The following is a 72,089-nucleotide window of genomic DNA, read 5'->3' on the forward strand; positions in this document are numbered from 1 at the left end:
GTGTATTGTGGTGCCAGAACTGAGTGTTCAGTAATGGGGCCGTAGTCAGAGCAATACTCAGCGTTTAGAGACTTCGGAAAGTGGTTTTATTGTCCGGGACAGGGCTCAGCAAACGGTCAACAGACCTTTTTTTTTCTCTGCAGACATTTTGTATTTAGTATGAAAAACACAGATGATTTATTTAGCATTGGCTCAGTTCCAGTAATCCAGTGGGCCTGCCTGCAGAAAACAGGCACCCTGGAAGTAGCTCACCTAAATATACTGCGCCCTTTTTGAATGTCATCAGTTACACCTGTGCTTTTCCTACTACGCCAAAACAAAATGTCTGCCGTGCCCAAGGTCTATTAAAATCACAAGAGAGATGTCAGGCATGTGGCACAACACCCTGGTGTTTATAATGACTCACATTAAAACACCACTTTAACTTCTCATTGAAAGAGCATTTACATATGGATAATTCTCAAGTGTCTCCGTCATAGAGGCCATATGTGCTGAAATTGACTAACCACATGTTTTGAAGCTCCGAACAAATATATCTCATTATTATTTCTCAAAGCGTCTGAGTGTGCATTATAATGCAGTAATCATCTTGGAACAGCACCAACTGAACTTTAATAAATCTCAGCTGCAGCGCTGAGAGGGTAGAGGATGTACTTGCCGTATTTGTGCCAAATCAAAAATTAATGGCAGCCACGTTCTCAGCTGAATACAAAGTAATTACTGTCTTTTTAGAAATGTTACCCTTTGGTAAGGGAAGAAAAAACCCTGAAGGCCACATTAAAGCACAGATGGGTAAAATTTGCATGCTGATAATTGCAGTCCATCAGATTTGTGCTGAATGACTCTATCTGCCGCTCCGTTAAATATCAACCACTTCTTTTCTCATTTGTATCACAATACCACTGAGTGTTCATCAAAGACTGTTCCCATTATCTTCTTTACACAAAGCTTTATAAATTAGAAATGTAGTTTTAATCACAATGGCGCAACAATAAATATGAAAGTGCAAGCTAATGTCCCGTGTTTTTCTTCGGTGACATTCCGTCAGTAACTTTAGGGCGATATTGGACTCTATAGAACCATTAGTGGAATTGTGGGAATTTGCCGAGGAGCCACCTGCTGCTGTCACAGATCTTTCATCATGTGTCACAGAGATCTCTCTCCTTTGTGTTCATTTCACCGTGTCTCTCGTTTGATATTAGCTTCGTGCCAGGCAGCTTTCTGAAACAATACACGCGCTGACATGGTGCGATTTAACGACTGAAGATGAGAAACCAAGACAAAAATCGGAGATGACACTGGGTTTTTTTTATTGTGAAGATGCTGAAACATTCATTATGAAAGCCTTCAGCCGTGATACACAACACCGCCATCACTCCACTGCAGGAGAGGTGAAAGTTAATCCGATTGGAGAGATTACAAAAACATATTTTTATCCACATCACTCCTGTCAAAGCACCACAAGGCTTGTCAACAGGCATCCAGCATCTCTGATTTATCTGCGGTTCTTGGCCTTTCATGACGCCCACCCCCCTCCTTGCTTGAAGCCAGGGGAGAAGGTCACTTCAGCAGCAAGGTGTTTGCAGTCTGTGTGTAGTGGGCTCAGGAGGCATAAGCTAACCCCGTGGGGTTACATGAAATATTGAGGACATATGAGATCCCACAGCTGTCAGTTGTAAAAACTAAGAAAACCTCAGTGATATTTCTCTGACCTAGATCCTCTGCATGTACAGTATGTCTGTATTTCCTATCAAACGCAATACTGGTAAAAAACAAACCACACTTGAATTAAACTGGAGGAACTTTCAGTAGAATCTGGCTGTGATGTGAAACTTAATTAAAGACATTTTTTAGACCCTCTCAATGAAAGTGCTCCATTTCTCAGTCAGTCCATTTCAGAAGTTAATTAAGAATCAAAACAGTAATAATTACATATGGAGTGTAATTTGGTGAGCACTGTGCCTTAGCTCTCTCTGCCTTACCAGTGGTGAAGTAGTCCATGCAGTGACGTGCGGTGAGGTTCGTGGCTGGTGAGGCTCTGATACTACATAAGTCAGATTTACAAATATATGAACTTAAATCACCAATCAATTGGCAGCTTGCAGATTGACTACTGGTTGCTTTTCATACTTCATATCAGCATTATTTACACACGCATAGGTAAGGTACATATTTGATTCCACCGGGAGCGTTTCAGAAGTGGAGCGCTTGCGGGCACCACCCACGAAAATCGTGAGATTCCACAATAATCTGCATAACAACCACGGATGTATAAAGAGAACAACAAACACATAAAAGGTTACTTTACCTGTCCGACGTTGAATTGCTGTTGATTTGTTCACATTTCCTTGTTTTTTGACACATTTTTAAGCTTGTATATAGAATCTTACATTTTTGTGGTCAAAGCAAATTATAAGAAGAAGAAAAGTGTAGAAGAAGAGCAACGACAGAACAATCATAAACCCGACCCGTGGGCTCTCGCACGCCCTCTTCTTTGAGGCAGGGGTACTGTTTGCCCCTCTGTGCTTTTTCACTGTGGTTTCTGTCAGATCAGCAACACTAAATATGTTCTACACATACGTGAAATACAGTACATATTCTATGTAAAGAAAGGACATATAATAAAAGTGTCTACAAATATTACAGTGGTGACAAACAATGAGAAAGCAAAAGGCACGCGCTCAACCCAGTTAGTGAGAGATTGCGTAATCTGAGGTGAGGCACAGCTCCTCGCTGCCTCACCTCACTGTCTCCTCTGTTTGAACAGGACATGCGCTAATTCAGCGATTTTGATTGTAAAAATGCTTGAAATGATTGGAATCATACAGAAATTACATTTATAGCACAGATCAGTAGAGAAATATTAATATTTATTTTATTTTAGCATTATTTGTTTTTTACTTTTCATGATGACAGGCTCTGCCTCACCTGCCTCCCCTGACCGCACGTCCCTGAGTCCATGTAAAGTGTTTCTTCGCCAAAGTCTAGAGATATTGCATAATTGATCTTCACAAAATCAAATGTAATGATAATAGTTTACCAAAAAGCTTTGTGATGAACGGCTTTTGGATCAACATTGGTTTAGTAAGGAATATATTGATTAATGCCTTCAACCCTGCAGTTCAGATCATTTGGTCCGGACCAAGAACAAAAAAGAATTTCCTTTTAGTTTGTCTCCGTTTCGTGTTCACACATGGTTCAATCAGCAGTTTTCACACCAGCTGACATCCACCAAACAAAAGGAGAGTTTGTTCAAACCACCAAATATTTTGACTGACATTTAACTCAAGGTATTGTATTTAAATAGACATTTGTCACATTCATTCCAAACTAGAGAAGGCAAAAAAGAAAATCCTATACATTGTATTGGCAATTGCCATCACCGATGCATTTTACTGTACTGTAGCAGAATGTATGCTGATGGAACGATTCAAGAACATTTCTTGGCCAAAGAATGAATGTCACCAGGTTAATTAGCCTACTTTTGGTAAATACATTGAGAAGAAAAAAAGATCTTAATCTGTATCCTAGAATAAATGCATTAAGCTGTATAACGTTACTCTAAAGTGTGACTACAAAAAGGTGTTTATTTGCTGCATGATTACAGTAATGGATAATTACATGGACTATATATTCATTTCCAAGCTTACAGAAGTTGGCTGCTGATCTCTTTCCCTTTACTTGCCTTTCCAGATCAATGTGCCTTCAAAGGCTTATCTGAAGGAGTCTTCAAAGGCCTCCTTCAGATGATTCTTTTACATGATGCTTCTTTCACATGTTTAATATAACATGACAATTCAAGGGCAAATCGAAGGATACTGTAGTAAAAGGCAGCCGGTCTCAAGAAGTGTAACAGCTACCTCACTAAAACATAAACCATCACAAAAAGTACCAACACAAAATACCATGTTCCTTTTAAAAAACAACACAAATGAAAAATTATATTTGCATTTTGGAACATTAAACAGAAAACATAACATAATTGTTAGTCCAGCACTGCATCATGGGAAATGTTGGCAGTTGCTACAGACACAATAGCTTATTCATGAGGCTGTCCACTTTTGGGGACAGTTTTAAAACGTTTAGCTCAAGGAGGAGTTTGTGAAAGACTTCAAACATGTACCAGATTCACTGCATTCAACAAACATGGATTAAGTCCTTGGAAAGAACTTTCATGCCTTTTATCATGATATCAATGTTGTCAGGACCCTCTGACGTGTCTTGATGTTGTAGATTTTCATTCTTTGTACAGCAAGATACTGCGACACACTGTCTCCATCACCATCCTGAAATAGCAGGAACATTGAGTAATTCAGATTGTACAGCTAACAAGAATAGAGCTGTGCAGGAATGAGTCCCAAAAACCTAAAATACGTTTTTGCACTTACAAGTAAATAGTTGTTTTTTTTGGTTTTGAAATGAGGTCTGTAGTAAACACAAGCTTAAGATACTGTAACATTTTGTTGTACACTATAAAATGTCAGTAAAAATACCTCTAAATTCTTTTAATAGTTGATCTGCAGATTCCTCAAACATAGAAGACAACATCTCTTGTCATGTTGATGCTAGGATGGCTTGTGGCCTGAAAAGACAAAAGTAAACATTATTAAACTCGTGGAGTAAAAGTCTTTTTCTGACTTAAAATTTGTCAAAGCTGCAATTTTTGAAAACAGGTGGCTAATGTTACGGTAAAACAAACCCCACCACAGATCCCTGATGTGTCTTAGGAACCAGCCTAATGAAACATTTCATTACAAAGGTTTCAAGAGACGTCATTGGTCCCAGCAAAGAAATATTGCGAATGAGACTGTCATAAAAGCGTTAATAAAGTATTTAAATACCCAGTTGCCACAGAGTATTTTGCACCATGGTCTTTAGCATTGAGGTCATTAGTGTTGAAGATATTGTACTGGACTATTTGGAGGCGTTCCTAATATTCTGACCCCCACATGCATGTTAACTGTGACCTATATAAGTGAACATATGAATACATTTTTAATGAATTAAATATATATATATGTGTATATTTATATATGTCAAAAACTAAACATTCTAAACTTATCTAATAAAGTGGCCACTGAGTGTATATAAACTATTCAAAAATATGTCATACTCCTTTTGTGGAGAGAAGCTAACATGACCTCCTGTAGATGAAAGAAGAGTAGAATAACATTCCAGTTAAATAAAGTGAGTTTGTGGCTGACACTGTGTGGCCTTATTTGCTTCTTCTCTGATTTATATCCTAAAATGACCACGATTTTATTCGAAGATTAGAAAAAACGGCTCTCCTAATACGTAAGGTGACAAATTGGTTGACCTAATGCCTACCACACTGTAGACTTCACATGAAGCGACGGGAGGGAGAGCAGCAGATGATCTCAGGTGAACTCATCGTGAACTTTCAGTTCATTGGCCAGCCGCTGTCCACTTACCTGATGGAATCTGGGGATTATCTGGGGACCTTTTCAAGTGTTCAAGTGGTCAGCTGAGTGGTCTATTGAGTGAAATTTTGTTGACAGCCCATCGCCATCAAAAACAGTAGCAGGTTGCTTATTACCACGCTTATTTCTTTCTGTTTTGGAGTTTCACCTTGGACAGGACCTCCATCACATTGTCAGACAAACACAAACCATTAAAAGATATATAAAATCACCTAATTTAAAAAGTATCAAAAACTCTAAAACTGGTCATTTTGGTCTTGGATCTCAGAAAACTGCAAAATTATAATTTAATAACGAATAACTAATTTGGACCAGCAAAGCTAAGTGTTCTCTGAAAGCAGATCGCCTTCCAGTCTCGGAAGTTTCATTGATGTGACGGAAACCTTTCTTGATGAGGTTCTTATTGATTGAGGGTGGCCATCACCCCTTTGGGCTCCATCTTAAACCAGGCCCTTGCAGATTGATGTGCTTTTCACAGAGGTTTATCTTTGCCTTAATGCCTCTTTGTTCAGCACTGTATTGGTGTTTCTGTCACGTTGTTAAAATCTATGGGGCAATATCACTCCCTTGGAATGGGCTCATCGAAGTGTCAGGCCTTGCAGATCTATGGCCCAATATGGCAGGGAGAGGAAAACGGGAGAAAGAAGGAGCGGTAAACTCATAAACCTATATCTTTATTCTGATTGATGGTGTTCAGTGTCCCTTTACAAAATAGGCAGAAGAGATAACACTCAAACAGCAGACATTGTGTTAAATATATTCCCGACATGCTCGATAAAATCATTCCACAATTTTTTGGTGTCTGTGATGAGTGTTTCCATTTCCTTTTGGCCTGGACAATTTCCTCTGACATCTCGGCTCATCCACAGCTCATGATTGCATGTGAAAGCACTCAGTGAGTGATTGATATATGGGTGGCGTCTGCAGTGGTTTTATCTCCTCTATGCAAATATGTTCAGCTGCTGCATTGAGAGACATGCCAGCTGTTCTAACCTGCTAACCGTTCTGGTCAAGCTTCAGAGTAAGCGACTCACACTGATTGAAACACGTTCTCTGTGATTATGGCAATCATGGAACCACTCTTGCTACCTCCAGCTGGCCCGTTTGGTCACGTTCCATGTTGCTGTGGAATTTAAATCACGTGCCGGTGCTAAAAAAGCTCTGCCTCCAAACGACGAGTTTCATTATGTGGCATTTCATGTTATCTCTGTTGTCAGATCTGGCATTAAACAATAATCATGAACTACTATAATTGTTTTACCTTTGTCAGTCCTTCTTTTAACAATATAATATAACAGTATATTGAATAAATCAAGAATCTCTTTTACTCATCTCCTTAAGTCCCTTTTTCACTGTCAAAAGCTCACATTTTGAATATAACAAGACACAAAGATCGAAGCCCAATGATGAAATCACAAAACATTAAATAAACACCCATCCAGCTATTTGATAGTGAGAGAGTTAATATCAGGCGCTAAATAGCAGATTATCACTAATATATAACTAATCATTACTTTAAGGTTTCTAAGGATTTTGTGCAGCTCATTGTTGTGTAAGTGAATTGGAAACATTACAGTTAGTGATCCGAGTGAAGCTGCTTTAACAATCTAGGGGTCGGCTTGCTGTCCTACTGTGAGTTTGATATTAGACTGGTCTAATAATGTGTTAGCTTGACACAGGGGGAATGGTAAATGGTAAATGGACTGTACTTGTATAACACTTTTGAAGTCTTCAGACCACTGAAAGAGCTTTAACACTACATGTCATCATTCACCCATTCACACACATTCATAGAGGCCACCATGTAAGGTGCTACCTGCCCATTAAAACGATCTAGTCATTCAATTTGGGGTTAAGTGTCTTGCCCAAGGACACATCGGCATGGACTAGCAATGCTGAGGATTGAACCGACGATCCTCTGATTGAAGGACGACCCTGCTCTACCGCTGAGACACAGTCACCCCAAGGAGTGGGGAGCTAGTCTCTACCGATAGGGACTTCTGATTTAACCAGATTCAAACTGTGATGTGTCTACTTAGCCGGCTTGCTAATGTTACCCACACATTAGCCCCACAGGTAAGCCTACATTTAGGAGTCACCTGGTTTTGTTCAGCTGGATATTAAGCAAACGTTAAGCTAGCTGTTTATAGTAAATACCTCCAAACCACTGGCAGGCTACTAATTAGACCAATAACTAATTTGTTTTCTATTTCTACCCATGTTAATAAGCTTTGGAGTTGTTTCACCTGCACCTTTGATGGAGCTTTACAAAAGTACAGTAGCCAAAAATGAATGTGACTATTACTCTAGCTCCTGAGTAATTCTTAAAGTAATGTCATAGGTATTCACTGAATTATTTTCAGGGTGCAATTTGCCGGGGGTTGGTCAAATATCCCTGACTGAATTCTTTTTTAAAAAGAAGACAAAAGTCCGTCATCAAAGCAGACTGTTTTCTTACGGCCTGATCACAACGAGATAGGCTATGGTACCTATACCTGGTACCATACCTATGTTATGTCTGCCATGTGCTGCTCTCTGAAGAAGACACTATTTCATTTTAAATACTTTAAGCTTTTCAACTGCATATCAATGTCACACTTGGCCCCAATTAGCCATCAAATCAAGCAAGAGGTGGGTTTTACTACTTTACCACTTCCCTCCTGTTTTGATGAGTATTGATTTTGAGAATGTGAAGGGAAAGGGGAGTTCATGTCATGCTGTGATAGTTTCATTTAGACTACCGTCTTTGAGAGAGACAGACAACGGAAAGCAAATGTTTCCTTTTATTAAATTTGACATTTGCGCACACATCCACGCTCCACAGGTGCCCCATGCAGTTTTGCCCAATGCCCTTTACCATAGTGTTTTTGAAGCGACATGTCTCGTTGTGATCAGCCCCTGACAAGTAGGCATATATACTGTAGCATATTTAGTTTTATGTTGACAGCACACTCTATTGCATTTTGAGATCATTTTCTAAATATTTAAGTTTAGAAATAAGTGATATGGCACGCCTGGCTCAGTGGTACTTAATGTTAACCAAAGTTTTATTTTAATTCTGGCATGTTAAAGAAACATTTTACCTTTTGTTTTGTTTTACATCATTTTTCTAATTAGTCTATAAATGTTACCAAAATGGCTGCAAATAGACAACTGCAAAAATAAACTGTGGTTTGTGATATATTTTAATGAATAAAAACGTTTTTAATTATTAAAAACGTTTCAAAAACAAATCCACCCCCTGATTGTGAAAAAAAATCACATCCTGTTTATATGTATATAGATATAGGAATACATACATAGAAATGAATGTAATGTAAGAAATGTATTCAAATTTTTTTAATGCATATCCATATCCATATTATATAAATAAACCATGCCCAAATGCTTAAATTCACATACACAAACAAAGCCAGCTGTGAAAGCGTCTCCTTGGATCTGCCAAAGTTACCTTGCATCACCAGATCCTTTTATTCCTCCCTGGCACCCACAACAGCTCAAATTGCCCAGAGGAATGCTTATTTTCAGGCATCAGAGCGCAGGCCAGACAATGTCTGTCCTTTTCAAAGGGTATCAGGGATTGGCAGGGCCATGATCTCCTCTACTTGCAGGTCTTTTGTGATTCCCTGGAGGGGCTGAGGCCAGGCGAGCTCCCTGGCGCCATTCTGCTCTTTCACCCAGTCAGCCTTCATTAGCCTCCACTGTAATCCTTCTGCTGGAGATCCACAATTCTTGATGGACGTATTCAAGCAGTCCCACTGCAACAAACCCAGTAGTTAACAAAAATGAGTAAAGTAGTAAACTGCTTATTAACGGATGTCTTCTACTAGGTCCTGAAGTAAAGATAATGCTCTATTTTACTTGAGGGGACACAGAAATATTAACGTATACGAAACATAAGTAAGTAATGATTGGTTTTTGATTATCTGCCACTAAGCGCCTTATTCAGAATGAATTCATTAAGCTGGTCAGTATTTTTCACTTACATCTGGCATGTACTTTAATAATTGTATACCTTTTGTTCAAACCAAAATGAGATGTTATGGAGGAATAATGAAACAAATTACATTTTCTTAGCTAACTGTCACTCAAATATACCACCGCAATTTTAGAAGCGGTGTAATGAGTTATCACACCTCAAAAATAAGCATGTGTCACATTTAAGTTTCAGTGTCTCATTTATATAAGTTATGGCATCAAAGTATAACTTACAGTGACAGCTGTTTAGAGCGACTGATGAATTACATTGTGTTGGAGTGGTGCTCGCGCCCTGAGGATATCATTTCTAAATGTCATACTGCAGATGAGTTATCAGAAACTAGACTGTGGGGAACGGGTTTGTATATATGATTGCATTTGTATGTGAGTCTTCATGTAATGGTTGCTATTGTAAAGTTTTGTTTTGTCTAATATGCTAACCACAATAGAAGTCAATTCAAGATCTTGATTACCCAAAGGTCCATGTAAGAGACTTTTCTCTGACTCCTTGACATTAGCCAGCCAAGTATCAGAGAGTTATGTTCATATTGGACACCGTAGGACACCCGATGTAGTGGGCCCTTTATAGACGGAAAGTGAGGGTGTGGAGGTTAGGGTGGTGGATGGGCCTCCACAAGACTCAAAAAGCAGAATGGCTGAAGCATAGACTGTATGTAAGAAGTGGACGTAGTCATCGTGACGTCAGCCATTGGTTTGTGGACTGCCGTTTTGAAGAGTTCGGCGACTTGGCCGTCGCCATCTTGGCTTTTTGCAACCAATGAACGGAAGTGACCATATTTGGACTAAGGAGTGACTCTAAATGGGCCATAATTTACTAAATGAACATCATGCTGTATTGAAAAAGACTTGAAACTAGAGATTGAGACCATAAACTCATGTTTACAATGTTTACTGAGGTAATAAATCAAAAGAGAAGTAGAGTCATTTTCTCATAGACTTCTATACAACCAGAGGAGTCTCCACCTGATGGACATTAGAGAGGATGCAGCTTTAAGACACTTTCGCATTGGCTTCTCATTTCAGAACCAGAGGTTGCCGTCTTGGCTGAAGCCTCAGCAGGAGAGGATGAAAGGGATACAGCAGGTGTTTCCTGCGCAACATGTGAACGGAGCCTAACGTTAAACATTTTACATTAAACATTTGTAACAGTATATACTCACATCATGCTTCTAAAGTACTACTACTCCTGTTGTAATGTAAACATTCAAACAGTGTGGATTTAACTAGTCATGCTTTGTGTAGCCTGATGAAAAGAGACAGAAAAGTAAAGACCAAATTATGCACACCAAGAAAAACACAAACTGCTTTTATTTCATGTGGACATAACTGATATAATGTGTCAATCACAGAAACATCACAGCATTATCTCCTAATCAGCCTGAACCCTTTGAGAGGAGACATAGGAGACTGATTTGTCCACTTCTCTATTGTTACACAATCTACTCAAAGTTTAAGGACACTGTAACATTTTGACACCCTTAGCGTTTACTTTTTGACAAAACATACGGTTTATTATGCAGATGAAACATAATGTGCAGATTTATCATCATAATAATAATATATTACAGGAGACAACAAACAAAAATGCGTTAAAGAAAATTCTGTATGTGATATTTAGTGATCACATGTGAGAGAAACAGACATATTGTCTGTCGATATGTGGCACGTTATTTAATCAGGAGATGATGACATTTTCATCACTATAGCATCCGATTACAGACCAGCAATTAATGTTTGCCTATTTTACTAAATGAAACATTGTTAATGAACATAATTATGGGGTTAATATTACCACTTATTCATTGGCAATAGAGTGCACAAGCACTGGATGCATGTTTGGACATAAACATAGACTCATCTGCTTGACCTTTTTACTGTACCTACATTAATAAAGCACCAATTAAGTGCTCCAGAATTATGATCTGAGGCTTTGCCAATGAATAGATCCTGAGATGCAAATATTTAGGTCTTGAAAAATTAACGATCATGAGAGTTAAATCACCACAGAGAAAAGGGTGTAAAATATGTCTGTTCCTTCACTAAATCATTCCAACAAAATATAAAAAGCTATAGACATACACAGTCTTTTCGAAAGCACCCCCACCTGCTTTCTTTAAAAAAATGACTTCTAATTGTTGATTTGAATTTAAAAGCATGCCCTAAGGCGATTCATATCTTGAAAATATCTTTTAGCCACGTCATTATCTCTAATACCTGTCATCAAAAACTTAATCTCATCGAGTATTATAATTATTCCAATAGACGATGTATGCCTGAAATTAGACGCTTAGATCAATACCTGTCCATACAACGCATCCGTACTTTGTGCTGGTTCAGGACAGAGGCAGGTGATCAGTCCTCTAAACCTTATTCAACCTGTGCTAGGTAATCACGCTGTGATGTTATCAGGAGGACCTCAGCTGTGGAGCACACGGTCAAAACAACATTTTGAATTACCAACAGTCATTGGTGCTGCAGGCCGGTCTGTATACAGAGACAATCAGGTCGTGTCCCTTTGAATCCCTGATGACGCCCCTGTTAGCCTGTGTCATGTATCTCCCACTATCCTTTAACGCAGAAGTTATTAAAGTCCTTGAATGTCTGCCTTTCAACACTTTGTACTATGAGGCTGTAATTAAAGGTTAACTCAACCGTCTACATGTCCTCCTCTGCAGTGGAAGTGGTCTGAAGTCATTACATGCTGAGTGACACAGCAGGAAAATGAACTTGATCACATTGACAGGAAGCGTCTCATACACACATGTATGAGACGTCTTGAGAAGAGAGCAGGGGACGCTGGAGTATTCTCTGATCAGCCTTGGATACAAAACATACTGTTCTCTATATGACTTGAATTTCTCACAACAACCATGCTGTTGTGGTTTGCATTGTTTTTCAGCGTTATCAGTACAGGAAAGGAGTAGCAGAAAAGAATGAGGCTTCCACTTGTTCAGCCCTTGAAACTGAAGTGTGTTATTATCTGTCAGCAGAGTCTCAAGAGGGCTGAAGATAAAAGGGTTTCACGCTCATTTCTGTGAACAATCGTCGGTTGTTTTGCTCTTTGCTTCCAAGTGTGATATGAAGTCCTGAATAAAATTTGCTGTACGATACGATATGTGGAAATTTCTCTTTAGCATCCTGACATGGCCATGCTTGCTGTAGCCTCAGTGACCTGGTGATAAGGTGACATGAGCTTTCTTTCATTGAAATATGATTGAAAGGCAAGGTTTATTCCTTTGTACAATTGTAATTGGCCGTTTACTAATCCCTTCTCCAAGTTGTCCAATCACAGCAGAGCAGCACAGCAGGCCTGTCAGGATTTGGCTTCCTCCACATGTTGAAACAGCTGTGCATGGAGCTCTAGAGCTGGAGGCTGGTGTCTTTTTTTTTTTACCTTTTTTAAAAGTATCATGAATGGATTGAAAAGTGTTGTCTGCTAACATGATCTGATAACGTTAGCATGTCCAACTAACCAGCTTACTACCATGGGTGGCAGAGCTCCGTCTACAAATAGATTTCAATCATTTACAACCTGCTGCTCATCGTCAGTAAAACCAAGGAGCTGATTGTTGATTTAAGAAAAAAGGAGGTGAAGACATACACCCGTGCCTACATCAATGGAGCTGAGATGGAGCAAGTTAGCAGCTGTAAGTTCCTGGTAATCAGCATCACAAACAACCTGATGTTCTCACACATCTCCATCCTGGTGAAGAAAGCTCATAAACGGCTGTATTTCTAAAGGGAACTTAACCCTTACATACTGTTAGGGTCAAATTTGACCTGTTTTGACATTTGACAGCAGTAAAAATACCCTAAACGTCATTCTTTTAGAAATTTGATAACTTTTCCTAAAGTGAACCAAAGTACACAAAAATGAAAATATTTTAAAATGTTATACTTTTGTACTGGTGCTACAAATGTTTGTACACTGAGGCTGTTTCGGGTCAAATTTGACCCGTATCTATTGAGATGGATTTTAGATCTACCAGTGTGGGTCAAATCAAGGAAAATGGTGGTTTTAGGGAATCTTGAAACTGTGAAACTGTACAGGCCATGTTTGTGTGTATTTTTTATGGGACAGTGGTGACAGAGTTCAAGGGGGACCTCGACACTGTCGCGAGAACTGTCTGTGTTCTCACGACATTTGCCCAGGTTCCCGCAGAGACAGACACCTGTATTTGAAGGGGCATGGGGGAATCTCGAAACAGTGAAATAGTAAAACAACACAGGAGTGATCATGGTCCAAAAGGGAACAGAAGTCATCCACAGGTCAGACGGTGCCTTGTCACAGACACACGATATGCATGCACGGTATATAGATAGATACTGAATTATATGTCGCTTTGGATAAAAGCGTCTGCTAAATGACTGTAATGTAATGTAATATATGCACCTGCAAGCACAAGCACCTGCAATATTATCAAACAATCTACAAAGTAACACATTTGAATCAATTTGGGTTGGGAGGGTGGTGGTGGTGGGGGTCATAACATTATAAAGGTACCTGAGCTGCCATTACAGTGACTGACATCATGGCAGCAAGATTTAGTGTGCAACAGGCCCTTGATCTGTTCTTCCAACATGAGGAGGTTGAGAGTGATTTGGAGGATGTGTCAGAGCAGGAAGACAACGTGGAAGAAAACTCTGATTACTGACTGATTATTGACTAGTTTATAATAAACATTTTATTATGTAATGTTTTGTGTTCTAAACGGTAAATGTTGAATTAATATTGATAATTATGATTTCTTATGATATAGCAGTGAGGACAGCGTTTAATGGTTGCACTGATTAAAAATGGTTATATTATAAATTACAACAGTTCCAGAATGTTCTTGCCATTTTCAAATTCAATAAAATATATTTAAGTCATTATGGCTTTTATGTTTTTATGTCATATGTAACACAGGACATGATAATGTGTAATAGTAAATGTTTTTCTCCAAAAACTAATGTTGTAAAACTTAAAAAATACACTCTTCCTGCTCTCTGAAACATTTATTAAGGATTAATCATACATGTATTAATGAGACATAGGCTATTTAGACATTCTAAATAGATCTGTAGTTTAACATTTGGTATAGACACTAGAATTCTTGGTCTGGGTCAAAATTGACCCGAACCATATTGTGAAGGCATTGAATATGAACAGTATGTAAGGGTTAAGAAGGCTAAATTCATGCGCCAAGTTCTTGTTAACTTTTACAGAGGAGCAATAGAAAGCATCCTGACTGGAAACATTACAAACTAACATGGGACCGCCACACTTCAGAACAGCTTCTTTCCTCTGGCTGTGAGACTCCTTCACTCATCCTCCACCCTCCATATATAATATATTTTTTTGTATTTTTCCTATGTAGCAAAATAGTAGTACAACCGGAAATCTGTTGTGTAACCCTGTTGTACAATGACAAATATAAACTGTAACCTTGTACAACACAGAAGTGTGAGAAATGTTTCCTTCTTTTTTTATAATGAAAATAGTTTACCAAAGTTCCCAAAATGTTACCTTAGTCCCAAGTAAGAGAATTGTGTCTGTCTTTGACACTTTCTATTAGTAAAGATGTTCAGTGTGCAGTTGGAATAAGAGACAATGTGCAGTCACATATGTTTTTATGAAAGTGACAAGAATTCTTACCTTTTTATTTTACTGACTGATGTAGACGCTAGTTAGCCTTTAACATTGATAGAGTTCAGATATTTGTATTATTTCTAATTTAATGAAAACCAATTTGTTTATTTTTTCCGGCAAGGATAGAAATATCATGTTTTTTGAAGGTAAAATGTTTAATTTCATATTTTTCATTCATTAATTGGTGCCTTTGCCAGGGACACAAATCATGACCAGAACGCAGCATCATCGTCATCATGACCCCCGAGTTGAAAACATTTCTAACCAGCACCTATGTTACTACCTAGTAACCTAAACTAGCATTAGCTACGAACAGCAAGGAGCATCTTGTACTAGATTAGCTTGTGCACTTAGAGGTTAACGATAGGAAAAGTCCCATTCACGGTGGCACATTCTCCTTTTCCTCACTGTGTGGAAACTGGTCCAGGCGCACTAGCACTAACCTATCCTAAATGACTGATATCATTTCTTAACCTTTATTCTTAATTATCAAAATTTGCATTTAAATACACAATAAATAATAAAAGAAATGGTTCCCTTTCTCAAAATTAAAGTCTTGTGTTGGCTTTGGTGTAAAAGACATTTATCAACAGTTTAGGATGCAGATGCATTCAGTCTGATCTCATAGAGACTCTAAGAACCTAGAAAACAATGTAGACAAGACGGGAGGTAGAGCTAAAAATCCTGCCTGACTTGATTGCTTCTGTATTGCCTTGGAAACAGACACTGTTTGTGTTGAGAAAAGCTTATGAATTGACAGTCTCTCCTGTTAAAAGTCAATCTAGCTCGCCCAGCAGTCGATCTCTCTGCCTGTAATCAATTTACGGTGAATCAAAAATAATCCAGCCAGATCATCCAAACAAGATGGTGTTTCCTTCAATAGACTTAAGATGTCAGTGTTCTAAGTGAATGGATGTATTGTTCCACACAATCCACAGCAAATACCATTGTGTGCCAATATAGCCTACAAACCTCACAGGTCAATAATATGCTATCTCGGCATTCAAATGTTTTTGTTGAATTAGTTTAGTTAGTTAATTTTAATTTTTTTTAAATCAACCAAAAGCCCTAGTCGCCTCCCACAGCGTGGTATCATCATTGATTTCATTTCTATTTTAGTGAGAATACCAGTTGGAAACCAGATGTCAAAGGAAGGCAGACAGTATTAACTTCTGTATTTAAAAATCATACTCACAGCTGTTAAGCTATAGAAGCTGTAGACGACCGGCGATGAACAAGGAGTCCACGGTCAAAATATGCACAGGTAGACAGGTGGGTAGATCGTCCAATCATTACTTTCAGGCCGAATGGAATGATGGGTCGAGTTTATAAAAGTCCTGCGACAGACACAGATAAAGGAGTTTCTTTCGTTTGTCAGAGCATTTAATGCATTAACTGTTGTCAGGATATAATGCGTATGAAATGTGTATAAAATATGTTTCTGCCTTTAATGCCAATGCTGGACTACATATAAAACTGCACAGGCAAGAAGGAATGTCCAACTTGGTGTTCCCAGGATATCTCTCCACTGCAGAAAACTATCGATCCAGCTGGTATAAAGAATCTGTTGGTGTGGCAAAAGTATTGGCTTCACCTTAATTCACTTGCTAGGGAGGTACTTTTATGGCTTGACCGAAAGAACATCCGTCAGCTGACACACACACATAAGCACACAACTAGACCCACAGACTAAACCCCCTCTCAGAGAGGCCCAGGTTGTCTCCACCGAGAGAAAAAACCCCCATCCAATACTCATCAAATGAATCAGATTAAGTGCATTTCTGCCCTCCTATTTATCAGTTGTCTTTGTCCAGACGGCTGATAATGCTGTGGGGTGCACATTGAGGCAGAGGCTAGCTTTGACACACCGTGGGCGCCATTTCACGGCTGCCCAGTTCAGGGGCTAATGAATGCAGTTAGCATCTCACAAGTGGGCTAGCACAGCAATCGAACATCATTAATTTCAGTGTGATTCATTTTGTAACTAAATCACTGATCAAAGTCCATTTGAGCGGGTTCTAATAGCTCTGATGGGAAAAGCAGATGCCCTGATGACGGGCCTCTTCATCTCAGTAAACAAATTATGCGGATTCCATATGTGTCTGCATCCTTGATTAAATGCAATGATTATATGTACGGTTCAATATCATCTTCCAATTGTGAATGAAATGATTACTCTCATGATTTGCTTAAAGAGACTGTAACTGAATATAGTAGCCTCATGTCTTTCGATGCACACACAGGAATGCCAAAGTATTGTCAAGCCTGTTGTTCCTCAGGCTTCCCTATATTCTTTACCATGCTGGCCACCGGGCTTCGCTAAAACCAGAGCTAAAAACAATACCAATACCAGTCTTTTTTCAGAGGTCTGATTGAATGCAGAAATCAATTAAAACATATATCATGGAAATATTTTGGAATCACATTTCTCACACAGTGTGCCTCATGATGTACGAGCAGTTACTAAACAGTTAGGGTTCCTCGTGGGTTATTCTTGTACACACATATGTTTACAGTCATCAAAATGCATGGAGTTGAATGCATTTCATACCTCATAGAATATTTATTTGAATATTTTAGACCTTGCATGTTTGTTTGCAAGCAATCTCCTTCCTCCCAGTCTTTTCCTTTCTATCTAACATTATGACATTATTTTCTGTCAATCAGTGAAATATACAACCTTGTGTGCACTACGCATTTGCATCACCACCCTCTGCAATTGGCAGAAATGTGTATTGCGTCCCCCACATGATTGTCATGGTTGGAATTGCAGGCCACATGACGCATACTGACCACAAAACACCTTTTCCCCTTATACAACCATGAAAAAGGAGCAGCTGTAAAAGAATGAAATCATTTCATTTGTTTTGTCAGAATTTCAGGCAATCTTCAGATAAATTGAAAAAGTTTTGGACAATGGTGTCAGTGATACATTTTCTATTCATATATGCGGGAGCCAACATGAAGTCAGCCAGCTAAGCCAGAGAACAACTTTGATGCGCATGCTCTGTGGGCCCGAATATGTGGAAACCAGAGGTAGAGAAATACTTTTTCAGCAAATGTGAAGACTTTAGAAATTAATATTTGAATGAACTAGTGCAGTAGCCCGTTCATAGCATGGCTGGGAGCAGGCCAATAACTTGCCCCTAAAGATGGGCTGCTTGTAGCTTTGTTGATTGATTAGTCCAGGAAAGAGTCTGGTTGTAACATTATCCAGCATCCAGCAGCAAATGTGAATTGCAGTCAAAGAGCTGCTTGTCTGCTGTCTGCAGATGCAACACAGTCCCACCGCAGTTCGTGAAATAGTCACAAAATGCTATCTACTGGTTTCGTGTACAGCTACAAATTGTCTGTATTTTTTGTGTCACTCTGAAGGACTTTTTTTCAGGATGACATTACATTGAAAAAAACTAATGTACAGTTAGGTTTAGGCAAGAAAAACACAAACGTGAAACCACTAAACGGTGTCAAACACCGGCCTGGTGGTTGAAAGTTCTGTGTTTGTTGTCCAGTTGTCGTGATAGTCGAAGGACATACACACATACAGAGACACAGATCTAGTTTTTTTATAGCTAAATGGGGTGCTATGTTGGAAAACAGTGTTGAGTTCTTCCAATACATCCATGGTGTTTTCATGCTATCATCAAAGGTACAGTTTGGTACAAATTAGTCCTAGCACCCCATCAGGCTAATTGGTATATTGTGTGAATGCTTAAACATAGTCCCAATGTTCACCTTTGGTCAAAGTTTTTAATTAGAATAGTTACTAGGCCAATTTAATTTGCATTTCTACATCATAGAAATGATGAAGCTAAAGAAGAAGGGCATCGCAGCACTAATGTGGCATAATAATCTTCACAACATGTATTTACAAATTCTCTCAGAAGTAGCCGATTAATTCTGCGGCTGTGCAGCATGATTGAAGCCTTAACATTCCTTGGGTCTCCGACAGCGGCTGCATGTCTGTGTTCTAGCCTCAGCCCCATGCATTTTCCATGTGCATTGATGTGCATGTCCTGTTGCCTGCCTAAGATGACAGAGATGGCACAGCGCCCGAAGACTCTGCGCTGCATTCCAATGGCTATTAATTGAGTACCTGCCCGCCATCTCGTCCCTGATTGATGACATAATTAAAGACGGCCCCGTTTGATGGAGATGCCTGGCCAACTCCTCTGTGTGTTGGCCTTTGTGTGGATGTGAGGCCCAGGTCCCTGGAGCTTCAGACCATTGCTAACCTTGCCTCAGCACGAGCAGGAGTACGCCTTCATGTGTGTGCGTGTGTGTGTACATGTGTGGCTCTCCAGTCCTGCTCCCCTTAACAATGAGCACAGCATCAAGCTTGGGAAGCTGATTAAATTAAAGTGCCTCACAGGCAATCATGCCAAGGTCAAATAGATGCTGTGCAAACTGCTTTTGGCACCAACTTTCCTCGGTGTGCGGAGACGCTTATCAGCAGATGTGTGGGGTTGAAGCTCAGGAGTGGCTGAGCGGTCGTGGAACGCGTGGAAAATTGAATTGTCACTGTTGATTTTGCTGCTTGCATATCAGAGAGAAAATGAACCTTCAACAATAGCACAATATGAGGTCCTGGTCTGTGCTGTGTACGACAAAGATCCCAGGCAGCCTGAGAGAACTGGATTGCTGCCTGCGATATTCAGAGAGGAAGGGTTTTTTTCAGATGAGGAGGAACTCGTTTGATTACCATCTCAGCCAACATATAATTTATTATCTTTAATGAATGCAGATGCTTCCATAGATGGGCTGACTGGATGGTTTAATGACATACCTAGAGCAACATGCCAGACACCATCATACAAACACCAAATGACACACGTTCTTTTGGAAGAATCATGTTTACTCCTTCAGCAGATTTCTACAGACTAGATTTGACAGAAAAGAGAATAAGAAGAAAAAAATATTCAGTATATTCATTAATTAATTGATTAGTTCAAGTTTTATTGGATACAATTTTAATGAAATCCAATATACTACTTCTAATTCTTCTACTATTCACTGTATTTTCATTTCATATAGTAGTTGTTGTTAGTGGTGGGGTCCGAGGTTCAAATGACCTGCCTACACACAAAGGATTAACAGGAAACCATACATGCATGTAATACAGTCTTACTTCCTGTAATTGTATCTCACTGATATCAGTCTGTTTACTGGTACGAACTGAGGTCGCTTGAGACATTTTTTGACGAAAGTCATTGGTTAGCCACAGAACACATTAGCTGATCTTCATGTGCCCCTTTAAGGAATTATATAGTGTTACTCTTTCTCTCTCTCTTTCTCTCTCTCCTCTAGTTGCAGTTCTTTCTGTATGTTTTCTTTGATTTGTCTTATACTTTATATCATTTATGTTTATTTCCTCCTTATGTTATAATTTTAGCTAAATTATGTTATAATATCATAATTTCATGAGTAACATTTTGAGTAAAAGCAAGCAGGTGAAAGTAAATATTTGATTATCTTATGATTTCCCCTCTGAGCGTAATGACGTCATCCCCCGTGTGGCGGTGGCAGCACCATGCTGAGGGGACACTTCTCTGCAGCAGGCCCTGACAGCCTTGAGGAAGAAAAGATCAATTGAATTGAGCAAAAAACAGAGAAATCGTGTCTGCGAGTGTGCAAGAGCACTTCTGAGAGGATAAACAGAAAGCTGAAGCCGCACAGGAACAGAGTGGCCAAGTCCAATCAAATCCAGCATTTGTGGCTGGACATGAGACAAACTCATGTGCATCATGCAACTTCACAGAGCTTGAATGCTTTTGGCAAAGAAAATGGGGAAAACTTACAGACGTGCAACCTGAGACAGACCTACCCACACACACTGGAGTCTGCGACCGCTGCCAAGAAGTGCCTCGACTAAATATTGACCAGAAGTGGGCGAGTTGTGCAATCAATTGTTTTTGCGTTTTATCTCTTGCCCTTGTGTAGATCAATAGAAAGAGATTTCTTTTCACTTTGACTTTTTTTCATTCATCATAAAAAGCCTCATTACACTGCGAGTCAATATTGGAAACATGGGCAGGGGAAGAGGGGTGGCAGAGAGCAGCACAGGCCTCCCCTAGAAGCTGATTGGCCCTCATTTAATAAGCGTTGCATATACGGTACAGTGCTTAAAAAAAGTTTGACATTTTAATAGGTGTGTAATTCCTTCCACTTCAGTAATAACACTTTTTCCAGCCTAATGTCACTTTAATTACAAGCCACTCCTCAGCGGTTCAGCACTTTCACGGAATAATTGAAGTGCTAAAGCTTTGGAGGACAGTTTGTTTACTTATTCACAGATCGACAACATCATGACCAAGCGTCAGACTAAACAGATGAGTGAGAAGCAGAGAGGCAGCGGTGAGCCCCGACCGAAGAATGAAGCATTGACAGAGGACGGAGCTGAATGAGTGATGTCCAATCAGCCGCTGCTTATATTCCTCAGTGGTTTTCAGAGATGTCTGTGGTCCATGACTCACCATTGGAGTGCCTCCACGTCCCATGGAGAGATTCAGATCTGCAGGCCAAGCTTGAGCGCTATCAGATGGTTGTGTCTGAACACCAGTGGCGTCTGCAGCATATGCTTAATTGGCAGTTTGAGCCTCTGCTCTGCTGTCTGTGTTCCAAGTCATTAACATGTAATGTGCACTCTGGACCCGGGGCCCATAAGAACCATTCCTACCCGCCATAACATTTAAACAGCTTTGAGCCACGCTCTCCCCAGCTGCGAGACAAAAGAGCTTCTGCTCTTTGTCTCGGGTGGACTCCTCTCCAGTCTCGCTGTGTGAACTGTCACCACCTCTCCACAGCGGCCCTGTTCTCTGCGCCTTCTCATGGGAACTCGTTCCCATTCAGGCCGCGGCTGGTTTTTGTCTCCGCTACTTACAGCGGGAGGAAAAGAAAAAGAGGGGGAGCGGCATAGTGAGAGCAGTTAACAGCTTGTTAAACATGTCTGTTTAATTCAACACCTCTCTCCTGATCTCAAATGCAACGTTCATCCTCTCTAATGCTAATGCACTCTGCTTTTTACAGTCCAGATAGAGAGAAATCAATTCATAGTGGGCCTTTCTCAATATCAAGTACGCCAAGTACGGACTTGTGTACTTTGGAGTCTGGACTTGGGAGTCAAGACTCCAAAGGATGGGAAGACAAAAGTACAGTCATTCTGCAATTGGAACAGTAGCGCACTTGATGACATCACCGCCTCAGCTGGTGTTCAATCCAGTTTAGTAATTTTTTTTAGTAAAAGTATTTTTATAATCAAACTAAATATGACAACCCTGCTTTTTTCGTTTTTATTTAAAATAACAAATTGTAATAATTGTATATATAATGATATGTATATATATATATATATATATATATATTCATATAATTGTGTGTGTGTATATACGTATATATATATTTATATATATTTATATATATATATTTGTCATATTTGGTTGTGAAAGTACTTTACAGTGAAGAACCAGAGTAAACTCATTATATATATGGATCAGATCCGGATTGCTGTCGGGCTGTTCTTGGTGGTTTACTGCCGTTACCGCTAGCAACACCTCACATCCCGTCGGAACATTTTTAAGTTGACTGAATCTTGACAAACTGACCGCAGATTTGATGCTTAAACAATGAACTTCTCGTCTAAAAAAATCCTAAAATGACTTTCCGTGACTTAACAACAGTAGTATTTTGAAATTATTTTCTCCTCCACCATTGTTTCCTGTTGCTGGTGCGAAATGCATTCTGGGATATTTGGCTGTCCCAAGTACACACAAGTCACCTCTGATGCATCCCCGGTAAAATGGGCAGAGCGAGTCACATCTGGGCATTTGGACTGTGCGGCCCGATGCAGACTTTTGAATTGGAACAGTACTTGGGCTGAGACTGATGACGTTTCACAAGTCCTCGGGAACACAAGTACAGACAAGAACGCATATTGAGAAAGGCCCAGTGTCTCACTATTTTGTGCTCTCGGTGAATGTGTGAGACTCTAATGAGCTCCCAATTTAGACTGAGATGTTTGTTTGGGACTGGAAAGATTAGCTCGAGTTAAGCGAGAAGACATGAAACTGGAAACGAGAGTTCAAGAGAACGAGACGGGCCTTTGAATTTTCAGCAAGTCAAAAAATAGTCTTGACAACAAGTTCTAAGTTGTCAGCAGGTAGTTGGAGAGTAATAGAAACAGCAGTACATTTCCTGATTATTTCTTGCAGCCAAGGACAGAACTAAAAGATTAAAATGATGAATTTCCAACAAAGTTTATGTAGCTACCACACACACACACACACACACACACACACACACATACACACACACACACACACACACACACACACACATACACATTCCTGCTCTCCTGGATTATTTCAAATCCTGAAGAGTTTAGAGCTCATTTGAAACTATTGAAAACAACAATTAGGCTGCAACAGTGAATTAATTCACTTTAATTAGCTTTGTTAATTAACAAAGCTAATTTTTTACATACATAACACTACTTCTGATGTGCTCTTTGTGTAGCAAAAACTATTATGCAGTATTAACATTGTAATGAACATAGTCAGATAAGATGATATGTTTGCAAGAATGTATCATTCACGTAACTATAACTGAATTCTCTTTACTTTGTGTGTTATTTTGTAGAAACGGTATCAAAGCTTCATGCTATGAGATGTTCTGTAACTTCCGTGGTAAGCTAGCAACTAGAGCACGTCATAGACTCTTTTGTCCACATAGTGTTGCTCATGTACTGTTTGCAATTTAGGTTGTCTGTTGCTTTATAACAATCAACGTTTGGGAAAACCCATCATGCTGTTCAGTTTATATTCCACTCAGGAAGTGCAAGCTGGCAATAACTAGCTTTCACTCGGAAAGACGACAGTTAGCCCAATCTATCACTTAGCCTACGACTACATTCACCAATAGGTAGAACGTGTTTGGGTGTGTATACATTTGTATTATTGTTTAAATTGAAGGCAGTTAGCTTCAACTCAAAAAGTGGAAGGGAGTTAGCTTAGCTTGCATTACTTTTCTGCCTAGCATTAACTATCACCTTTTCATGGATTCAATTATGCCAAAGCTCACATGACTGTGGAATCCTGTAACCACAGCTCTAGATTACTCTATTAAAATGATTAAAGTGATTAAAATCACAACATGGGGTAGCTAACGTACGGAATAACAACCGTCTCTAAATGACGTTCCCATACAACTAAACTGCATTCTCAAATATGTTTGGAGGGAAACAAACATATTTTCTCCCAGATTACAGTCGCAGTTTTAGACACTTTGAAACAAGTTTGTTAAGTTATTCAAGCTATAATTAAAATAAGTGAATTCTGACTTTCACATGTGACACAAACAGCAGTCTCCTGGGTTAAAGTCCTGTGTTTGTTCCACCGACCCAAATTCCTCTGTGCGTGGATTAGACATGTATTTGTGATACATCAAACACAAATGTTATCCCCAACAAAATATGTTTCCTTCTAAAAGTAATTCATAGTGCAGTTTTGTTGCATGGGAATGTCCTTTTTAGTTGGCAGGGTAGGGAATAGCATAGTAGCAAAGGAAACCTCAAATCAGACAGCAACATCTGTCCCCAGCTGGTTGATTACCTGTGTGGCCCTTGGAATTGAACTGATACAATGTAACAAACCAGATTACTGCGCCTCGACTATTCTGCATTAATTAAATGATGGCATCATTGACAGCCTCCAGAATGTATGGGGTGCTATAAAGGCGGAAACTAAACTTAAATTTCTTCTTTGGGTACAATTTGCAACAAATAACAATGTAAGATCAAAACAATCACCATGGATTTCTTACCAAAGATGAACTCTAATTTCCGCCTGACTATAAATGAGTACACATCAAAAGCTATTTTCCAGTGTTACATCAGCTGCAGATGTTTACCAGGCAACAAACAAACACTTAGCAGTCTTTCCATCACAAATGGGAGAATATGATTGCTCATAAAGCTTCGTTCTGAGCCCGCAGTACCACAGACTTTACTTTCACTAAGGAGGGTATTTGTGACTTCAGCCCAAAGAATGCAGCTGTGAACAAGGACTCCACGACTCAAGGACACTACAGTCCTCACTCTGTTCTTATATCACAGTTGCAGGATTTTGAATATTATTATGTGAACTCAAGGCAGAAGAGATTCTAAAAAAATGGAACCAACAACATACCTGAACAGATTTCATGCACTGTAAAAATGGAACGGTTGAAAAGTCTCATAGTAAATATTTGCCTTAATTTCTTTTTTGTCCAACTTATTTAATGTATAATTTAATTTTACATTGTCACAACTTTTTTCATATGTTAATTTAACAATTAAAAATATTAAGGAACTCATATTCTCCATTATACATACTTTGAATTTCTAAGTTGATCTGGCTTGAAATTGACAAAATGATCTAATTACCCCAAGTTAATAACAAAAGAAGAATTGATTTAACACAATTAATAACTACATTTTGCAGAGTAAAGAAGTCTGGAAAAAATGAAGCATTAAATCAACTCTGAAAGTTGGTTTTACTGAATCCCACAACTAAACAAGATGAGTGGTCTATTGGTACAATTTCAATTATATCTTTAAATGTTGAACATGTTTATTTCTAAGTCGTAAACACTATGAGTTGGAATATGAGTTGGCATTTTTAGTGTACAGACTACATTGCCTTTTATCAAGATTCACCATATTATGTTTGGAGAACTTGACCCTCAATGAGCAAGTCATTCGGTCTGACTGACAATTCATTGTCAGGGTCATAAATACATCCTAAGGCCTTGCTATGGGAGTAACTTGTTTCGAGTGACATCCCAAATGGTTCATGTTGCATTTCTATCGAGACATTAAGGGCCAGAATTTCATTCTCAAATGTAGAATTACTCCTGTCTTTTCCGATCATAGTCATTTGTCGGCATTTACTATTCATCCTCTCACATTCCCTTTGCCACTTTTGATAGCACGAAAACACTTTATTTAACACTGGAAATGTTCTGTTTTTTTTTTCTCTAAAAAGGAGCTAGAGCCTGATTAGCCCTAAAATAAAATAAGAGAAACCATTTTTTCGAGTTTCCTCCTGGTCACCTCCAGAAAGCCTTGAGCCTTTTGCCTTCCCTATTCATCAGCGTCTTCATTCATTAAGGACCCTACCAGACGGGGAGTCTGGCTCCAGGTCACAGCTGCTCTGCTCCGCCTGGAATTGTGACTCCTGTGACCCAGTGGTCCAACATATGGAGGCCCTGCCATGCTGCACGTGGTCCAGGGGAGAAAGTCAAACTTTAATCTGGCCACATCCTGGGGAACTTGCTCAAAGTTTCCTTGACAGGTGGTGTTTTAATTGTTGAAAACATTCGGTTCATACTTAGTTTAAACCATGAATGACTTTCTCATCAGGAACAACGATGTGCAGCCAGAACCATAATTGTGTTACAAATGTGAGGTGATGTTTCTGCCGTTATGTTTTGCGCATGCATAAACATCAGCTCCAGCTCGCCCTTCTACAACATTAATATTGTTTATTTTTTTAAATTCAAGTAGCTGTTGGTGAAAACACAATTACTTCCAATCAAGGAAAGCACACAGACAAGTGTTCTTTAGATCCGTACCAATTACTCCTCTATACTGATTGGAGGAATCACCTTTTTCACGGCAGCAGCCTCTCTGAGACACCCGGCACTGCAACATATGCTAGATGGAGGAATCGCCAATTAGAGTTTCAATCTGTGTAGCTTCATGTATAAACAACTGAAGATGCATTTCAAACCAAGGAAAAGTGTGTCGCAGACAGCGAAGACATATACATTGTTATCTTAACAAGAGAAAGTGTTTGGACTTTGTGTTTACACATAATGAACTGAATCTGTACAGTCACAGTGCCACTCAGTTATGGATGCAGATAACTAAGATGTGTATGCAGCTTTTTAAAAAAAGATGATCCATTATCTTATCAAAATATATCCCTGACTCAGCTCATAACACCATCAATACCAGGATAAATCTATGATGAAAGAATACATAAAGCATATGTATTAAAGCTGATCATGTGGAGCTTTTATGAGAACCACTGTGTTTCTTATTAGCAGGATATTTTTTCTTCTATAATGTTGAAGCTAACATATGATGAACCAGATGAACGCCTCTAGCTTAATCAGGCACTGTACTAAAGTACAGCTATACAGTTATACTTGATATCACACTTATTGCAGATTTGCATTTTTGAAGTATGTGTAAGCCGACACTACTTGAGTAATTCCATTGTATGCTTTTTTAAATTCTACTCTACGAAACGTAGATTGCGATTTTACATATAAAACATGGGGATTTTAAAACAAACATGTATAAAGCAGTTTAAATTTTTCTGCAGAACCACCGAGCACATTTAGCTGATAATACTGGTACAGAAGCAAGATTTTGAATGCTGGACATGAGTATTTTTTATAGCATTTCTCTTTATTCTGAAGTAACAGATCTGAATACTTCTTCCACCACTGTTACTATCCCACGCCCCCACAGTCTGTTTGTCAGTCTGCTGTGCACCACGGGGAGTGGAGTGTGATGGTAACACGTTCACTCCTTAAAACACTAATCCTGAGCATACTGTGCTATGTTGGCAGAATAATACATTGACACAATGTAGTTTGTCAATTGATTCAAATGCAGGCAATTGACACAATAAAAATATACAATGTAATCAAATCATGTGAAAAATACACCTACTATTCTAGGTACTTCAGAATAGAATGGAATCTACTCGTGAAACTACTGCCTGGAAAAGAACCAATACCTCTAGGACATGGTGTCGACCCAAACGGACCACTGCAAGCTTCACAATGCTAGTATTGCTGGATCCTGTTAGTAGGTTGCATCATACTGTATACAGCAGGAGGTGCTTTCATTGTGTCCACACCTTTAAATGCCTCCAAGGCCTGAGAGGATTTCAGGCTGTTTGACAAAAGTTTACCGTGTAAAAACTCATTTTATCGCCAATTACGGCTCCGTGCAGTTGGCCATTTACTTTTCATGAGTTGTGAAAGGGGAGAGTGTTTATTGTGTACATTTTTTTAAAGAAAGTACTGTGGTTTTCTTGTTTTGAAAGCAATTCTCGCTGCACTAGAGACTTGTCAGGCAGTATTCATTTTGGTACAGAACATATCTTTGCAATCTCAACTGCACAAAGCCGCTGAAGCAGAAAAACAGGCAGGGATTGTGTTTGCAGTTTACCCTCACATGGTAATCTTCAGCTCTGTAATCTAAAACTGGGAGGACAAATTGAATTTGCATCTGCAAACAGTCTACTGATTGATGATTGCTTAAAATACCCCCCTGTGTTCAAATGCTTAAATGCTGTCAGAGGAATTCCTATAGAGTCTGTGCTGTGCTTTTGGTTGCTTTCAACTCTCAAAGTCAAATTTAAAAGACTAGCATCAAATAGAGTAAGCACTCTCAGGAAACAGCATCATTCAGGAAAAGAGAACTTGCAAAGCTGTTTTCTCTTTCACTATCACACAGGAGTAAATGTGAACCGTGCTGCTTGTTTGGACCAATTTAGTATTTCTTTTATTATCCTTTCAAAGCACGGCAAGGTGATCTTTAATTGATTTAGTCTGGTTCTTACTGTTCATGGCATTCACTGTTGGCAGCAAATGGGCAGAAATCCAGTGACCCATCCTCACACGTATTAGCTTGAAGTACTGTGAAAGAGGCAGAGGGCTCACCTGCATTCAGCCTTTAATTAAAGGCTAGTGAGGCCAATGAAAGATGGGAATAACAACAGAGCACAGCTTTAAACCAGTTCACTGTTAAAGTCGACCAGATGTCGATGTTTGTAACACCTGAAATGAGATTGCTTTAAATTGCAGCCTTTAATGACTCTTCCTCCATATTGAGGCTGATTAGAAGATGCTTAAACGAGGATCACAAAGTGAAGCTGTTAGAGAGAGCTGGCATTAAGCAGAAAATGGAATGTTCTTTTGGCAGGAGAGATTAAAAACACAGCTAACACCTGTTCAGCGCATAATTCAAAGGCAAAATTCTCATTTCATTCGTTTCTGCCATATGGAATATGACAAACACAACCATTTTTTTTCTTTTAATGAAGCATATAACGTTCACAAATGTTGGGACACAAATTGTGCTGGAAATCACAGCCTCGTATGTGGGTGTCAGGAGTAAAAGTACTCATAATGCAGAAAAACGTTTTATTATAAAATATTATTGTGTTATTATTGCTTGTGGAGATAGCATTTTACTGTTTGGGTTGATTCAGGTGGAGTTAGTTCTTACTACTGTGTTATTCACTCCGTCCCAATGCATCATATTTTATAAATGAACCCTACAATTTCAACATAAAATACATTTTTGTCACAAATATCTATAGCTGCAATATTTCCCATTGCAGATTGTAGTGCTGTAGAAGTATACAGTAGAATAAAAGAAAACACGAGTAAAGTACAATACTAAATACTATAATACTAAATGTACTTCCCACCACTGGTTGTTACTATATATTCATTTATATCTACAGCTGCCAGATGTTAACCGAATTACCTGACAAAACTAACATTAGTTAGCCTGCTAATGTGAAACATTTGAATAGATTAAAAGATGTCATATAAAACATATAAAACACATCTGACCTGACACTTGTACAATGCTGTTAAATTATGATGCAAACTGGGAAGATTTTAAATTGCATGTCACAAAATCAACGCAGCACTGGCCTAATAATGTAAAATAGGTTAGCATAATATAATATTTCCATATTAATAATAGTAACTTTGAAGCATATATTTGTCCATGGATCGTTTAGAAATAAAACATGCCTACAATAACAGGACATGTTAATATATCATTTGCGCCCTTAAAACAAATTTTTGGAAGCTGTGTTATTGTGATGCTCGCTTCCTGTTTATAAAATGATTGCTTTTAATTGGACATTGTTACAGACATTTTTAAAGGGGACATATTGTGAAAAACTAACTTTCTCAGTACTTGTGCACATACATTTGGGTATCTGGAGTGTTACCAACCCACAAACTATGAAATAACACAACCCAGTTATTAATTATGGTCTGTCTGGATCAGAAAACATGTGATTCAAGCAGCCAATCAGATTTGGCTCGCCTTCCACTGTCACAGTAGAATATACTGCCCATGGCTTGAGAACTACCTTCGTAAAGGTGTACCATATTTTCCTCTTAAGCCAATCAGAGCAGACTGGGCTTTTTTGGGAGGGGGCCTTAAAGAGACAGGTACTAAAACGGAGCCTTTCAGACAGAGAGTAATTACAGGTAAATTCAGAAGAGAAGAGAGAGTTTTCTGAACATTAAAGCATGTAAAACTGTTGTTTCCCAAAATACAAGTATGAACTGGGAAATGAGCATGATATGTCCCCTTTAACTTTTAATGGTGCAACAAAATTTGACAAATCACTGGTTTGAAACTAGCTGGTAGTTAGAAGGACCTTACGCACTGAATTGGTGGTTGACTGATGAATGCACAGGGGTGAGATCAAACCTTTCATGTTGCTCGTTACACAACGCAAATGGAGGGGAGAACAGCAAAGTAGATGATTTTAGTGCCAAAGCCTCCCCAAAGAGCCTACAATTGTGCAATAACAAATCACATTTTGACATGTGGGAATTTTGAGAAAAACATAAATTTCCCGTTCAAAATACCAGAGTGACACACCCTCCTATGTTTCAGCAGAATGCATGTGGTTAATTGTCATAGGGAATTAGGATTGGGCTAATGTGGTTTTTTTTAGCGGGCTGGAGGTTGCAGAGGCAACATTGGGATGTGGTCATGGGGAGGAAAAAACGTTGACTTTGGTAGAACACAGGGATTTGGAGAGAGAGCCCGTCTGGGACTTAGTTGTGCCTTACAAGTAGAATCAGAGAGTATCTTGGATTTTCCCCAGCTGAACTCTAAGCTGCGGTTGCTATGCTAAGATGTCTCAAGCTTCCTGTATAGAAATAAGAGGATAACTTGGCATGGTGTGGTATGGCACAAATCTTTGATCCTGAATAACTAGTTTCTGATCCAAAATAGATTTAGCCAGGCCGTGTTCATCTACAAACTCTCTCCTCAGATAGCCTAACATCTTGCCAGCGCACAATACCAATATGTAAAAGACAAAGAATGTAGGATCACTCATTAAAGCACAACAGAATATAAACTTTCATTTCCGTGTCCAAAACAAAGAAAGAGTGATCGCTCAAATCCAATGGCTCTTTTATTTTCAAAAAGCTTCACTTAAGTATTTACAGTTTGTGCAAAAACATTTAAAGGTTTTTCAAGGACTTTACATTGTAAGTTCAACCTCAAGGCACATACATGGAACAACATCAATATTTCATCATGAGAACAGAAATTTAACTTTGGTTCCTAAGAAAACTTGGTGTGGGTGGCTAACGTGACACTGCAGCGTCTCGATGAGAAATATCCCGACACGGCCGTTTCACATGCACTGTATGTCTCCAGCCTCCTCCCTCTAAACCTTTCTGTACGCCTGCTCATACTGTACCTCAACCACCACTGGCTGATTGCTTGATGAAAAGTCCAAGACCCAGTATGATAAAAAGAAAAAGAAATGAAAGGCTATGAAGTTAAATACAGTACATGCAAAACCCCTTTGATGAATGTTACTGTCTGATGGATATTAGCAGTGAAGGTTTGGCCTGCAGGAAGAAAAGACAACTTTAAACGTTTTCAACTACTCGTGTTTTCTTTGAGTGGACCTCTCGGAGATTAAACATGATTATTTCAACGTGATTCAATAAGTTTTGTGGGAAATTACATGGCCCCCTGAAACAGCAATATCCTGACGGTCTGTGACATGTTTTGTGTAATTCCATCGGTCACGCCTCTGCGTTCTTTTATCAAGCAAATAGAAAATTAAGAGTAATGTAGACTGCAAAACGACCACCGAAGCTCCCGTCTGACTGAATCGTAAGCCGTGCACCGCGTAGGGTCTGGCTCTCTGGATGAACAGTCTCTCGTTAGCTACCGTGCGTACATGCTTAGTGTTGTTCTTCCTGTTAATACTGTTATAGTCCCCACCACCACGGCTGCAAAATGTTGGAGAAATGTGCTTTCTTTTCAGCGTTCTCGTCGCCGTCTCATTCTTTCTTCCTCCCACTTAAACGCTCTCTGAGCTAATCATTCAGGCCTGCATAAAAGGTAAGGCAAATAGCTGTAGGGTCTCTGTTACACATTCACAGACAGGGGGGAGAAGCTATGTGTTGTAACAGTTTGAGCCCCTCCCCCTTTTGATCAGCATGTGACTTCAAATAGAGCTTTCATCTCAAACAAAGAATACTAAATAATATTTGATGTAAATGTTCAAGTGTTTCTGCGTCAGCTGTGGGTATTAGTAGAAAAAGTTTCAAACTAAAAGTGGAGATGCTTTGACAACCACAGAAGATATTAGCACTAATGAACCCAATCTGAACATGTCACATATTGAAGTACTGATTCTTTAAAACTTATTTTGCTGAAAAGAGAATGTGAACGTCGTCTGCCATTACAATCACTCATTTTTTCAACGCAAATCAACTTATAATCCTATTTATTTTTCACTTAAAGGAATAGGTTGACACTTTTTATTTCATAAAAAAAATATTTTTCACTTTCTTGACAAGTGTTGATACATCCCACGTCTGTACAGTAAATATGAAGCTACCACCAGCAGACAGTTAGCTTAGCTTAGCATAAAGAAACGGAGGGAAACAGCTAGCCTAGCTCTGTCTAAAAGTAACAAAATCCAGCATATCTTAACTCGCTAACACAATATGTCGTTTGTTTAAGCCATACAAAAAACAAGGTGTAAAAGTGACACTTTGTGCTTTTACAGCAGATTTTCTTAGCTTTGGACAGAGCCAGGCTAGCTAGTTTCCAGTCTTAATGCTAAGCTAACCTAACAAGCTGGTATCAATAGCTTCTTATCTGGCGTACAGACATCAGGGTGGTATCAATCATCTCGCATAACTCGCAGCAAGAAGGTGAATAAGATAATTTCCCAAAACTGAACAACTGCTTTAAATTTTTTCTTGATTTTGTCTTTTCAACATGAACATCCAGCAAATAAATCAAAAATACGTCAGTTGTCTTGATGAAAACAAGATTTAAAGACATAATGTGACAATACATGATGTGAACAGATTCCATTCATTTGCTGCGTTTGTTAGTGTTCAGGATGTTGTCTTAGTGGAACACTGGGGCTGTGGAAGTCTGGCATCTCAAATTAAAGCCCAGGTGATGGCGATCGGAGCTATTGCTGGATTTACAGTAAATGCAGCTACTGCTGAGGTAAATCCTCTCAGAGATACTCTGGAATAACTCCAGTACAAGCCCTTAAAAATCCCATCGTCTAAATTGTTCGGCCCAGTTTTGTGTCGGCTCTCTGCACGGCTGAATAATCTGTGCGTCTCGCAAAGAGTTAACAGACACTCTCGTCTCCCAGCGTGAGCTCCATGCAGCCAAGTGAAAATAAGGTCTACATATTTTCTCCCTTTTTTGGTCGAGGATTATGAGGAGAGAGGGAAAAGGGAGGGAGGGCTCTTTAAGCTTGGCCCCTCAAAATAAAATCTTGTCAAATCAAATAGTCTGCTTAAGAAGTGCATAATGAAGACTTCTCACTGGCACCTCGCATGCAAAGAGCTGCGGCCACAACATACGTAGGAGCTGAGGGGCCGTGAGACGGACAGACAGACAGTTAGAGTAGATAGGGTGAGGATCATCACTGCAGGGACTGATGATGTGAAGTGAGCAGGTGCATTGTTCAGGTGAGCGCACCATAAATGCAGAAGACAGTCTCATAAATGTGCACAAAGGGGTGAGTGATGAGACGCTGGACGAGCTGCTCCGGTCACAACTGTGCAGCATTGTGAGGATCATGTTGTGATTTCCTCATTTATCACAGAGCCTAATGAACGCCGCCGGGACACGGGCCAAATAAGTGGGTTTATGATTGTCATTATGTGTGTGCTTTCTCAAAATGTATCACTCTCCACACACACACACACACACACACACACACACAAACAGGGAGGGACAAAGGCTTTCCCCTCATGACAGACCACAGTGGTGAAAATCCATATCATTCAGCCACCAAACACAGAAAACACTGTTGGTTTGAAATTATTCCACATCATTAAGTAGCCAGATGAGCAAGAATACTCTAAACAATACTGTTTGAGCATGAGTAATGTCGACTGGGTAATGGACTCCAGGGCAATGGTGGAGGTAAAGTGATCTATGCAGCTTTTGTTTTGTCCTCCTCTCTGTCTGCCTTGCCCTCTGTTCCTCTGTCCCACACACGACGCTGAGGGAAACTGCCCCCTTGTGGCCTCACTTGCCAAAACAGGGAGAAGAAAAAAAAAAGATGCAGAACTAATTTGGGAATTTCTTCAAAAGGATCTGTGAGACTCAGCACATCCATGCACCTCATTAGGGACAATAATCCTTTGTTCCGTTTTAAACGTGTGTTAATAACTGCACCTCCTCACTAAAATGTGTTGAAAATGACATATCCTTTTCCAGAGTTTTCCAAAAAAAGTGTCTCGTACTAAGCCCACCTTTGTTCCAACTGTAAACCAGGAGAACAAAGACGCTTTTAGTGTTAAGGCACTTTTGGGAAATCTCAGTCGAGGCCTTTCAACAGCACCGATGACATTCTCCCTACACAGCCGTCCACAATCCCTCACATGCGATCACCACCTCCGCTCATTTCCTGCCTGGCTTCCATTAATAAGAAAGTGCACTTCAGTCCTTTTTTACAACATACCACCAATGAACCAGTGCTATATTTCCACAGTGCTCTAATCAGCACTGTTTGGATTTCCCCTGTGCTGTGTTGTCTTTACTACTGTTCTATTGGACTGGGGAGTGTTCGCAGTGTTTCAAAGAGCAAAAAAGGCCATATTTTGCTTCTGTGGTTAGCAAAGTCCTCTAAGCGCCCCAACATTTCCGAGGCTGACAGTCAGAAGCTACACCCAGGGTGCCGTGATTGTACAAATCCATGTTCATGTACAGTACTGACCATTAAAACAACTTTCAAAACCCTGCTGGTTAGAAAAAAAGAAACATTTGTATCTCTCTTTCTAAGAATAAAAAAGATAGCAGAGAATCCCACATTATTATCCACAGTATAAATTACATCGTAGACAGAAGTTGGAAATATATATAGTACAGTTATATTTCACTAGAATTTTTATGTTTTTTATTGTCTTCACAAACGGGATATGTGTGTGTATTTATGCATGTAATAAGTGTTTCTATTATGTGTGTGTGTGTGTGTGTGTGTGTGTGTGTGAATGCCGCTGTACTATGTGCTGCTGCATCACGTGTGGCAGAACTCTGTACTGGGCACGTTACTGCTCTTGCAGTAGGCTATGCTGTTGTTACTGAGGTGACAGTCTCTAAATCCAATGCCCCCGTTGGGCGTGTAGATGGGCTGGATGCGGAAATCTCCCTTGAGCAGCTGCTCATTGTTCAGCGCCACTATCTGGAAACTCGTCTCAGTCATTTCCAGAATGGAGTTATCCTTCTTGGTTCCGGCCTCGCCATAGTCGTCTTTTCTCCTGCCCCGGTTGTATTTCCACTTGGTCGAATCCGACCGGCTCTTCCTGTGCATGTGCCAGCAGAACAGGCTGAGCAGTGTAACCAGGATGATGAGTACCGCCCCGCCTATGATCCCAGCCATTAGCAGCGTGGAGTTGATGCTCTCCTGGGGAGCTTGCTCTCTGCCGGGAGGCTTGGTAGACACAACAGCCTTGGTCCTGGCCTCGGAGCATATAGTATCCTCTCCGGGCCTGTAGGAGTTAAGGGTGTCCAGAACGTGCACGCAGATCCGATACACGGATCGGGGCTCCAGGTTGATGAGGCTAATGTGCCGCCGGTCCCCGCTCACCGTCCTCTCCCGCATTCCTTCGTTTATTTGGCTTTGGCCCCTTTTGACCCAAGTGACCTTGTAGGCTGTGACGGTGAAGTAGGAAGCCCAGCTCACCTCGATGCTGGTCGAGTTGACCACTTGGAAGGATATCTGAAGCGGGTCCTCGTAAGGAGGCAGGGGCCCGGGGGGGTTGTTGTGGACTGGGGGTAAGGGAGGGGAGGGTGAGTCAAAGTAGTAAGGGATGGATGTGGTGATGAGGGTGGAGGACATGGTGGTAATGGGGGTGGTTGTGGGTGGGGGAGGGGGAGTGGAGCGGAGGGTGGGCCAGGGCGGCTGGTCAGCTTCTACCGGGCACTCTATGATATCCAGCGTGAGCTCTCTGATTGCCATTCCACGCACCTTGTCCGGACTCAGGCAAACAAACCCCCGGGCGTTGATGGAGGAGGGCAAGGACTTGAGCCAGACCACCACCCACTTCACAGCACAGTCACAACGCCAGGGGTTATTGCGCACCATGAGATGCCTAAGGCTCGACAGGCCATCGAACACACCCTGTGTCAGAGTCTGAAGCTGGTTGCTGGAAATATCCAGTTTTTCTAGCCTGATTAGGTCAGCGAAGGCTGCCACGGGGATCTGGTCGATCTGGTTCTCCTGCAGGCTGAGTTTGACCAGTGACTGGCTGGGTAGGAGGGGAGGGGGAAAGGTGAGTGAATTGCGTGCCAGGGCCAGCTCACGGAGGGTTTCCAGGTCCTGGAAGGTCCCTGGTGCAATGCCCTCGTCCGTCAGCAGGTTCCCGTCCAGCAGGAGGCGCTGCAGGCGTGTCACATTCTGAAAGGCCTCCTCTGCGATGTGAGCTATGCGGTTTTCGTCCAAACGCAACTCTTTCAGGTCCTCGGGAAGGCCAATGGGAACGCTGCTTAAGTGGTTCTTGGTGAGGAAGAGGAGTTTGAGGCTTATCGCCTCCCTAAAGGCCCCTTCCTCCACCCCCACTGTGGAGATGGAGTTATCATCGAGGTGCAGCTCCTCTAGTCGAGTCAGCTGGGCCAGGGCTGCCTTGGAGATGGTTTGGATATTGTTCTCCTGAAGATGCAGGACCCTGGTGTTTTTGGGCAGATTGATGGGAAACTCGTCCAGCTGGTTGCCGTAGAGATACACAGTCTCAACGGTGGCCACATTGTGAAGTTCCACAGGGAAGCCAGCATTGTTTATCTGGTTGTTATGTAGATAGAGGACCTTGAAGCCCTCCTTTATCCCAAGAGGCACTGATGTCAGGCTGCGTTCGTTGCAGTACACGAACGGCGTGTCACAACGACACTCTTCCGGGCAAGAGGCACCCGGGCTGAATTGCATTTGGAGGCTTAGGATGACAGTCAACCAAAATTGCAAAAATGAAGCCCAATCTTTATTCCAAGGTCCAGCCAGAAACTCCATAGTGGAAAAACAAAATGGCAAAAAGGAAACAAAAAAAAAGAAGGAATTAAACAAATATGAAAATCAATGTGTATATATCCACCAAAAACCCTCCCCACGAACAGTCCAACTAAGGGAGTTAAGTAATGATGCAGTTAGCTGGAAATGAACGGGAAACCGTGGGAGTAATCCTGTAAATGCTAGTCCTCAGCTGAAAAACGATGGTCTCATTAGTGGTGGCCAGTCCTCTGACTGACTCCATCCATGCTGAGACATCAGACCATAGCAGGACTCTTCACTCCTTGCTCCATGCAGAGCTCAGCCAGGGCCAATTTGAAGCCACGCAGTAGAGAGCCACCGCAGGCTCCACTCGCCTGTCTGTCACACACTGCTGGTCCCCGACCAGGGCAGAGTCCAAGGGGGGTGACATTTGGATCCAGAGACCTGTGGGAAAACAAAGAAATGCTGGATTAGTATATTTAGGGGTGGCCTGTTCTCTGGGAAAAAAAAGGGAGGCCTCTATTCTCCCTCTCTTCCTCTGTCTCTTTATTTGATGTACAAACATGCACACACACATACCAACTGTCTTTCCATCCCTCGCTCTCTCCCCCTCTCCCCAAAACACAAAGACAAGAGTCACAAAACACATCATTCACTGCCGATGACAAATTCTGCACCGGCTATTCAAAAAAAAAGAGTCTAACCATCTGATAAATATTCAGAACAGCTCTTGCACATCCGGTTTCACAGACATAAAGAAGGCTTTTATCCCGTCCGCTGTATCAAAGGAGGGAATAGAGCACTGCAAGGACACACATACAGAGTCACAGAGGTTCTGAGCAGCATCGACGCTGCTTAATGGAAAACATGCTAAAAACAGATTAGGCTAATGAAGACATCATGTCTGTGTGTACCAACATGGATGCACAAGATGTTTCCTGGAGAACAACAGAGTACAAGTGATGACACTGTGGGTGGAGGTACACCACCAAACACACAAGTGCTTACAGTAAACAGAGGCGATTGTTTTGCCGGTGGTCTAAAGAGGAACTCGTTATAACGTGTCGTCCTGAACACACCACCACCAAAATCCAGATTCAAGCCTGTGACAAGTGGAATTACAATACAAAGGAGAGGCTATTGAGGAACGAGGGCCGTGCATATCGGCTCAGGCTCTCACCGGAGTGACATACATGAGCTGTCAAATGGGATTGGAGAATAATTCAGTCCCTCCACCTGCAATATATGATCGATACAGGCTATTTTTCAGTATGGAGAGGCTTGTAGTAAAGCACAAGGCCATTGGATTACAGTAGACCCCCATATCCATCATTCCTAGTTTTATGACCCATCAAATATCCCCTCTGCCCCACATAATTGAAAGATACTGCTTGTCATCGGTGGCTTTCAGCTTCCCTGAAGCTCCACCCTTAGTTGATGGTGAACGACACACAGTGACGGGAACCATGGGCTGAATGTTAAGCACAGGAACCGCCATGAGTCCTGCAGGGTTCGTCAAGGAGCAGGAGTAGCCGCTTAGTCAGAAAATAATTAGTAATTTCAAATTTGTCATGTCTGGCAGCTGTAACAGGGAACTATATTTTGTAAAAAAAAAGGAAAAACTAGTAAAGGATCTATTTGCCTTGGCCCCGTGCTGTTTGCTGATGAGATGGAGCCTGCTCGGGCTCTTTGTGGCAGAGATGGAGAAATCATTCTTTGACACACATCTGTGATCTACTTTTCTAAATTGAAAGAGCTAAATTTAATCAAATAAGCTTGGGGGGGGGGGGTATAAGCGACCACATGAGGCGATAAAATGTGATGCCACAGCAGCAGAATCAACAGCAGAAGGCAGCAGCATCAAGATTATTATAGCTGCATGAATAAAATGTCACCAAGCATCCGAATAATAACCTAAAAAAAGCTGCAGATATCCGGTTGGTCTTTACTGGACAACACCGGACCTCATAAATGGTGGACATGGACAGATCAATGAGAGGGAGTGAGGGACAGACTTTTTTTTTCTCTCTTTTCTTTTCTTTCATTTTGATTTAATTTCCAGCCGAGAGAGCACAGTTCCTCACCGCCAGATGAACGCTGAGATATGTGGCCAGCACAATCCGATTAGAAGTGGATTTAGCGACAGAAACGCAATTAAAAGTTTAAAATGGATCGGGTATTTATTATTAAGAGGCGATAAAGAGGCGGATCAGGTACACTTCAAAGCCTGCCCAGTGAGCGGTGTTCATGTGAATGAATCATTTCAAAGGGAGAATTGAAAACCGTGCAGTGCATTGAGAGTGAAAGCCTCCCTTCAGAAAAAAAAGTCAGGTTTTCTCTCGGGTGAAAAATGTGGAGCTTTGTAGTGCAGTAATCTTTAACTCCACGAAACGTCTAATTAACCTACAAATAAATTGGCGAACCGCTTTAATGAATGTTAAAAAAAATGTAGGGATTGAAAATTAAATGTCAGTTTATGACTACCTCTGACTGCAGGGTGCGTGGAGCTTCTACGGTGGAAACATGTCGGGGTGTTTTTATAGAAGCTCGTTAAGGTTTAAGAAAATATATAAAATATGTCTTTCAGAATTAAATTTAAAAAAAACAAGTCGATTGAAAAAAGCCTGTTAATGATTTCCTCTTTTTCTCTCCAACTATGTTACTGAGAAACATCCACTGTACCTTTGGCGAGCCTTTATCCATTACAAAACCCGCTACCGCGTTCAACTTTTCCGCTTTCTCAGAGCCTCTGTCCTTCATGCGGTCCCGCTGTAAGCCCGCGAGTAAAGGGCCGTTCGGTAACACCGTGCGAGTCGGTTCCGATGAGCAGCGTGAACCCGGTGGGTCTATGGAACAGCATATCTGCCCGCATGGGTCCCCTCGGCCGTGGCTGTGCGTCCGTCCTCACCGCTGTCCGCACTTTAGTTTGCGTGTGTGTGAGTGTGTGTGCGCGCGCGCGTGTGTGTTTGGTTCTCCAGCTCCCGGGGCGCTTCACAACGGAGCTCCTCCGCTTTTAACTCAACAACACCGTCTGAGGAACGGCAGGGTGATCGCGGCGCCCACCTCTCCCCTTCCACGCTCCGCCCGAACGGTGAGGACGCGCTCGCCGAAGTGTTCGCCACGGGCCATGCCGGCCAGCTGCGTCCGTCCGGAGCGCTGTGCAGTGCGGAGCTCAAACTTGCCTTTAGTAGCCTACCTACGCAGCTCAGAGCCCGGACTCCCCGCGACTTGTTTTCTTAGATGGATCCAGTTGATAGTGCGACGTGTGCGCTCTGCTCACCTCTCTCTCTCGCTCTCTCTCCCTCTCTCTCGCTCTCTCTCCCCTCCTCCCCTCCTCAGAGTAAAGAATGTCTCCTCCAGCAGCTCCGTGATGGCTGTAAGCCACAGATCCTCCCCGCTGCCCTCACACTGCAGAAAATAGTTTGTCTCTCAACACACTGTATCCCTCCATGCTATTTGCCCGGCCTACCTTTCCCCGCGACCACGTCCGAGCCTTCATTTGCATTTTAATCATAAAATCCAGGAATTCGGCTGAAAGTCACACTCTCAATGAAAACTCACTACAGGTCTGTTTTTCATTTCCCGTCTTATTTACTGTGACTATATCGGCGAGGCCTTATTAGTTGTAGTTTTGAGGGGATATGCGTTGGGCCTGCCCCGCTGTAAGACCACTAACCCTCTTTTTAATTAGCTGGATAATTATCCCCAAGTGAACGGCACAGTCTCGCCTTGACTTCCCGGACTTTCCTCCAGTGATTTGAGGCATTTAGACGCAGCCAAAGTCATTTCATCGTGTAATACTGATTCAGCAGTGCACGCGGCTCTGCCCACTCTCTTCAAGTCACTCGCGCGCACAGAATCATTTGCCTTCATTGCTAAACCCATTGTTTAAAATAAGACATTTAAAAACTTGCACGTGCAACACACATGCGTGTAGATTAGCATTTAAATATTTGAACACACACGCGCGCGCACACACACACACACACACACACACACACACACACACATTTAGGAGATACACTTTTAAAGTTAAACTGAAATTAAAGTGAGTTTATTTACATCAAATCTTAGAAAAAATAACCTTCCTACAAATGACAGGTTGAACTCATAAGCAATAAAACACACACATGCCCAATTAGCTGTAGAATAATAGTTGCAGAGCTGATTTTATGACTCTTCTTTTACTTGTATACTGATTTTATCCTGAACAAATGGCCACAGTTGCTGCTGTTCGGTAAAAGTAGTCTTACTTTAAAATTCTCTCTTTCCCAGAAAGCTCTGGAGTCCATGAGTGGCCAGAGAGAGAATATAAATAAAACGAAGCCACGATTTATTGATTTGTGTGCACATGTTGTAAGTTGTGGCATTGATTTACTTAAATGGTTCTCACGTTTTGGTTAATTTGTGCTCAGTACATAGGTATATATACAGAGAGCCAGCTGACCAGCCTTTCTTCCAGAAGCAGGAAGTGCAGTGCACTTGCTTCAAGTATCGCCATCTTCAAGTCAGCATATTGCCGAAGATATAATCCACAAACTCTCCATAGCCTCATTAATTGCCTTTTATTAACAATAATCCTGTGCAAAGCAAGTGTTGTCAACATACCTTGATAACTCATCCCCAAGCTAAAGCTTAATGAAAGAGTCTCTATATCCAGAACTAACTACAACCAAGGACACACAAGCAGGTGGCGGATGGAATCAATGACTTAGCCCTGCACACTGCCAACATTATATCATTATTTAAATCTTGCCCATGAATTAATCAAACAGTGGGAACAATTTAATTAAACTGAAGCCATGAATTATAACTTGTGCGCACAAGCAGCCCGTTCTTATTCCCAGGGAGTCAAATACCTACACTTTGCCACACCGCTCACTGTCTGATACCGCCACACAAGGCACCGTTTAGTTTCTTTATGAGACGCACCAGGCTTGGTAGTACCTACAATGTAACCCTCTCTGTGTCAATGGTAGATGCTCAGAGCTAGTGCTTTTAGAGTGTGGTGACATACAATAAAGAGTAATAAAGTCTAAGGCGAGGATCATTGGGACAAAACACAATGTTAAGTTTCACTGAAATGTTATTTTAACCCAAACCTCGATCTTTTCTTAAACCTAAGCAAGTGCTTTTGTTTGAATTCTCAAAGTTAACCACACGTTTACTGCAACCGTAGTGGAGCGTTAACGTTTGAGGTGCTGTGCAACTCAGTGTGTTAGAAAGCGATCCCTACCAACGTCGGTATGAGACGAGTTGGGAATGAAAATGGGTACTTGATACGAAATCACGAAAGAGAATCATTTTTATTTTTTATTTTATTTACTTATTGTAGTGATAGTGCCTCCTACTTTATTATTTTCCATGGAAGTGAATTTGTGGTACCAACTGTCAATGGCATGTGGTTCATGTTACAAGGCAACACCAACTAGCTGTTAGCTTGCTACTTTTCACTTTTTGAGTGAAATACAAACATAACAGCTCAAATGTTGAATGTTAAAAAAGATGATATATTACTCACAGTAGAGAGGAGAATTCCGATTTGCCTTAAAAAAAATCTAAAGTTTGTTCTGTGTTTTCCATGTTTATAGCCAAAGCTAAGGGTCAGAGAGGCACACAGTCACATGATCCTACAGGTCAGCAGGTGCACGTTTGCCTTTGATCTCCTTTAGTTGTCAAATAGTATTAATGCAGCTCTTTGACTCTTGGTGACCCACTTTAGCGTAGATAACTCATGAAAAGCCTCCGAACAAATAGCCAATGTAATTTTGTCCAATCAGGCCGGTCGGAGCGCGTGCCGCCGAAGTCCTCTAATACCTCAACTCATGTGAGATGATGTGGTTGTTCTCAGCGTTTGCCTTTCATGTTTAATTTGGACTGGCACGTCCCCGAGATGGACGGCCATTGTGAGGCCCAGTCCGCAGCATTTAATTCCTCCATAAATCAAGCTTCTGTGCGCGTCATGAATTATTGATTGAGTGAATTCAGAGGAAAAAGTCTATTTTTATTTTCTCCGTGATGGACATGTTTTGCAGGAGTGCGCTCTGTTCCTAGTCGGCGCAGCATTATGGAATGTCTCTTTGTGGCATGCAAATGGGGATAAAACGACAGACACTGAAACGGGTGAAAGAGGGGCGTATAGACAAATGTGCTCAAGCCATTATCCGGCATGTTAATTTGAATTTGCTCATTGTTGTTGAGCAAAATAACTGATCAGTAGTAGATGTCAAAAAGCCCGATTACATTACATTAAAAAATGTGAATAAAGCTTGACTGAAACATTTATATTGTGCTTTCTTCTGCTAGCCCTGCTCCTAAGTTTGGTAAAAACATACTGTGTATATATATATATATATATATATATATATATATATATGGTCTGTATTGCACAATCACAGAGTAAATATTTCAGTCTACACCCTCTCTGGAATCTCAAAGTGGAAATTCCCCTTCTCTGCCTTGCCCAGAGACCTTCCCAGAGTTTTGGCGTGGCGTATTTACTCTACACGCTTGTGTACCTTGATAAAAGTGCAGATACACATGACCCCCGAGCACATCAAAGCCGGCTCTGTCCATCTGCTCCTGTTCGGGCCCCGAACACTTCTACAGCAGCGTAGAGGGGAAAGAAAGTCCACTCAGATATGCAGAAATGTTTATCCCTTGGTTATATTCCTTCTAGTCCCCAGAGACATCATTAGCTTATCACATTTCTCCCTGCATGAATTTACATCTGGACACTGAGAGGCACTTCAAAGGTGCCAACATCGGCGTTTAAAAACCTCCCCACAAGTATTGGCAGGACCTGTGAAGAAACTAACTGTGTTGGAAACCACAGTGATATTGCAAATCGCAGAAGCCGTGATATATTCAGCCCCCCCCCCACACACACACACACAGACACTCGAGATTCCTGTGGCTTAAACAGAAATATGCTGATAATGTTTCGAGTGGGCGATCAATGCGTTCATTAATTTCTAAGGCGATGTAATTATGTTTACCCCCTCTCGATTATCAATCTACATTCAGCCGATGTCTCAGCATGGCTCCCAGAAGAGAGCGGTGCGTTCACAGCAGAGGAAACCAGTCAGCCAACCGCATGCTGTACGTTTTACTGGAGGAGTGAGCTGGGAGGAGACGAGGGAGTCAAAGGAAGCGCACCAACTCCTGAGCCCCTCTACACCAAAATTCTTTTTTTTCTCCCACTTTAGGATTTTCCTGTTATTGCCGTCTCCGTGCAAACAAGTGATGATTGACAGACACTGAAAATAATACAACATACAGTAGACACACAGCAAGACATTTTATAAGAGGACGTGGTAACTCCCAAATGAAGAAATGTAGCCCTCTAAATAGATGGCAGAGTTACATTAAACAACATTTACAAGACCATCTGAGGTGCTACATGTGCTTTTAAAATCTAGGTATATAGGATTTATTTGTAAGGCTTGAAGTCGCTTTTGCAAGAAATGTAAAAGGGTCTGTCGGGCTGTCAAAAGGCCAGTGATGCTCAATCAGGGTCAATTCATGAGCAGAAGCGAAGGCAGCACACTCTCACATGAGCATGTGAATTATAGGGGAGGCAAAGTGAATGCAGTGTCCTGACTGAATGCTGCCCTGTGCTAATGCCAGGCTGTAAAAACACTGACGTGACAACAAGCAAGCCCCTGTAGTTCTGCTGAGGGAGGGATGGGGGAGAAAGAAGCAGAGTGAGGAGGAAAGGAAGGGGGAGAAAGAGGGAGAGAAGGGAAGGCAGAGGGGAGAAGAGGGTGAGAAAAAAAGAGTGAGAAAAGAGGACAGGAAGAGAGGATTGTGGATTACTGCTGTTTTTGACATGTCCCCCTTGATTTAATACCTCAGACTTAGCAACGTATAATTGTTAAGATAAGTGGAGGCCATTTTGTTCTGCCATGTGCTGTCTGCTGTGAAACATATTTTATATCTGAAAGGAGCAATCCACCCCTGGAAGATCTTTATTGTACGTGTCCAGTTTGTAATGTTCAAAATGTTGTAAGTTTCACTACATGCTTGGCAGGATGTCATTGTTTGTGTCTTTTAAATTAACATTATATTCTACTCACCAAGCCAAGCATGTGAGATTCTGAAAATAAAAGCCCAGAAGATTGCTTAACAACACACTGCTGCATTTCCAGAATAATCAAAGACTCTTTTGGATGAGGAAATAGTTTATCTGTTGCACGATGAGAAAGATTTTAACAGTTTAAAAAGTTTCCCAAGTTGCGCCTCTTTTTAGCCACAGCTAAATTAAGATGAACATCCCCAGAGGATGAACCCTACTGATTGTAGCGATCAAGTAGCAGGTCAACAGTTGTGGTTTTTAGTGACATGTCTTGACAGCTTGGATTGCTTACCATTAAATCTGGTGCATTCTGTATATACATGGTGTCCAGAGGATGAACCCTAATGACATTTGTGATGATCCCCTGACCTTTCCTGTAGCGCCACCAAAAGGTCAAGTTTGCATTTTTTCAGTGAAATATCTCAACATCGACTTGTTTGGGTGTCTTGTAATTTGGTCGATACATTCAAGTTGCCCTCAGGATGAACTATAATATCTTCATTAATCACTTAACTTTGCCTCTCGCGCCACTATCAGGTCATCATTTTTAGATTTTTTTAGAGCTGCGAGGTGTGTTGGCTGTGTGAGGGCCGGTTGGCGAACAAAAAGCTCATGTTAGCAGTGTTTTTGTAATTAGTTTCACTGCTAGAAGAGATAGACACACTGCATGTTTAACCATGGGGTATCAAATAAAATAAGCCACTTAATTCAAGAACCACAAATTTGAAGATAGCTACCATGATACTAGCTAGCAGTCAGACAGACAGGTTGGTTTAATGCTCTCTCACTTATACTGTCCACTTGTGTGCTGAGCCTGTACTTTTGTAGTTCCTCATAGCGGAGCCATCTACATCAAGAGATACTAGAAAGTCATTAAAATTATATTTCAGTTCATTTTCATATGATGCCACTGTCCCACTGTAAAACAGTGGAGCTATAGCACTAAACCTTAAGAACGAATAGCCTTCAGCTGAGTTCAAACTGGACAGGCAGGCTCTGTCATTTATACTTTCCATCTACATCTGCACTTACATTTATTTTAAGTAATTTCCTCCATTTCCTGGGTTGACAGTTTCTTCATATGGGTTCATGAAGTTGAGAAAAAAAGAGAAAAAAAAGTAAGAGTGGCAAGAGAACTTAAGATTTGTATTTCAAATTAAAAAAAATACAAATATGTTTCTTCTTGTGTAATGAGACTAGAACGAAGCCCTTGACTCTTTCTTTGTGCGGCGCTATCTCCAAAACCTGTTGTTTGATTACCACTGCTGCTTCATAGCTAAAGATTTTTCAGCTTAATCTCCACTGGAGTTTTTCCTGGAAATAGTGGTGTGTCATCATGTTGTCTACATTTATGAGAAAGTTAAAAAAGCACCTCATGTATGGTTGTTTTAGCAATAAACAGCTTAAGTGTGTGTGTTCTGAAAGTTCTGAGGGTTTCCTTATCATTTGATACATGGTGTGCAGAAACTACACAGCCAAAGGACGTAAGAATTCCCTGATTTGTGGAAAAAAACACCGTGCTGTTTAGGAGTAAAAGTAAAAGCACCCGCGAGACAGGAACTTACAAGAGATCGCCAGTGAAAGAACAGAAGAGGAGAAAAATAGACAGATGCCAGGAAAGAGCAGGTCTCAGGGTCACGCAAAAGATGGGCCTGATCCCACCTCCAATCCCTGCAGCTTTTCTTTTGTTTGAAGTCACATCTGGGCTGAATTTCCCCTTCTGACTTGAGCAAAGAGGAAGTCTTCTTGGTGGGTGGAAGGGGGCTTCAGAGCCGCTCCTGCCTTCCAGGCTAAACTGTACAAAGACTGTATGTCCATGATTCACTAAACCAGGGGCTGAGCAATCATATATCCAGACCCTGGTGGATCCGTCATGACTGCTGGGATGACACAGACTTGCTCTTAGTCAAATGTTGGTGAGAGGGATAGGACAATGATTATTACAAATCTTAACTTCAAACATTAAGAGTTATCACAGCACCTCAGACAACATAAGGTTATGATGGTCCTCAGATTCCCACACCGCACATTATTCTGCTGAGCCTGAAAAATATTAACATTTAGTCCTAAATAAGCTTTAGTCCAGAGGTTCCAAACCTGGGCTTCTGAACCTCCTCCTAATGACAGGATTAAAGGGAAAGGAAGTAAAAAAAAAATCAAATTTTGCTTCACAAAATCACCTTTTTAAATTTTTCAAAATGTTCTCTAGTCTCTCTTTTTTCTTTCACTCGTTTCACCTCTTCAGGCCAGGACAAGTTTCCAATAAACAGTCTGAAACAAAAATTCATCTCATAGGTAAACACTGATATGTATTAGGGGTTCACAAGCGAAACAACAAAAAAGGGGAGAACCACTGTTAAAATCTATGAATTTTTATCAAATTGCTAAAACACAATTATATACATCTTTTACAGTAAAGATAAAAAGTGACATGAACAATAATTAAATGTTTTGGCCCTTAGAGCTCAACACACTGCTAATTAAGAATACCCATGCAAATAGACAAAACACAAGAAAATAAGGATTCATCTTCACCAATATGACAACACATGCTTCCACACATAAGGAAAAAAAAGAAGCCCACAACAATACAGAAACTATTTCCAGACACTTGTTGTTGCCAGGCAGGAAACTCCGGTTCTAAAAAGTGAAGCCAAACCTGAAGTGTTTTAAAGCCGCATTCTCTCTAATGTCCATCAGGGGGCGACTCCTCTGGTTGTATAGAAATCTATGAGAAAATGACTCTACTTCTCTCTTGATTTATTACCTCAGTAAACATTGTAAACATGAGTTTATGGTCTCAATCTTGAACGTAGTTTCAAGTCTTCTTCAACACAGCATGATGTTCATTTAGCAAATTAAGGTCCATTTAGAGTCAAATAGATATAAAGCAGGGCATGCTTTAGGGCGGGGCTACACAGTGATTGACAGATCAATACCACGGTCTGGGAGTTTTTTCTCTTACAACTTTAAGCCTTTCACAGTGTGTTATCAATTCATGAAAGTTGATGGTCGCCTAAAAACGGTCTTAGTCAGCGGTCAGTTGTACTCGCAGTCCTTTCAATAAAACAAGATGGTGACAGCCAAAATGCCGAACTTGAGGCTTTAGAACAGTAGTCCACAAACCAATGAGTGACGTCACAGTCACTATGGACATTTAGATACAGCCTATGAGTTGTTGCCATGGTTTGTCTTATGAAGTTCTGGAAGTCTGCTATCCATCTTTGTGGTCCCATGATTCAGATATGACAGAATAATAATAAGCAAAAGTTTCACATGTGAAGACGTTCCTTCCTTTGCTTGTGTTGTGTCTATTTGCTTGTGTTTTCTTACTCTCAGGGCCACCGTAGTTTTATGATCATTTTGCCGATTTGATGTAACAAAGATGTTTGTATTGATACTTGCCTAGTGGGCTTAGGAAACATTACTCATTATGGAAAGTACTACTCAGCATGTGAAAACATTTATGTCCAACTTTCTAAAGTTGTAGAAAATGAAGAGTTTTCTTTGGGCTTGGAGACTGTCTGTCATTACAAACTTTGTAGTTAAAACCAACAAACTATTTATCAGAACAGCCAAAATATAATTACACATGTTTTAGATTTAAAAAAAAAAAAACAGTTTTAACATGCATGCCAGATGTTTTGATTTTATTGTACAGTGGCTTTTGTGATCATTTTTGGCTAATTTAATGACACTGTAGAATGTGTATCTTGCTACATGCCTAGTGGTTTTTGATAATATAATATCAAGTGTTCCTCATCTCCTTTATCAGTTTGTTTGCTTTCTATGAATTTTAAATTAAAGTTTCAGTGTAGGTTTTGAGTCATTCATTCATTTCTTATATTCTTTCAGTGCTTTACAGTTAGAAAACACAAACGGATGAAGACACAGAAGAGAAAGCAGATGACTTTGAACAAACAATTGAAAGGCATATTAATTTATTTTAACGATTGAAAATCAATGACTTTTCAAAGAATATAAATATAAATTTGTATAGTGAAAAGTATGGCCCAATGCACAGTTCAGTGTGACGGCCGCCTTGGTTTGATCCGGCCCTTACAGCTGTGGACAGCTGTTTAAAGGCTCAGCCTGAGCTTGGATGACAATCTGTGTTTATCTTTGGCTTTCCTTCCCACTAATTAGCTAAGCCCTGAAACACCACAACACCACGGTCCCCTGAACCCTTTTCCTTCTGACAGACTCTCCCCGCAACTGATTTATTATTGCGCGATTTCAAATTAGTGCTGAGTGCAGAACGTCTCACAACAATTTACACTCACATGACCTGAGACACATATTAATTGCTAAATTCTAATTAGAGGTAATTACAATATAGTACATTTAATGTAGTTGCATATGGAGTATTATTCTTGTTTATTTGCTTAACGAAAAATCAAGAGGAGATAATTATGGTTATCACCATTAATATTATCATCGTTCTATAATTTAGTGTGTTTGATTTTCGCTCTACTTCTATACTCCTGTGTCTTCACTTCCAGATTAAATACTACGCCAATCTTTATTCCTCATGGAAAGTTTTAATTGCCTGGGAAGCAAAGAGACATTTTAACGTACATCCTAACGGATGTCTGAAAGGCTTGTATCGTCTATTTCTTTCTATGGAAAAATCCCTCCCGTTGCATGAGGCAGGAATTTGGATAAATCCAGATTACATCAGAAGGCAGGTGAATCAGCTCACAACCCAGACATCTGCAAATATAACACCACTGTCAGACACTGCTCAGCTATACAGCCTTTAATCCTTTGCCATATGATGCCATTGCTTGTTTTTCCTATCAAACGGCATAATTTAATATTCTCATCCCGTGTCTTCATATACATTTCTCTCCTCTGGTTAATTCATCATCATCAATTTATTTTTCAGTTTATTTTTTCCAGCTACAATCACAGTATTAGCCTTGGCAAGCTCTGCTGCAACCTAATGCTTGATGTTATTAAAGCCTGGCAAGTGTTCGTTTGCTCTTATTTTTGGAATATTGCTCACAAGTTGAAATGAAACTCCTCTCACTAACATGCCCCGGAGATACACAGATACAGATGCTGGATTTTTGTTTTTTTGTTCTCCCCCTCTCCACATGTTGACAGCGTTAGTACTTTATCTTTTGTTTACAAGATCCTCCGGTGCTGCTCACCATGTCGTGAAAAACATAAATGAGATTCCGCTAAATCGCACTTTTGCCCCGTATGGTTTTGCTGAGGCAGTAGTCCCTTTAAAAAAATCTGCAGTTCCATCTGGTCACTGTGGTTTTTGCCCCTCGCCAGTTCATCCCCACCCCCCTTTGCTTTCACTTACTGCCGCAGCATGCCGCCCCAGTTTGAGAGGAGTCTCACAGAATATCTCTGGGTGGACATGAGAATGTCAGGGTGCTCGTGGGACGAGCCTCGTTCAGCCTTTATTGGCCTCGTCTTTTAGTCCCACGAAGGAGGAGAACAAAGTGGCTCGAAGGGAGAGAGGAGGGAAGCTGGTGGGGATGAGTTTGGTGTGAGCCACGCTGTAAGGCCGATCGATTCGGAGGGATCTGTTTTCATTGCTCATCCCTCTCGGAGCAGTGGATCACTCGTCCTCTCTCGCTCAGGTGGCACGGGGCCCAACCCGGCGCCTGCCACCCTGCCCAGATTAATTGAAGCATGCTGTTGTAAATGGATCACATATGGCTAATATACCCCCCCCCACACACACACACACACACACACACACACACACACACACACTTCCCCTTCTCCAGCACGCGCTAGCATCACCTATCCTCGTTTGTATTCTATTCCGGGAACAGACGACTTCACTCTTTTCCGCTTGTTTTGAAGGGAGTGCTGTTCAACACAAAAAAAACAAAAAATAGAGAAAAAGTAGAAAGTGTAAAGGTAGCCAAGGTCAGGAGCTCATCGCTTTGGGTTCACTGTAAAATTTATGACTTCCCCTTTTGGTTTTTTCATTTGTCTCTTTCCACAGTCCACTCTCTGCTCTTAACTCGGCACAAAGCAGATTAATTGCGCTGTCGTACAAAAGGTGGGAATGAGCCAGCGCACCTGTCCCTGATGCCACCTAGCATTAAGATGAATGCGTCATAGCTTTGGTCTTTATTAGTTATTTATAAGGCCCACTGCCCAGAATAACAGCACTAAAAGAAGGGAACAGAGTGAACAGACGCTAACAGCGGTTTTGGCTCACAAGGAAGTAAGAGGAAAGAAAGCGTGATAAATGTTGACCAAAGCGACAGGCAGCTTCTCAGGTTGTCATGTCAACATAGCATGGTGGTCATGTTAACATCATGCATTGAGGAAGCAGTGTGAGCAGAACAGGCGGAGGAGGTGTAGCAGAGAATAGCCATGGAAGATTATATTTTTGCATTTCAGTTTTGCACTTAGTTCCTCAAGGGGCCGACTCCCGAAAAAATCAATAACTGTAATTGACCTCACAGGGGTAGTGTAATAATGAGCCTCCTACAAGTATTTCAGACAACAAACAACCTGCCTACAAAAAAGTTATACTTTTATTAACATGTGTGTGTGTTTGTGTTAATAGCAAATTTTACATACAACATGAGTTTGTATGTATAAATAATATCTAGTCCTCTACCAAGCAGTGTACTCTTTGTAGATGATGCATGACTTAGAGCTTGATCTCTTCTTGATAGTATTCTAACACTTTAATTTAGACACAGACTTTTGGGGGAGCATGGGATGGTAAATGTACAATGGTTACTGTGCTTAAATTTGGAAATTCATCCTGAGGGGAAAATTTATGTATTCAAATTGCATGTCAGTTCATCCAAAAGTTTCACTCAAAGCCACAAATGTCAACCTGGTGGAGGCGTTAGAGGGAAAAGTAAGGGGGATCACCAAACGTCAGTGGGTTTTATCCTCTGAGGACCATGAATGTTTGTACAAATTGTAGTTGTTGAGATTTTTCAGTATGCACCAAAGTGATGGACCAACCAACAGACTGACATTGCCATCCATGGAGCCATGTCACTAACATGGGTAATTAAAATATAATCATCTCAGGAAACGCCACCATAAACATGCTGAGCTAAGAGCTAATTTTCAACTAACATGCTTGGATTATGCCACCTGAAAGGCGATCTTTCAACAAGATTTCACAACTGCAAATATGCGCTTCCAAACAGTTGAGGAGACCATTAAATCAAAAGCTTGACTTGGGTCTTTGCACCACTCGTGGGACTATTTTGTGCCTGTTAAATGAGATTTTGGAGCTCTGCAACATAGTTCACAGGCTATGAGCTAATATCCGAAGTGACTCAAGATGTCTGATAGCTAACAAGAACACGGCCTTTTCACAAATCCACAGTGCCCCGTTGGTCCCTTCTTATCGTCAGACTGATCAGGGTGTATTCACGGACCTGGCAGAGCCCCTGATTGCATGGTTAGAAATTCAAGTGGTGGATGTATCAGGTTTGATATGAATATTGTGTGGTTTGCCCATGGGGACAATTCCATTTGTAAGACCCACCCCCTTCTTTGTCGGAACCCTTCTGGATTTGTCACTTTGCATTTACTTTAAGAGGTAAAGCTTTCAACAATCGTAATAATTGAAAGCATGCTTTGGTGGTGACACGGCTGTGATCTATATCAAAGCCATCTGGAAAATAAAAATCCCAGCTTGTCTTTAAAAAGCGCCTCCGTGCTCCTTAAATCCCCTTTCTTAAATTTCCACAATACATCCGGTGTTGAGGGGGCAAGTTAGTGAATCACTTCATGCAAATGTTCTATGCAATTGCATTTCAAACCGTCTGAGAACGGTGGTGTTAAATTTAGATGCAGCAAACTGAACCTTGTCTGTCATTGTGGTTGTGTTCATCCCCAAACGCCCTCACATTTCCTCATCTATTTACAAAAACAGATGCTAACAACATGGCCCTTTATGTGCCTTTAATGCGTCGACCGGTTTCTTTGTTATATATTAAATACAAATCTTGACGTATGTAATTCTCACACTAAATGCTGTGTTTGGGCTCTCAGTATGCCCTGCCCACATGCATTTGTCAAGCCGAAACCACTCGTTGGACCCACCGTTGTGATTAATTGTTGTTGCTCTGCACAGATTTACTGCTATAGTCCTTGCTGTCAAAGAAAGAGCGTGGCGCAACACCAACCGGCATTGGTCTGCAGTGGTTTAACAAGTGGACTAGAGGCAGAGCGTGCACACGCCGGAGCGGCGCGGTTTGTAGGTGCTCATCCCGCATACTGAACCTCTTTGTTCTTCTGCCCGACCTTCATCAAGACACTTTTATTTGACAACGAGGTGCAACAGCCAATTGGAGCTGATGTCCCTATGCAGCCAACAGGGGTGGTGATTATGACTGTCATAAAACAGCCTTGGCTCCATCTCCTTGGTGTATAAAAGAAGGAAAACAATACCTGGCATATGTGCAAAAACAGAAGACCAAGAAGATGAAAAAAAAAAAAATCCCCCTCCTGTTATTTAAAACTGTTAGGAGCTAGCAGGTATTTCTCATGACTATCTGCTTTCCCCTGGGTATCGGGTATCTTTGGGGAGAGTCTTGAAATGCCACAGAAAGGTAGTTGGAATGCAGAGACTGCACATGGAAGCGTTTTAGATGGCTACAGAGCAGGCGAGCCGCTGGAGAGATGTAAGACGAAACATTGCTCAACGTCCTCTCCAATGTATCTCTTGGAATGAGAGTGTTAACACATGTTGTGTTGCCGGGCCCTGTGTGTGTGTGTGTGTGTGTGTGTGTGTGTGTGCGTGTTTATGTGTGAGTCTGGGACTGCAGTGTAGTAACTGCCGTGTCATAGCGGGGGTTGTGTAGAAAAACGCCCCTGGGACTTCAGCACTGGCTCAGGGCCAGCTCTGCTGATACGTTAACAAGAAGAACTTGTTCTTATCAATGGGGTGCTTTATTCCTGCTGTACACACATACACACATACACACACACACACACACACACACACACACACACACACACACACACACACACATATACACTGAAACATCAACAGACTAGAGACAGACACAGAAATGCAAACATCAAAGATTTTAATAAAATCACAGACAGACACACGTTTACACATAGCTGACAAGCAGACAAACACACACATAAAACAGTCTAAGAGACCAATAAACACACACACACACACACACACACACACACAGGCATGAGAGGGAGACGTGTGTGTGTTCGTGTAGGTATGGGAGTGTCCCAGTGGTGTGATGGTGTCTTGTTTGGTGGGTTCAGAATGCTTAAGGTGTATCTTCTCTGAAGTGGTCAATGCATGCATGCACACAACAGCTCAAAAAAGCAAACAGCGCACGTGCTTGTGTGCGCAGACCACAATCTAACATTAGACAGATCCATTTTTTTTATTTCGACTGAAGTGCTTTGAGTCTAGGTATTGATCTGCCCTCCCCTAGTTTCCACAAACCACAGCACAGAGGATGGTCTTGCTTGTTAGGAGAGCTAGAATCTCAGCACCTGTTGAGATAAACAGTGATCTGAGTGAAGCTCCGCCCCGACCAACTAACATTACGTCATCTCATAGTCTCCTTCTGGAGAGCTGGCTTCATCTAGCTTGTGACCGTTGTTTGTGTCAGCGTCCTTATTTAAATCTAATAAAGTGCTTTGGTGTGTGTTGCTTCATATTAGCAGGTGTTCTTGTGCACAGTTAGCTAGCTGCTTGTGTTTCAATAATACTACTCCACCACGCTCACAGGATGCAGAAGACTGTCTACTCAGGGTTGGGCCGCTGTAAACATTTTCAAACCGGTTTGATATTAAGTCAAACATCTGACCGGACCGGTAAACCAAATTTTACCTCTAGTTGTTTTGCTTGACTCAACCTTGATTAAAAAAAATTCCACAACTTTGGGGCAATACAACAAGCCTAATAAATTTGATATGGTGAACAACGATTCCGCGGCCTATTTGGAATTGTGTTTCTGACCACCTGACAATTATAAATCCAATGTGTCCACCAACTATTTAAGGAGGTATCTGGCAGTAATCTGGCTAATAAATGCTCCACTACGTTCACTAGTTAGGAGCTAACATGTCTGCTGCTAGAAACAGGGCTGATGAGAGCTGAAAGAGTGAATCAAGACAGTAGAGTTGTGGGTCGCAAAACAAAAAAATTATGTGCTTAGACGCTCTGTAAAGCTTAGGGGATCTACAAAAGTGAACAAACAAATGTTTTTATACAACTTTTTAGTGTCTGGTATTGTTAAGGTCAGCTTGTCAATTGGACCGAGTGCTCATGAATCACCTGATTTTTCCCACTCAGTTTTGCTCACTTAATGAACGAGCCAGGACGGACTGAATTGGACTCGAGTCGAGACACGGCAGGTTATGGTGCATTCACGTGCTTCTCTGATGTTTCCATTACCAGAGATAGGAAGTCGTTCCTCCAAACTTCGGTGTGCTCATGAGTTTAAACAACATGATGTGTTGAATTTTAACACGTTGACAGCTATTTCCAGTATTTGCAAACCAATGGAGAGCAAATAAAACAGATCAGGTGGGCCATGGATAATCAGCAACTAATATTTCTGATTATTCCAACAGTGCAAGAATGCAGCACAAATGCCTTACAGATCGTTGGTCAGTAGCATTTCTGTAACATAGAATTAAGCTGACACAGCCATACGGCACATACGAGTGGGAGAATAATGGAGTAAAAGGAGGAGAGCTCTGTCACCTCCTCGCCTGCTGCTCCTGCTATGGGGGTGAAGCAGAGCAAACACTGCCTTGCTAAACTCTCAATATGGCCTTCCTGAATAAAAAGGCTTTTTGACAGATTTTAATTTAACAAACTGCATTAGGTACTTGTCTCTCTTTTCTTTATCTCTTGCTTTCTCCAGTGTAGAACTCACACTTCCCTTCCACTGGAATTAGCCTGCTTCCCTCATGCCAACAAAAAGCCTTGGTTTGGCTCTAGCTCGGCCTGCTGCACACATTCAGAGAATATACAGTACGTGTAAAAAACAGCTCAAGCTTTCAAGAAGTACCAAGGCCAAGTGCTGCATTACTCACCCTCTGCATGTCACGTAACTGAACAAAGAGTACAGGTCTGCTTGGAGGCAAGGTGTTAATAGTTTTTTACTCCGACATGCTATTATTGCTGGAAAAGTCTAAAAGCTCTGCCACAGTCAGAAGCTTCCACTGTCTGTTCTACTCCTGCTTTTCGCCTTCAATCCTGGAAGTCACAAGATCCTGTTGTTTTCAGAAATCCATTAACAACAGCTTGCGGAATATAAAGCATACAGCTGCCTTGACTAACACACTCCATCATGTTTAGACAACACATGTATTGTGTTTTTTCCCCTCATGTGACTTAATCACGCAGCTCACTATGATGTGGTTAACGAGGACTATTTTCACTTGTGCCATTACTGAGCACTTTTACGATACATGTAGTTTCAGTACTTCCAGTGAGTAGGTAAAACAAAAAATAAAGTGGGAAGCAATTAAGCGCAACGTCTGCTCATTCCAGGTCAAGTTCTTTTGTTGCAGCATGGACGTGGATTTTATGAAACATAATTGTGGTATCATAAAGTTGCGTAAAGACGTAATACGCAAGGGCGTAGGTTTGCATATGGTCCATTAGTCATGACCAAAGTTTGGGAAAGACACAATTGTCCCCACCAATATTTTGTTAATTTGAATTGCCTGTTAGAAAAAATAATTTTGTATTCGTAAATCATTCGTATTATTATCTATACTATGTTCATCGCCCAGAAGAGTGAAAAATACATTTCCAAGTTTTCCAGTGTGCCCTCGAGCCTGCGAGACAAGACGCTGTCATTTAATTGGCTGAAGTGGCAGAGTCAGAAACACTCCGTGAATCGTGACTTGCAGAAAGAGAGCTGGCAGTAGTCTGACACAGCTACTAAATACACCAGGAAATAATACAGCCTCATATTAGTATTTTGTTTGGTCAGCATTGATATTGTTGACCCATTTGTACTTTGTAGATAGGAAAATGCCACCAAAAAAGAAAAGAGATATCCAAAGTAATTTCACCACCTAGAGGATAAGTAGCTATCAAGAAGCCCAGGTCGTTGCTAGTAAGCTAATAGTAGGCTAACTACATACCTGTTGCTTTTCGGCATAAATCGCCGTTTTTTTTTTGGGGGGGGGGGGGGGGGGGGGGGGGGGGGTCAACTGGTCAGCCAGTGTTTCTCAGATTGGAGTGAGACAAGGAGAAAAGGTGATGTCGTGATCTTCACAATAAAACATCTTTGATGTGACGTGTCAAGTCTTTGCCAATCAGCGTTAAGATGTCTACACCGTCTTCATTTCCCTCCGTTACAGTTTAAGTTACACTACGTTCCGTTACAGTTCAGACTTGCTGGGTTAAGGCAAGATTGGAAGCTTGCAGTTAAATCACAGCTTGATAAGCTACCTTAGCCAGAGTAGATTATCATTTTAATTTAAATTATTGACCTGGATTGAATGCATATTAATTGCAAATAGAAGATAGGCTACAATTCTACCAGCTTTACAGAAACAGTAGAAGTCCATCAATATTAAGCCACACAGTAACAGGGTTCAGGAGCTGAAATACTGATTAATAACTGAATAATAAATTAGTTTTTTGCTTAAAGTAAATGTCTTATCACTTAATTTTCTTCTCAGAGTACACCAGAATGCTACATTTTAAAGCTCATATTTAAAATAAAATTCTCCTGGGGGAGCAAATTGATGAATTACTGTGCAGGAAAAACAGCAGCCTGAAGCTACAGATGTAGAGCAGAGTGGTGATGAATCAGCATCAGGGGTTCAGGTGAGACGCTGAATTGTCCATTTTGGTAAAGATTGCATTAAATTGCTGTTTTTTAAGGGATGTTTGGACAATGTTACCCATGAGTATTATCATTCACACTGGTTATTTTGAGAATAAATGTTATACTTGTGCTATAAATTGGGATGCCCAAATGTATGCATCATATAATTCATGCTCAGAAATCCAGTACAGATGATGTAGGCCTCCATTAAACCTGAACCAATTACCTACATATTAAAAATGAATATCAGAACAAACAAATGCATTGCATGTACGTCTCATTAGGTAATTTTGTTAATTAAGGCATTGTGTTGAAATGCATTCAGGAAACTCAGAAATCCAGTGCAGGTGTAGTGCAGGTTGAGGAAGCAGCAGCTGGACCATCAGGGCTTCAGGTGAGGTCTTACTCATGGCATTTTGTTAAGAATTACCATGCATTAGCAATGCATTTTTTTTTGTCTTTTTTGGCTGCACAACTGGGAATTTTTTTTAATATATATTTTGGTTATAGAATATACTGTTACTGTATATTGGCATTTTAGCAGAACGTTTTTTATTAATTTATTTAATTAGTGTCCCTACCAATGCTGAGAGCAAACCTATGCTCTTGGTAATACATGTGTGATCGTAAATTATGGATAAAATTTGACATACATTGCAACAATATCAGTTTTTGAGCAGGAGCCTGGTTTCTGGAAAGGTAGTATTAACATTATGGTTTTAACTGTACAGTGGTGTGCTTCTGTTGGTCGCTTGATATCTAAACAAATGATGATATCTGTCTTACCAATGTCGAAATGTATCCCTCAGCAACAGCCAATAGAAAGGCAGATAAATGAAACAGATTGATCACACAAAAAAACACTCAACTTCTGGCAAAGTGGCTGTTTTCAATTGTGGAAGAGCATAAAAATAAGTACTCTAGAAATGGAATGCACAGCGTCACATCGATGTGGACAAGTCATTCAGGTGACAACAGGCCACTTCTTATCTTGCATGCTGCATTTAAGTCAAGTGGTAAGTTTTACCATGGCAACCAACTCTCCCATCAAACGGGGAGAATGCTTCTTGTTCATCACATCATTAAAAAATCAATCTGTACAGCAGTGACAAAAGTTGTGTTGTGTACAGGTTGTGTCTAAGCTGGTTTGCTAACATTAGCTACTGACCATTTTCAGCTGTCTTGCTATGCTATTCTGTTATTTAAATATTTTTGTAATATTTATTTTATGAAGTTATAATTATTATCATTAGTAATAACAAGCTGTTTTGCTAATGTAAGCCACTGGTAAGCATATATTTAGTCATCAGCTGGGTTTGTTTGGACTTGTTTGGAGAGTGTGTGTCATCATGAGCGATGGAGTGGTGTCACCGGGGCTAAGCTAACAATGTTCGTTAAGTACCTGGAAGCTTTCTGCGGCCTGCTTGTTAAACTGTCATGTCTGCTTTTCTATTTCTACATGTGGAGGCTTCAGAGTTGTTTAAAGGCACCTTTGAGAGATTAACAAAAGTCATGAAATGAATAATTCAACAAGTTCAATCCCTAACGTATCTACTTTTACTCAATGAGTAGCAGAATATATTACTTATAGTACTATTCTTTCAACACTGGTCAAATGGTATCATTTATTTTAGTGTCGAGCTACAGATATGAGTAAAGATTATATTAAATGAAATTATTTTGCAGAGGTACAGAATATTTATCCGTCCTTACATTTCCTTAGCGTTTTTTTGTGCTCTTTACTGTGAATGAAGGATTTCTTGCTTCAGTCACCTTCCTCTGAAGTAATGTAGAATTGCCTTGAGGAATATGGCATATGATATTAATATTTCTAATAATACGGGGGATACTTAAAAACTGGAAAAGATTGATTTCGGGACATACAGGGGCTCAGGTGATGCAATCAAACTCAAATAATCGTGTTTAATATGATGCAAAAATATGTTTTCATTCCCAAAACTATTATTGTAAATATAAAGTACAGAGTGTATAGTACTTTTTTTTTCAGTTCTAATATTAAATTTAATTTATTCTGCAGGTGGTGCCTCGTTTTGGTTCTTTAAGATCACTTTTTTTCTTTTTTAAATACACTAAAGAAAACATTATTCCAACAGTATGGTTCCATTGCAGTTGAGTTCAGGGACATGCTGTGCTGGGATTAAATAATACTATGCAAGGCAATAAATAAATAGTCAAGCTGATGTTGGTTTAAGTATATATCCAATGGAGTTCTCCTCTCCATGGTCATTTAGGGCTCTTATCAAAGCTCTTATTTTCACTCCCCTAATGCCTGCAGTGCTCATGGGAAAAACTCCCCAAATTTTCATTCTCCCTTGAAACAGTTTAGTGATCTCTGCAGCCGGGTCAATAAATAGGAACACATAACTTTCCCCTCTGCTCAGGTCCCAGCTCCCCTCCTCTGTGCGCGATCCAATTTCAGCCCGACGGAGGTGATCCTTCCTCGGGGCCCGTTCAGATGGAGGCCGCCGGGCCGTTTACACAGCGGAGCGGGAATGAGGGATTTCTAATGACTCTGCACTCTGATAGTCTTCCATTGGTGCCCAAGGCCTCTTGCCAAGGACCCTCCGACTCGACTCAACTACTCATCAAACAGTCACATAATTCCGGAGTATAGGCAGAGCGTGGGGGGGGCTCAGAATCTAGGACACCCGGCCACGACGAGTGTTAGCAGATGGAGTCCGTGCTGATTTGATGCTTTCTTTGTCTCCTGTTACACTCAACTCATCCCTCTGAAAAGTCTTGGCTGATTTTTATTTTTTTTAATAAACGTTAAGAGGGGTTAGTACATATTATTACTGATTATCATTATTATTGAAACATTTTGAATCAAAACCTGTGATGTCCTTGCTATTGCAAATGTAACCCGTGAATAATAAGTGTTTTGTGAAAAATATGAATGATCCCCTATAACCGAGTAATTCATGGTGGAGCTGTAAGTCCCCTCAAAGTGTTGTAATTGAGTTGTGAATGTGGATGTCTTAATTCTCTCTAGCTGCCATGTTCCGTCATGAACTTTCAAGAGAAGATTTAATTATTCTACCAATCTTCATCATTTAGCAGATTTACACATATGTGATTATTTTCTTAAAATGTTTCTCTGCATTTTGTGGTCATAATTATATGACCACAAACATAGAAAGTTTACTGTAAATTGGTAACATTTTCTCTTTTAATAAATGAAATGATTTCAACACCTTCAGAAAGCTTTTGTGTTGTCTCCCGTTGCTTTGTTACAAACCCGTCTGCTCTTTAAATTGCTAGTGAGGTTAACAGAGCAGACGTCTCAGTGACTCATTTTGCACATTGTTTTAAATGTCTACTTTGATTTAGGTTTGGTTTGGTCTCTAGACTATCCAGAAGTAACAGCTATCATGTCCGGTTTTAAATGATGGACATCATTGACAGCACACAAAAAAAAATCCTTATATTTGTTGTTGTGTTTTTATTTTAGTAACAATTTGAAGAGCTGTTGTTTTTACCCTGCTATACCCCTGAGATCAGCTGTCACTCAATCAAATGTGTCCACTATGCTGATGTCTTTTGATTTCCTGTTCCTGACTTTTGAGTGTTTTCTATGATGTGTTGCATGTGTTCAAACATAGATGTGATAATGATTCCTGGTAACTAGCCAGATCAAAGTGTAGACTCAGTGTATGCTTGGGTTTATTTCTACTCATTTATATTGTGTAATTGAACTGTACAATGCATGTGGTAAATAAGTATTTTAGTAGAAGTAGAGAATTCATCTATATTACTTGTAGAATTTGCTATTATCACTTCAGCTGCTATTTTGTGTCACAATATAGAACATTCAGTCCAACTGCTCTGTGTTGATACATAAACTGACATATTTCACTGTATACACTTTGACTTCAACTGATAACTCATTTTCAGTTCAAGTGACACTTTGGCTTCATTCAGTACCTATAGTTGAACTGAAAATGCTGCCTCTCTTCACACTTCCACTTTAACTGTCATTTCAACTTCTGGAATTGGATTTCAACTTATTTTCAAACATTGCATCTGAACATGTTTGTCAGCAACTACACTTTCTAGTGAAAACTAGAAATAACTTAAATTGTTATTTTTTTTCTTCATCATTTGAAGCTCTTTAACTCTGAATAAGGTTGCAATCATTTTTCTATAAAATGTAGGAATATATTTAAAAAAAATGTCTGTCTTCATTTTCCAGTTCCAAATGTGACCAATATCTTTCCAACCAACAGCCCACACAAACAATAGTAATTTCACTTAATTATAACACAAGTTAGTCATAAAGTGAGTAATATAAGCTTTTGCATTTTTGCTTGAAAAATGGCTAAAATTATTAATTAATCTATTGAAAATAGACCAACCGATTATTACCGATTGTTTTTTTCTCCATTAGTCTTTGTTTGGCCACGTAACATTAGTTCCAACCTGCTGTTGTAAGTGTAAATGTAGCGGATGTATAGTAGAATTAACACGCATCACTTCTTGTGCACCAGAACCAGACCTTCTTGTCATAGCGTGTTTACATCAGAGATGCAGCGAAAGCTCCTGTTCCATTCAAAACAGAGCAGCAAAATACCAGAAAATGTCACCGATTATTACTTTATCATTAATTGAACGCATCCCGACTCGGGGGGCACAGCAACGCCACTTTGTGTGTCTGATGGTGTCGGTGGACCTGAAGCGGCAGAAGAAATGAGCGAGATTTACAAAAAGGTCAGTATCACTATCTGTTTCCTGTAACCTGCATCAATTGTGAAACTGGTTGCACTTCCAGACTTATTACTCTCGGCCACAGGGGAAATGGGTGTAAAGTGGCACCGCAAGGCCACAGACCCCATCCATGTGTCCCTGAATGAGTGTTAGGTATAAGGAGGGGGGGGGGCACTTGACCCCTATTGTCTCTGTGTTTGGTCATATCTCCCTGTTACAGTCATGAGCTGAATTCCACTTCCTGTAGCACATCAGCTGTCAAAGACAAAACATAACACCACAGGCACACAGGAACACACACTTAGACAGAATGTCATTGCAACGCGGGTTCGTCACCTCCATCAAGAATGCTTTCAGGAAGGGAGTGAACACACACACAAACACACACACACTCCCACACAGCTACATTTCTATTTCTCGTCTGGGCATACAAAGACGTGCATGTCTCAGCAGCGTTCTTCCCTTGACAGTGTGGTTCCTTTGACATTTAACCAAATCAAAACAAATTCCACTCATGAGTGCATTTTCAATACACACTCACACAAAAAAGTGTAAAACTACACCACGCTGAGTAATCAGAGTGTAAAAAGCCCCCTGTATTGAATGCGGGGAGAATAGAAGCAACGTAACGATACTCGCTCACTGACTGGCTGCTTATATTTGTGCCTGTAAATGACTCCATTTTGCTGGGAATAACAATGCGGCTTTAAACAGTTTATTGGCTAATTTAAAAGGGGACCGTTCTGAAGTATGACCCTGCAGGAATTGAATGTTTTTATTCCTCGCCCGGAGCTCTGGTTTTTAAGGAAACCGCCTCGCTAAACCGCCGTTAACTTTCACGCGTCTGGGTCCATTTATGTGAACGGTCCCCGCTGTATCATTCCTCGGAGCTCTGTTCAGACCCTCTTCTCCTCTTTGTCCCCCGTCTCTTTCTGTCCTCGACGCCATGTGCGAGAATGGAAAACTGATTATAAATAGACGATGTGAGGGATCCGTGGTAATGATGGCGGAGAGTGCTCTATCCCACAGCACAATGTCACCACAAGCTATCGGCAGCCCCGGCGCTGTGCTTTGATGCTGCCCACTGCATATTCTTATGTTTTGACGCTGGTAAGCCTATATGCCTCCAGAGAGCTCGTCTGGGGGGTCAACTAATGGGACTACTGCCATTCTCCCTCTTTGCTTTGGAGAGTTATTTTTTCCTCTTTCTCTCTCTCTTTGTCTTAGTTACAATAAGTACAGCTCTCACAAACCCAGATAGGGGACGAGACGGAGCTCTGGCCGTGTAAAGAGACGGAGCAGAGCAGTGTGAGTAACCGGCCTGCACATTCGCAGCCAACACAAACTGACTCACACCTTGGAATCTCTTAATTTGCCTGTAATAAATTGCAGTAGGAAGCAATTGCGTCGCTGATGTGCTGAGGGGGTTGAAATTGAAACCCATGCAGGGACAGTGGCACGCTCTCAAAGAGAACAGCGCCACACAGTCTTGCCTTTGACTGGCTGAAGAAATGGAAACAATGTACGATTCCTGAATCCCTTTCTCTCTGTCACACACACACACACACACACACACACACATCCTCAGGGCCACTGAGAATGTTTGTAAGGCTGAGCACGCAAACCAACAAACACGCCTCAACGTTAACGTGTCAAGTCGCTACCTCGGCTCGCACATTTTCCCACAAAAAAATGTAAAAATACAATTGACAACGGCAGCAGCATCTAGTCTGGCAATTATGGAGGCAACAAAACAGCTTTCACAGAGATATGGAAGTCTAACTGCAGCACAAAACAGCCAGAGGAAGTCTTTCGATGTTGAAATATATATATATATATCATGTGTACATATCCTCCAGCTATGTGACCTGGGTCAGTCGGTGTAGTAAAACTGCTCTAATGCTCTAACCTCCCCTCTGTTTCTCCTGCGTTTGTGGCCAGCTGAGTGGTGGTCAGCGCCGTTTGTTCTAACTGCAGGAGGCATCGGTGACATGCATTACTCCATAACGGAGGAGCACACAGGAGCTCCCCGGAGCGCCGGGGCCCAGACGTAACTGGATAGAGGCTGTCGAAGTGGAAACGCTGGCTGAACCCAATAAGAGTCCAACCAGCAGCAACGCAGACTGTATCAAAACACGCGCTCTCAATACGGACTTCTTCTTACAGGTAATTTGGCCTCTGTCGGGCCTAAAGTCATGTTATTCTGTTACATTCCCTCACGCTGCCTCCTGTTCTCCGCTCCATCTTGAGAAAAGGCAGACATCTGCTGACCTGACAAATTACATTCTCTTACAGTGATGTACAGTCTGCACCGACAGCTGATTTGAAATTAATAATATCTCTGGTGACGTCTTGTTTTTCCAAGGCTTTGCTTTCTCACACGAAGAAAAAAAAACATCTGACGAGAAAAGCTCCAATGAAGGCCTGTTTTTAAAAAAGAGAAGGGGATAGGCGGGAGCTTGTTTGCTCGGTGAGCGTGCAGGTATCAGATAACGCCGGCCGTGTTTCATTGGGTGACGGACAAATAAAGAATAGCAGGACAACGTGTGTGAAGACAGACACCGGTCTAAAAGCCTCCATTCATCCCTGAGTCATGTTTCACTGGGGCTGCAGTGTCAGGTTGGACCCTAATCTCCTCCAGATGCCCCTCGCTGGGAAAACAACGTCCCCGCCAGCACCACCACAGAACAAGAACACAGCACCAACCCTTGATAACATAATTGATTTGTGAATTTCTCCTTTAGTTGTTTTGACTTGCATGTATGTATTTACTCAAGAATTCTGTCTGTTTGGTTTCTGCTCTCCTCTCTTTCTAGTCTTGATCAAAACAGTATCTCCTTCCAGTCCTCCGCTCTCCCCGTACGCCTGCCTGTTCCTGACGGATGGGAAGAACAAGGGAAATATATGCATAACCCTCCGCTGACATGCCGTCTCGTTTGATGTGGGATTCTCAAACAGATGCCCCGTCTCTCTGACGTTATTGGGGATATTAAAGTTCTGTTTCTCTGACTCCTAATGCAAACACACACACACACACACACACACACACACACACACACACACACACACACACACACCACCAACATTTGCAAGAGCCAATTCCATTTCCTGTTTGAGAAGCTAGCTTCACAGCTCTCTGTTATTTAGAAAGTAAATAAAAAGTCAGTCGGGGAACTCGAGAACAGACGGAGGCTTGCTGGTGCAGTTGATTGTGGGGTTCAAAATAAAGATAATTTTCAGTATTTATTTTACAAAGAAAGAAAAGCTTTTCCTTGATGAATGCCTTTAAATTTAATATAGTTTGACACTCTAGTTTGAAGAGAGTTAGATGAAAAAAGATATGATGTGTTCATTAGCCACTTTTTAAGTCAGTGGTTGTTACCTCTGAATGGAGCCAGGCTGTGTCCCACTATTCCCAGTCTTTGTGCTAAGCTAAGCTAAACATCACATATCAGAATCTAACCCTGTCTCCTACTGAATTATGTCTCAATAATATTTCGAGGGAAACATTTTTCCTCCTTAAAAACATCAAGTACAGTGGTTACATTATTAAGCTATGGATGCAAATTTAAAAAAGGCACCGTCTGGGACACGAACAGCTGTTTCCTGGGTGACAGTTAGTTTGACTGACCCATCCATCAGACTATGATTAGAGACTTATTTGTGAATACAAGCGGAGAAAATACGTTTCTCTCAAAATGTAACTGACGATGCAGTTTTGTTGTCTGGGAAAGTAACTTTTAGGAAACATGGCTGGCGAGACAAACATGGAACTGGTATCAATCTTCTCACCCTAACCCTCAGCAAGAATGCAATCAGTGTAATTCAAGCTTATCCTTTAAGAAACAAATCAATTCAAAAAATGCACTCGTTGTTTCAGCACTATTGACTGATATCTAACATTAAGACTGTCTAAACATAACATGGATTATGTTCTACTCTGCTGCAGACAGACCTGACAAAACCCCGACACTGTGATGGATTTCAAAGGCTTCCAGCGTTTGAACGGGGATGCATCTATCCTTGTAAAACAAAACTGTAAATACACATAAATGAAATTTACAAGCCAATTGCATCTCTGGAGTCAAGTCAAACTTGTAAACACTGAGGAGAAGGAGGAGGAAGAGGAGGAAGAAGAAAAGATAAGCATGCCTTGAATTATCTAGGCCAGTCAAACAGAGGTGTGCTAGGGGACGGACCGAGCGGCTCTCGCTCCAGGCCAGGTCTGTGAGAAGGTCATGTGAAAGTGGAATGTGGCTGAGCTGGATGCTTGCCAGGGGCTGTTATGAGTCAAGAAAGCTTATTTTTCTTAAAACATAGTGAAAACTGTACGCCACCTGGGAGAGATTATTCCTCCCTGTTTCAATACACTCCAGGTTATTTGAATAATTGGGTTTGGAAACATGTGACAAAATCTCGTCACAAGGCAGAGACCTCTCTTTTTTTCTTTTTTGACGTAGTATTGTTTTGACAAAAATCAACAGACAAAATAAGACACCGGGTTTTTGCGCGCCACATTACTGGACACACAATTACCCAGCAATAACTGCGAGGCTTTTTAGACAGAGGCGAATGGATCACTCAGCAGGCAGCTGACAGCAGGAGCTAACGCAGCAAGCAACATGCAAAATAGGAAAATAATGGTGGAGAGTGCCAGAAGAGGGGATCAACTATACAACACAGGGACATCCAATAAACAAGAGAAAGAAGGCAACACATAGGTGGAAAACCAATTTATGTAGACAGGCGAAGGGAACGTACACAAATAAATAGACATATTCAAAGACACTCTCCTGTCAACAGAGCCTGTCTGACTGAAGCGGACAGGGAAGCCTCTGGGTGAGCATGTTCTACTGAGAATGAGTCGTGCATCAGCTGGTATTAAAGCAGTGCATAGAAACACAATGATTACATTGGTTCCCAGATGAAAAGATTATTTCATTTGATATGAGGCTGTGAGAAAGTCTTATCAAGGAAAACTTTACGGCGAGCAATAAATAACAGGAAGTCCAGGGAGTTGCATCACGTCTGAGTGGTGTTTGGTTTGGAAGTGGTTGCTGTTGTTTTGTGTTGACTAGACTAGATATTTGATCCAGCCCGCATCACCAGTCACAAGTTTGGGTATTGCAAAAACGAAACTGAAGGATGACGTCACATTGTGTGGTGAAAGACCGAGCAGGAAGAGAGTGAAGAAATTAGCTGGAGACAGAGAGGAATAGAGAATATGTTCAGACTGGCAGCCTAAATCTGATTTCGGGCATGTCCAGATTGGAATCAGATTGCTTTTATCAAGTGTGCTTGGCAAGAAACATCTAGCAGTCGTACTGTAGGTGGTTTGAAATGTGACTCAAATCTAATTTGAAACGACTCAGCCAGGCCACTCAGATCAGATCTCAGACTGTCCTTTACGTCACTCGCATAACGCAGAACACATGATGGTGACATCACACCTGGCTGTGACCGCCGCTCAGCGCTGGAAAAAGTACTGACTGTAGATCTTCAGTAAAGTGTGACAAGTGTAGCGCTCCAAATCCTACTTACAGTCAGTAACAAGTTTTATCAGCAAGTAAAGAATCAAAATGTACCAGTCTTCAGAAAGTGTATAATATATTATTATTAACATTAGATTGTTAGTACTAACACTTTACTGTTGCAGCCAGGCGAGGTGGAACTGCTTTTAACTACTTTACGTGCAGTTGGGCAGTTTATTGCAGCAGTTCCCAACCTAAGGATTGCGCCCCTTCCCAAGGATCACAAGATACATCTGAGGGGTCGTGACATCATTAAAAAAATCACTTTTGTTTTTTTGTAGGAAGATTTTGGTATTGGAAGCGTTCTTGTTTGTGTTTGTAGTCCGAGTAGTATACTGACCAATCACGTTTGAGCAGGCTTTGGTTGCATGCAGGTAAACGGCCCGTGTGGAGAGCAAAAGAGACGGAACCCTTTTGTCTGATGATGATTTAGCTTTAATTAGCTTTTTTTAAATGCATCTGCGTTCATAAGCAGGTATCTGTTTATAGAGATTAGCCGAAATGTCATCTGGATATGGAATTTGCTAATCGACTAAACAATAACCGCTCACGGAAGAGGAAGTCTTGACTATCAGTAATCTGTTATCCGGATACGCTGGCTACATCAGACTACCTGAATTATTGGCCATAGCCCCAAGAAGCTAACAGGTCAATGGGTTCTGAGACATGACACCAACACAATATATTATTTTTTATATTCATCTTTTTCTCTCTCTGAACTGTTGTTTAAATGAAACCATCTTACCCAGTTAAAGAAGAAATCACTCTCTGAAAAGTGTGACATTCTGGAGGACCAGAAACTCAAGTACAAGTACACAGTACAGTTCTTGAGTAAAAGTACTTACTTTCCACCTCTGCTGCCACATAAAGTATGGCTGCACATATTAGATTCTTCAGTTCAGAGTCACATGAGCTCCATGAGTCACAGTACGTGCAGCATTGTCGTTGCCACAAAAACTAATCTCGATGGCTGAACACAAACTGCAGCATCGCTTGTAAATGACAAAAAAAAAGAGTTGCGTCCCAGAGATCAGAATTAAGAGACAAATTGAGTTTTTATGAGGTGTGAACATAAAATGTAAGATAAAGGGGAAAGATGATGGTCGGGGGGAGGGGTGTTTGGGCCCAGAATGCGTCAGCAGCATGGAGCCTCCTTAAAGTTCAGTGTGGTTGGAGCAGAACATCACGGAGCGGGGCTCTGTGTTGTGTGCTGTACGCCTGCTGGCAGCCGCTCTGCCTTTCATTCGCCAGTGCTTTTTTGGCTGCTTTCAGAGGGCTCCAAAGCAAACAAGAAGGGTCCTGCTTACAGGCCGTAAAACGTGTGTCAGCCCACAGTCATACACAGCACTGTGCTCCACAAAATGGCAGCACGCTTTTCATATTTTCTTATCAAACTGATGCAAAATTTAAAAGTGATTTTTAATTATTAAATGTTTTTAGAATTGTTCTTAAAAGTCAAACAATGAAGTCTCCTTTTTAAACTATACTAAAAACTGTGTAGTGAATCATTTTCCATTTAAATATAATATGTGGTGCGCCCTGTATAGCCTGAGAGGACTGATACACGACACGTTTCCCACTTTTACAGCCTACAGTGTTGGCTGCCATTGACGACGTAATATTAAAAGATGTGGAAGGACGCGTCATCTCATTAAATCCCTTGGAAAGTGGAAGCTAGGAAGGCAGGTTGACTAGCTTTGCAAAAGAGGAGTGCCCTCATCACTTAATTATTTGTACAAGATTTAAAAAGAAAATGTAAGTTAAAAAAAGCTACATATAACTGGCTTTATACTTTTTGTGTATAGAGAGTCCTAAAACCTAGAAATGAGTCAGCATTTTTCCACTTCCTGTTCCCTCGTATCAAGGTCAATGTGTAATTTGAATGATGCCTGAAATAAGGTCTGTGTTTAACACATCTGAAGAGATCTTAACGTTTTGTTCTTCAATATAAAATACGTCAGTAAACACCCCTCTTATGAAGCTTTTAAGTGGCTAAATGAGACGACTAAACATCCTCATGACGATTAGTCTGCCTTCTCAGCCTCATCGTGTTTGAATTATAATCAATATAGGTCATTTAGAATTATTACATTTTGACGGAGCATTTCTATTTTAACCGGCGCAGCTTTTTCAGCCTTTACAGCACTCGTCCAGTGAACACACCGACCAATTACATGCGTTGTAAATCATCTCACATGACGCTACTCTCAATCAAATATGTGTATTCCGATAAGCATCGCCCTCGACTCGAGTGAGATGTACACACACGGCAGAGACGGAGCGAGACCCAACTGTCGGAGAGAACGTGAATCAGACAAATTATTTCACATGGTGTGCTAGAAAAAGAGAAAAGTGGACAATGAGACCAGAGCCTTTTACCAAGAATGGACCGACTATTAAACGTTAATTCTAACCAAGGGCAGTTTAAAATAAGTATGTCTCATATGTTCAGAGACCGTGACGATTATTAAAAGCGATAATGTGAAGCATCACTACGAGACAAAGAACAACTCTTTTGAGCAAACGTATCCACTCACATCTGAAATTAAGTCACAGAAAATAAACCTAAGAGCCCAAAATGATCAGATTCTAACACATGAATTCACTGAACAACAATGATGTTAACAGAGAGAATAAAGCTGAAACAAGAGGTTTAATACAGATAAAGACCCTGCACACTGATGTCTCTTTTCAGAAGATGAGAAAAATGTAATATCGTGTTTTTTTTTGGTTGACATCACTTCACAACTGAATGAACTGAATTAGAAAGCTGCAGGACAATTCAGTGAAATTAATTTTTGTGAAAATGAGTCACATTTTTCAAAAGCGTTGTTATGTATTATTTATAATTCATCCAGTTCATTGAAAACTGACAATACATATCGTTGGAATATTATTCAATTGAACTTTATATATTTGATTTTAGTCAATTGTTGACTACATACAGACGTTAATACAACTGTTCTATATATACTTCAATATATATGGGACTAAATCATTATCGTGAGGTTCCGGACCTTTGCATGAGGAAATTCTCTCTTAATGGACCTGGATTTTAATTGAATACCTCTGGCCTAACGTTATCTTTTTACTTCTTCTGATAGCATTCACGCTTCAAAAACCATAACAGTGGTGTTCATTAGTGAAGATTATGTTGCTGAACAAAACGTCTCAGTATCGTAAACTTCTGTTTACCGCAGAGCTTATTTTCTGCAATAATCCAACAGCCAATGTAAAAATCCCGATGGCTGTTTGTAGAGAGAACCAGTGTGATTTTAACTTCCACGTCATCTCTCCCCCGCTCATTGAACACAGTCAGTCCAGAGAGACACAGCTACATGAGAGTACAGTCACTGAGAAATACTGCTGACTCTTTTCAGGTGAGAGGAGTTAAGGTGCTCAAAAAGAGAAGATTGCAGCTGAGGGTGAAGGAGTCTTAAAAAATGTCAAATCTAGAGAGGAAGTGGCGACATTTGTCATCGACTGTTGTACAGGGGGCTCAAATTACAGATGGAACGACTCAATGGCTAACAACATTGACACCCCAGCTGATTGACTGCCTGTGTGTCCATTTGAATTGAAGTAATATGTA

The 72,089-nt window shown here is 40.8% G+C and overlaps 1 protein-coding gene across 3 annotated transcripts; it reads right to left on the bottom strand.

Moving 5' to 3' along the window:
* Nucleotides 1-31,289: 31,289 nt before the first annotated feature.
* Nucleotides 31,290-40,699, bottom strand: flrt2 (fibronectin leucine rich transmembrane protein 2). 3 transcript variants are annotated; one of them, XM_068708664.1, is made up of 2 exons: nucleotides 40,657-40,699; nucleotides 31,290-37,820 (listed from the first exon to the last, which is right to left on the bottom strand). In XM_068708664.1, exon 2 carries the CDS (start codon nucleotides 37,395-37,397, stop codon nucleotides 35,415-35,417), a length of 1,983 nt encoding a protein of 660 aa, XP_068564765.1. In that variant the 5' UTR covers nucleotides 37,398-37,820; nucleotides 40,657-40,699; the 3' UTR covers nucleotides 31,290-35,414. The 3 variants fall into 3 exon arrangements, with proteins under 3 accessions (XP_068564765.1, XP_068564763.1, XP_068564764.1); XM_068708662.1 differs by lacking the exon at nucleotides 40,657-40,699 and adding an exon at nucleotides 40,059-40,621; XM_068708663.1 differs by lacking the exon at nucleotides 40,657-40,699 and adding an exon at nucleotides 40,573-40,613.
* Nucleotides 40,700-72,089: the final 31,390 nt, after the last annotated feature.

This window comes from Cebidichthys violaceus, unplaced genomic scaffold (assembly GCF_023349555.1).
Source record: "Cebidichthys violaceus isolate CVI_PGR_0920_01 unplaced genomic scaffold, fCebVio1.0.p SCAF_14, whole genome shotgun sequence".
NCBI lineage: Eukaryota > Metazoa > Chordata > Actinopteri > Perciformes > Stichaeidae > Cebidichthys > Cebidichthys violaceus.

What these genes read in the sequence shown, in the direction of transcription:
- flrt2 (XM_068708664.1), bottom strand. Translation starts at nt 37,397, where the DNA reads ATGGAGTTTCTGGCTGGACCTTGGAATAAAGATTGGGCTTCATTTTTG.